Below are 72,089 nucleotides of genomic sequence, written 5' to 3'. Positions count from 1 at the left end.
TTTCCTGTTAAGCAGCCATAGTGTGTTTTGTAAACGTGTGACTCTGTTCTGTTTTGTAATTCAGTTCAAGTGTAGCGGTTTTTACATTCCCTCTATAAGTGATAGCTTATGATAAGTGTCTTTTTCTGTGTGACTTATTTCACTTAGAATCGTCGTAGCTAAAGCCACTCATCATGCTGCTACTAGCCTTATGACATTGATTTCATGGCTGAGTGATATTCCATTGTACATAAGGACCACCACTTTTTTATCCATTTTTCTCTTTCCTGGGATATTTAAGGTGTCACGAAGTGGAGGTTCTTGTCAACAGAGCAGCCCCAAACTTTGGGGTGCCTGTGTCTTGCTGATTTTTAGTTTTCCCAATTTATACGCCCATGAGTGGAAGTGCCCTATGCTCTCTAAGCTGTGTTTTTTCGATGTTTCAGGACACACCGTACACTTCTCCAGAGTGGCTGTTGGCAATTTACATCCCGCCCATCAGCGTAGCAAGGCTCCCATTTCTCCATGGCCTGTTCTGCATTTCTGGTTTTGACACTTTTTTCCGCATGGCCCTTTTGACCGATGGGAAGCGAGACTTCTTTGTAGCGCTGATTTGCCTTTCCAGGTTGCTTGGTTGGCCAAAAAGGGCGTATGCGTTTTTTCCTGAATATATTCAGGAAAAAACGCATACGCCCTTTTTGGCCAAGGGCATCATTGTCGACGTTTTGCCGCTTTTCATGTGCTTTAAAGGCGATTCGAATCGACCTCCTGAAATCTGTTTCCTGCAATTCTGCCTTGCTTTCAGATCCTCTTCGTTGCCTTCCCTCAATATATTTGTGGACGAGAGTTATCATTTATAACTCTGCAGGTTTGTGAATTGCAGTGCCCCTGAGCTCCATTTTTCAACTCGCTTTTTTGGGAGCTGGCCGCAAAAGCGCAGGATTGCCTCAGGCCCTATTCTGCTTCCGGGCGGCAGGCTGAGCCTGTGGTTAATTCTTCTTCCTGATGGGAAAATAGAGTGACCTGTGCCTGTCCCAACACCTAGAGCTAGTCTCTCATTGGCTCCCCCTCTTCCCGTTCATCCTCAGGACAAATTGCAAGCTGTACAGAACGGGAGGTTAAAGGTGCTGATTCTCCAAGGAGGGAGATTGCTAGTAAAGCGGCTGGAATGGCGAACCCGAGCACAAGGAGATGAGAAATGAGGTGCGTTTTAGAAACCTTTCCTGATCACACGGTGTACCACCTTCTGGGTTTCTCATGCATGTTTTCGAGGTAGGAAGATGCCCTTGAACCTGGAGATTTGGGACCCATGGGATGGGTAACAGGCAGTATTACTTTAAAGGCTCTGCGTTTGCTCCCCCAACCTCACCAAACCTCTCAGCCCCGAGAGTGTCCACCCTTATGTCTCCTCCAGCTGTCGGTCTAGATATGGTCAATCCAGGTTGCATCACAGCCCCTGAACGAATTTTGTAAGAATTTCTCTCTCTTTCACTGTCTTTGTTTCACGGGTTTTTAAAAGGAATTTATTTTTATAATGGGGTTTAGCTGCTTTTCACGGCTGTGTTTCTGCCGCTTTACAGCCACTTGACTCACTTCCAGAGAGATATCAATACATAGGTTTTAAGATTCTTACTAGTCAGATATATTCTTGTGCGGTGAATAGGGGGTGTTGAGTCCAGTTCACTGAGCAAGGAGTAGGTCTTTCTATTACATATTGGGTTTATGGAACGGTATCTGAGCTCATTTGAAACCCTTGTTTTATGCATCACCCCACCCCACCTTTCCCGTTAAGCAGCCATAATGTGTTTTCTAAACGTGTGACTCTGTTCTGTTTTGTAATTCAGTTCAAGTGTAGCGGTTTTTACATTCCCTCTATAAGTGATAGCTTATAATAAGTGTGTTTTTCTGTATGACTTATTTCACTTAGAATCGTCGTAGCTAAAGCCACTCATCATGCTGCTACTAGCCTTATGACATTGATTTCATGGCTGAGTGATATTCCATTGTACATAAGGACCACCACTTCTTTATCCATTTTTCTCTTTCCTGGGATATTTAAGGTGTCACGAAGTGGAGGTTCTTGTCAACAGAGCAGCCCCAAACTTTGGGGTGCCTGTGTCTTGCTGATTTTTAGTTTTCCCAATTTATACGCCCATGAGTGGAAGTGCCCTATGCTCTCTAAGCTGTGTTTTTTCGATGTTTCAGGACACACCGTACACTTCTCCAGAGTGGCTGTTGGCAATTTACATCCCGCCCATCAGCGTAGCAACGCTCCCATTTCTCCATGGCCTGTTCTGCATTTCTGGTTTTGACACTTTTTTCCGCATGGCCCTTTTGACCGATGGGAAGCGAGACTTCTTTGTAGCGCTGATTTGCCTTTCCAGGTTGCTTGGTTGGCCAAAAAGGGCGTATGCGTTTTTTCCTGAATATATTCAGGAAAAAACGCATACGCCCTTTTTGGCCAAGGGCATCATTGTCGACGTTTTGCCGCTTTTCATGTGCTTTAAAGGCGATTCGAATCGACCTCCTGAAATCTGTTTCCTGCAATTCTGCCTTGCTTTCAGATCCTCTTCGTTGCCTTCCCTCAATATATTTGTGGACGAGAGTTATCATTTATAACTCTGCAGGTTTGTGAATTGCAGTGCCCCTGAGCTCCATTTTTCAACTCGCTTTTTTGGGAGCTGGCCGCAAAAGCGCAGGATTGCCTCAGGCCCTATTCTGCTTCCGGGCGGCAGGCTGAACCAGTGGTTAATTCTTCTTCCTGATGGGAAAATAGAGTTACCTGTGCCTGTCCCAAAACCTAGAGCTAGTCTCTCATTGGCTCCCCCTCTTCCCGTTCATCCTCAGGACAAATTGCAAGCTGTACAGAACGGGAGGTTAAAGGTGCTGATTCTCCAAGGAGGGAGATTGCTAGTAAAGCGGCTGGAATGGCGAACCCGAGCACAAGGAGATGAGAAATGAGGTGCGTTTTAGAAACCTTTCCCGATCACACGGTGTACCACCTTCTGGGTTTCTCATGCATGTTTTCGAGGTAGGAAGATGCCCTTGAACCTGGAGATTTGGGACCCATGGGATGGGTAACAGGCAGTATTACTTTAAAGGCTCTGCGTTTGCTCCCCCAACCTCACCAAACCTCTCAGCCCCGAGAGTGTCCACCCTTATGTCTCATCCAGCTGTGGGTCTAGATATGGTCAATCCAGGTTGCATCACAGCCCCTGAACGAATTTTGTAAGAAATTCTCTCTCTTTCACTGTCTTTGTTTCACGGGTTTTTAAAAGTAATTTATTTTTATAATGGGGTTTAGCTGTTTTTCACGGCTGTGTTTATGCGGCTTTACAGCCACTTGACTCACTTCCAGAGAGATATCAATACATAGGTTTTAAGATTCTTACTAGTCAGATATATTCTTGTGCGGTGAATAGGGGGTGTTGAGTCCAGTTCACTGAGCAAGGAGTAGGTCTTTCTATTACATATTGGGTTTATGGAACGGTATCTGAGCTCATTTGAAACCCTTGTTTTATTCATCACCCCACCCCACCTTTCCTGTTAAGCAGCCATAGTGTGTTTTGTAAACGTGTGACTCTGTTCTGTTTTGTAATTCAGTTCAAGTGTAGCGGTTTTTACATTCCCTCTATAAGTGATAGCTTATGATAAGTGTCTTTTTCTGTGTGACTTATTTCACTTAGAATCGTCGTAGCTAAAGCCACTCATCATGCTGCTACTAGCCTTATGACATTGATTTCATGGCTGAGTGATATTCCATTGTACATAAGGACCACCACTTTTTTATCCATTTTTCTCTTTCCTGGGATATTTAAGGTGTCACGAAGTGGAGGTTCTTGTCAACAGAGCAGCCCCAAACTTTGGGGTGCCTGTGTCTTGCTGATTTTTAGTTTTCCCAATTTATACGCCCATGAGTGGAAGTGCCCTATGCTCTCTAAGCTGTGTTTTTTCGATGTTTCAGGACACACCGTACACTTCTCCAGAGTGGCTGTTGGCAATTTACATCCCGCCCATCAGCGTAGCAAGGCTCCCATTTCTCCATGGCCTGTTCTGCATTTCTGGTTTTGACACTTTTTTCCGCATGGCCCTTTTGACCGATGGGAAGCGAGACTTCTTTGTAGCGCTGATTTGCCTTTCCAGGTTGCTTGGTTGGCCAAAAAGGGCGTATGCGTTTTTTCCTGAATATATTCAGGAAAAAACGCATACGCCCTTTTTGGCCAAGGGCATCATTGTCGACGTTTTGCCGCTTTTCATGTGCTTTAAAGGCGATTCGAATCGACCTCCTGAAATCTGTTTCCTGCAATTCTGCCTTGCTTTCAGATCCTCTTCGTTGCCTTCCCTCAATATATTTGTGGACGAGAGTTATCATTTATAACTCTGCAGGTTTGTGAATTGCAGTGCCCCTGAGCTCCATTTTTCAACTCGCTTTTTTGGGAGCTGGCCGCAAAAGCGCAGGATTGCCTCAGGCCCTATTCTGCTTCCGGGCGGCAGGCTGAGCCTGTGGTTAATTCTTCTTCCTGATGGGAAAATAGAGTGACCTGTGCCTGTCCCAACACCTAGAGCTAGTCTCTCATTGGCTCCCCCTCTTCCCGTTCATCCTCAGGACAAATTGCAAGCTGTACAGAACGGGAGGTTAAAGGTGCTGATTCTCCAAGGAGGGAGATTGCTAGTAAAGCGGCTGGAATGGCGAACCCGAGCACAAGGAGATGAGAAATGAGGTGCGTTTTAGAAACCTTTCCTGATCACACGGTGTACCACCTTCTGGGTTTCTCATGCATGTTTTCGAGGTAGGAAGATGCCCTTGAACCTGGAGATTTGGGACCCATGGGATGGGTAACAGGCAGTATTACTTTAAAGGCTCTGCGTTTGCTCCCCCAACCTCACCAAACCTCTCAGCCCCGAGAGTGTCCACCCTTATGTCTCCTCCAGCTGTCGGTCTAGATATGGTCAATCCAGGTTGCATCACAGCCCCTGAACGAATTTTGTAAGAATTTCTCTCTCTTTCACTGTCTTTGTTTCACGGGTTTTTAAAAGGAATTTATTTTTATAATGGGGTTTAGCTGCTTTTCACGGCTGTGTTTCTGCCGCTTTACAGCCACTTGACTCACTTCCAGAGAGATATCAATACATAGGTTTTAAGATTCTTACTAGTCAGATATATTCTTGTGCGGTGAATAGGGGGTGTTGAGTCCAGTTCACTGAGCAAGGAGTAGGTCTTTCTATTACATATTGGGTTTATGGAACGGTATCTGAGCTCATTTGAAACCCTTGTTTTATGCATCACCCCACCCCACCTTTCCCGTTAAGCAGCCATAATGTGTTTTCTAAACGTGTGACTCTGTTCTGTTTTGTAATTCAGTTCAAGTGTAGCGGTTTTTACATTCCCTCTATAAGTGATAGCTTATAATAAGTGTGTTTTTCTGTATGACTTATTTCACTTAGAATCGTCGTAGCTAAAGCCACTCATCATGCTGCTACTAGCCTTATGACATTGATTTCATGGCTGAGTGATATTCCATTGTACATAAGGACCACCACTTCTTTATCCATTTTTCTCTTTCCTGGGATATTTAAGGTGTCACGAAGTGGAGGTTCTTGTCAACAGAGCAGCCCCAAACTTTGGGGTGCCTGTGTCTTGCTGATTTTTAATTTTCCCAATTTATACGCCCATGAGTGGAAGTGCCCTATGCTCTCTAAGCTGTGTTTTTTCGATGTTTCAGGACACACCGTACACTTCTCCAGAGTGGCTGTTGGCAATTTACATCCTGCCCATCAGCGTAGCAACGCTCCCATTTCTCCATGGCCTGTTCTGCATTTCTGGTTTTGACACTTTTTTCCGCATGGCCCTTTTGACCGATGGGAAGCGAGACTTCTTTGTAGCGCTGATTTGCCTTTCCAGGTTGCTTGGTTGGCCAAAAAGGGCGTATGCGTTTTTTCCTGAATATATTCAGGAAAAAACGCATACGCCCTTTTTGGCCAAGGGCATCATTGTCGACGTTTTGCCGCTTTTCATGTGCTTTAAAGGCGATTCGAATCGACCTCCTGAAATCTGTTTCCTGCAATTCTGCCTTGCTTTCAGATCCTCTTCGTTGCCTTCCCTCAATATATTTGTGGACGAGAGTTATCATTTATAACTCTGCAGGTTTGTGAATTGCAGTGCCCCTGAGCTCCATTTTTCAACTCGCTTTTTTGGGAGCTGGCCGCAAAAGCGCAGGATTGCCTCAGGCCCTATTCTGCTTCCGGGCGGCAGGCTGAGCCTGTGGTTAATTCTTCTTCCTGATGGGAAAATAGAGTGACCTGTGCCTGTCCCAACACCTAGAGCTAGTCTCTCATTGGCTCCCCCTCTTCCCGTTCATCCTCAGGACAAATTGCAAGCTGTACGGAACGGGAGGTTAAAGGTGCTGATTCTCCAAGGAGGGAGATTGCTAGTAAAGCGGCTGGAATGGCGAACCCGAGCACAAGGAGATGAGAAATGAGGTGCGTTTTAGAAACCTTTCCCGATCACACGGTGTACCACCTTCTGGGTTTCTCATGCATGTTTTCGAGGTAGGAAGATGCCCTTGAACCTGGAGATTTGGGACCCATGGGATGGGTAACAGGCAGTATTACTTTAAAGGCTCTGCGTTTGCTCCCCCAACCTCACCAAACCTCTCAGCCCCGAGAGTGTCCACCCTTATGTCTCATCCAGCTGTGGGTCTAGATATGGTCAATCCAGGTTGCATCACAGCCCCTGAACGAATTTTGTAAGAAATTCTCTCTCTTTCACTGTCTTTGTTTCACGGGTTTTTAAAAGTAATTTATTTTTATAATGGGGTTTAGCTGTTTTTCACGGCTGTGTTTATGCGGCTTTACAGCCACTTGACTCACTTCCAGAGAGATATCAATACATAGGTTTTAAGATTCTTACTAGTCAGATATATTCTTGTGCGGTGAATAGGGGGTGTTGAGTCCAGTTCACTGAGCAAGGAGTAGGTCTTTCTATTACATATTGGGTTTATGGAACGGTATCTGAGCTCATTTGAAACCCTTGTTTTATTCATCACCCCACCCCACCTTTCCTGTTAAGCAGCCATAGTGTGTTTTGTAAACGTGTGACTCTGTTCTGTTTTGTAATTCAGTTCAAGTGTAGCGGTTTTTACATTCCCTCTATAAGTGATAGCTTATGATAAGTGTCTTTTTCTGTGTGACTTATTTCACTTAGAATCGTCGTAGCTAAAGCCACTCATCATGCTGCTACTAGCCTTATGACATTGATTTCATGGCTGAGTGATATTCCATTGTACATAAGGACCACCACTTTTTTATCCATTTTTCTCTTTCCTGGGATATTTAAGGTGTCACGAAGTGGAGGTTCTTGTCAACAGAGCAGCCCCAAACTTTGGGGTGCCTGTGTCTTGCTGATTTTTAGTTTTCCCAATTTATACGCCCATGAGTGGAAGTGCCCTATGCTCTCTAAGCTGTGTTTTTTCGATGTTTCAGGACACACCGTACACTTCTCCAGAGTGGCTGTTGGCAATTTACATCCCGCCCATCAGCGTAGCAAGGCTCCCATTTCTCCATGGCCTGTTCTGCATTTCTGGTTTTGACACTTTTTTCCGCATGGCCCTTTTGACCGATGGGAAGCGAGACTTCTTTGTAGCGCTGATTTGCCTTTCCAGGTTGCTTGGTTGGCCAAAAAGGGCGTATGCGTTTTTTCCTGAATATATTCAGGAAAAAACGCATACGCCCTTTTTGGCCAAGGGCATCATTGTCGACGTTTTGCCGCTTTTCATGTGCTTTAAAGGCGATTCGAATCGACCTCCTGAAATCTGTTTCCTGCAATTCTGCCTTGCTTTCAGATCCTCTTCGTTGCCTTCCCTCAATATATTTGTGGACGAGAGTTATCATTTATAACTCTGCAGGTTTGTGAATTGCAGTGCCCCTGAGCTCCATTTTTCAACTCGCTTTTTTGGGAGCTGGCCGCAAAAGCGCAGGATTGCCTCAGGCCCTATTCTGCTTCCGGGCGGCAGGCTGAGCCTGTGGTTAATTCTTCTTCCTGATGGGAAAATAGAGTGACCTGTGCCTGTCCCAACACCTAGAGCTAGTTTCTCATTGGCTCCCCCTCTTCCCGTTCATCCTCAGGACAAATTGCAAGCTGTACAGAACGGGAGGTTAAAGGTGCTGATTCTCCAAGGAGGGAGATTGCTAGTAAAGCGGCTGGAATGGCGAACCCGAGCACAAGGAGATGAGAAATGAGGTGCGTTTTAGAAACCTTTCCTGATCACACGGTGTACCACCTTCTGGGTTTCTCATGCATGTTTTCGAGGTAGGAAGATGCCCTTGAACCTGGAGATTTGGGACCCATGGGATGGGTAACAGGCAGTATTACTTTAAAGGCTCTGCGTTTGCTCCCCCAACCTCACCAAACCTCTCAGCCCCGAGAGTGTCCACCCTTATGTCTCATCCAGCTGTGGGTCTAGATATGGTCAATCCAGGTTGCATCACAGCCCCTGAACGAATTTTGTAAGAAATTCTCTCTCTTTCACTGTCTTTGTTTCACGGGTTTTTAAAAGTAATTTATTTTTATAATGGGGTTTAGCTGTTTTTCACGGCTGTGTTTATGCGGCTTTACAGCCACTTGACTCACTTCCAGAGAGATATCAATACATAGGTTTTAAGATTCTTACTAGTCAGATATATTCTTGTGCGGTGAATAGGGGGTGTTGAGTCCAGTTCACTGAGCAAGGAGTAGGTCTTTCTATTACATATTGGGTTTATGGAACGGTATCTGAGCTCATTTGAAACCCTTGTTTTATTCATCACCCCACCCCACCTTTCCTGTTAAGCAGCCATAGTGTGTTTTGTAAACGTGTGACTCTGTTCTGTTTTGTAATTCAGTTCAAGTGTAGCGGTTTTTACATTCCCTCTATAAGTGATAGCTTATGATAAGTGTCTTTTTCTGTGTGACTTATTTCACTTAGAATCGTCGTAGCTAAAGCCACTCATCATGCTGCTACTAGCCTTATGACATTGATTTCATGGCTGAGTGATATTCCATTGTACATAAGGACCACCACTTTTTTATCCATTTTTCTCTTTCCTGGGATATTTAAGGTGTCACGAAGTGGAGGTTCTTGTCAACAGAGCAGCCCCAAACTTTGGGGTGCCTGTGTCTTGCTGATTTTTAGTTTTCCCAATTTATACGCCCATGAGTGGAAGTGCCCTATGCTCTCTAAGCTGTGTTTTTTCGATGTTTCAGGACACACCGTACACTTCTCCAGAGTGGCTGTTGGCAATTTACATCCCGCCCATCAGCGTAGCAAGGCTCCCATTTCTCCATGGCCTGTTCTGCATTTCTGGTTTTGACACTTTTTTCCGCATGGCCCTTTTGACCGATGGGAAGCGAGACTTCTTTGTAGCGCTGATTTGCCTTTCCAGGTTGCTTGGTTGGCCAAAAAGGGCGTATGCGTTTTTTCCTGAATATATTCAGGAAAAAACGCATACGCCCTTTTTGGCCAAGGGCATCATTGTCGACGTTTTGCCGCTTTTCATGTGCTTTAAAGGCGATTCGAATCGACCTCCTGAAATCTGTTTCCTGCAATTCTGCCTTGCTTTCAGATCCTCTTCGTTGCCTTCCCTCAATATATTTGTGGACGAGAGTTATCATTTATAACTCTGCAGGTTTGTGAATTGCAGTGCCCCTGAGCTCCATTTTTCAACTCGCTTTTTTGGGAGCTGGCCGCAAAAGCGCAGGATTGCCTCAGGCCCTATTCTGCTTCCGGGCGGCAGGCTGAGCCTGTGGTTAATTCTTCTTCCTGATGGGAAAATAGAGTGACCTGTGCCTGTCCCAACACCTAGAGCTAGTCTCTCATTGGCTCCCCCTCTTCCCGTTCATCCTCAGGACAAATTGCAAGCTGTACAGAACGGGAGGTTAAAGGTGCTGATTCTCCAAGGAGGGAGATTGCTAGTAAAGCGGCTGGAATGGCGAACCCGAGCACAAGGAGATGAGAAATGAGGTGCGTTTTAGAAACCTTTCCTGATCACACGGTGTACCACCTTCTGGGTTTCTCATGCATGTTTTCGAGGTAGGAAGATGCCCTTGAACCTGGAGATTTGGGACCCATGGGATGGGTAACAGGCAGTATTACTTTAAAGGCTCTGCGTTTGCTCCCCCAACCTCACCAAACCTCTCAGCCCCGAGAGTGTCCACCCTTATGTCTCATCCAGCTGTGGGTCTAGATATGGTCAATCCAGGTTGCATCACAGCCCCTGAACGAATTTTGTAAGAAATTCTCTCTCTTTCACTGTCTTTGTTTCACGGGTTTTTAAAAGTAATTTATTTTTATAATGGGGTTTAGCTGTTTTTCACGGCTGTGTTTATGCGGCTTTACAGCCACTTGACTCACTTCCAGAGAGATATCAATACATAGGTTTTAAGATTCTTACTAGTCAGATATATTCTTGTGCGGTGAATAGGGGGTGTTGAGTCCAGTTCACTGAGCAAGGAGTAGGTCTTTCTATTACATATTGGGTTTATGGAACGGTATCTGAGCTCATTTGAAACCCTTGTTTTATTCATCACCCCACCCCACCTTTCCTGTTAAGCAGCCATAGTGTGTTTTGTAAACGTGTGACTCTGTTCTGTTTTGTAATTCAGTTCAAGTGTAGCGGTTTTTACATTCCCTCTATAAGTGATAGCTTATGATAAGTGTCTTTTTCTGTGTGACTTATTTCACTTAGAATCGTCGTAGCTAAAGCCACTCATCATGCTGCTACTAGCCTTATGACATTGATTTCATGGCTGAGTGATATTCCATTGTACATAAGGATCACCACTTTTTTATCCATTTTTCTCTTTCCTGGGATATTTAAGGTGTCACGAAGTGGAGGTTCTTGTCAACAGAGCAGCCCCAAACTTTGGGGTGCCTGTGTCTTGCTGATTTTTAGTTTTCCCAATTTATACGCCCATGAGTGGAAGTGCCCTATGCTCTCTAAGCTGTGTTTTTTCGATGTTTCAGGACACACCGTACACTTCTCCAGAGTGGCTGTTGGCAATTTACATCCCGCCCATCAGCGTAGCAAGGCTCCCATTTCTCCATGGCCTGTTCTGCATTTCTGGTTTTGACACTTTTTTCCGCATGGCCCTTTTGACCGATGGGAAGCGAGACTTCTTTGTAGCGCTGATTTGCCTTTCCAGGTTGCTTGGTTGGCCAAAAAGGGCGTATGCGTTTTTTCCTGAATATATTCAGGAAAAAACGCATACGCCCTTTTTGGCCAAGGGCATCATTGTCGACGTTTTGCCGCTTTTCATGTGCTTTAAAGGCGATTCGAATCGACCTCCTGAAATCTGTTTCCTGCAATTCTGCCTTGCTTTCAGATCCTCTTCGTTGCCTTCCCTCAATATATTTGTGGACGAGAGTTATCATTTATAACTCTGCAGGTTTGTGAATTGCAGTGCCCCTGAGCTCCATTTTTCAACTCGCTTTTTTGGGAGCTGGCCGCAAAAGCGCAGGATTGCCTCAGGCCCTATTCTGCTTCCGGGCGGCAGGCTGAGCCTGTGGTTAATTCTTCTTCCTGATGGGAAAATAGAGTGACCTGTGCCTGTCCCAACACCTAGAGCTAGTCTCTCATTGGCTCCCCCTCTTCCCGTTCATCCTCAGGACAAATTGCAAGCTGTACAGAACGGGAGGTTAAAGGTGCTGATTCTCCAAGGAGGGAGATTGCTAGTAAAGCGGCTGGAATGGCGAACCCGAGCACAAGGAGATGAGAAATGAGGTGCGTTTTAGAAACCTTTCCTGATCACACGGTGTACCACCTTCTGGGTTTCTCATGCATGTTTTCGAGGTAGGAAGATGCCCTTGAACCTGGAGATTTGGGACCCATGGGATGGGTAACAGGCAGTATTACTTTAAAGGCTCTGCGTTTGCTCCCCCAACCTCACCAAACCTCTCAGCCCCGAGAGTGTCCACCCTTATGTCTCATCCAGCTGTGGGTCTAGATATGGTCAATCCAGGTTGCATCACAGCCCCTGAACGAATTTTGTAAGAAATTCTCTCTCTTTCACTGTCTTTGTTTCACGGGTTTTTAAAAGTAATTTATTTTTATAATGGGGTTTAGCTGTTTTTCACGGCTGTGTTTATGCGGCTTTACAGCCACTTGACTCACTTCCAGAGAGATATCAATACATAGGTTTTAAGATTCTTACTAGTCAGATATATTCTTGTGCGGTGAATAGGGGGTGTTGAGTCCAGTTCACTGAGCAAGGAGTAGGTCTTTCTATTACATATTGGGTTTATGGAACGGTATCTGAGCTCATTTGAAACCCTTGTTTTATTCATCACCCCACCCCACCTTTCCTGTTAAGCAGCCATAGTGTGTTTTGTAAACGTGTGACTCTGTTCTGTTTTGTAATTCAGTTCAAGTGTAGCGGTTTTTACATTCCCTCTATAAGTGATAGCTTATGATAAGTGTCTTTTTCTGTGTGACTTATTTCACTTAGAATCGTCGTAGCTAAAGCCACTCATCATGCTGCTACTAGCCTTATGACATTGATTTCATGGCTGAGTGATATTCCATTGTACATAAGGACCACCACTTTTTTATCCATTTTTCTCTTTCCTGGGATATTTAAGGTGTCACGAAGTGGAGGTTCTTGTCAACAGAGCAGCCCCAAACTTTGGGGTGCCTGTGTCTTGCTGATTTTTAGTTTTCCCAATTTATACGCCCATGAGTGGAAGTGCCCTATGCTCTCTAAGCTGTGCTTTTTCGATGTTTCAGGACACACCGTACACTTCTCCAGAGTGGCTGTTGGCAATTTACATCCCGCCCATCAGCGTAGCAAGGCTCCCATTTCTCCATGGCCTGTTCTGCATTTCTGGTTTTGACACTTTTTTCCGCATGGCCCTTTTGACCGATGGGAAGCGAGACTTCTTTGTAGCGCTGATTTGCCTTTCCAGGTTGCTTGGTTGGCCAAAAAGGGCGTATGCGTTTTTTCCTGAATATATTCAGGAAAAAACGCATACGCCCTTTTTGGCCAAGGGCATCATTGTCGACGTTTTGCCGCTTTTCATGTGCTTTAAAGGCGATTCGAATCGACCTCCTGAAATCTGTTTCCTGCAATTCTGCCTTGCTTTCAGATCCTCTTCGTTGCCTTCCCTCAATATATTTGTGGACGAGAGTTATCATTTATAACTCTGCAGGTTTGTGAATTGCAGTGCCCCTGAGCTCCATTTTTCAACTCGCTTTTTTGGGAGCTGGCCGCAAAAGCGCAGGATTGCCTCAGGCCCTATTCTGCTTCCGGGCGGCAGGCTGAGCCTGTGGTTAATTCTTCTTCCTGATGGGAAAATAGAGTGACCTGTGCCTGTCCCAACACCTAGAGCTAGTTTCTCATTGGCTCCCCCTCTTCCCGTTCATCCTCAGGACAAATTGCAAGCTGTACAGAACGGGAGGTTAAAGGTGCTGATTCTCCAAGGAGGGAGATTGCTAGTAAAGCGGCTGGAATGGCGAACCCGAGCACAAGGAGATGAGAAATGAGGTGCGTTTTAGAAACCTTTCCTGATCACACGGTGTACCACCTTCTGGGTTTCTCATGCATGTTTTCGAGGTAGGAAGATGCCCTTGAACCTGGAGATTTGGGACCCATGGGATGGGTAACAGGCAGTATTACTTTAAAGGCTCTGCGTTTGCTCCCCCAACCTCACCAAACCTCTCAGCCCCGAGAGTGTCCACCCTTATGTCTCATCCAGCTGTGGGTCTAGATATGGTCAATCCAGGTTGCATCACAGCCCCTGAACGAATTTTGTAAGAAATTCTCTCTCTTTCACTGTCTTTGTTTCACGGGTTTTTAAAAGTAATTTATTTTTATAATGGGGTTTAGCTGTTTTTCACGGCTGTGTTTATGCGGCTTTACAGCCACTTGACTCACTTCCAGAGAGATATCAATACATAGGTTTTAAGATTCTTACTAGTCAGATATATTCTTGTGCGGTGAATAGGGGGTGTTGAGTCCAGTTCACTGAGCAAGGAGTAGGTCTTTCTATTACATATTGGGTTTATGGAACGGTATCTGAGCTCATTTGAAACCCTTGTTTTATTCATCACCCCACCCCACCTTTCCTGTTAAGCAGCCATAGTGTGTTTTGTAAACGTGTGACTCTGTTCTGTTTTGTAATTCAGTTCAAGTGTAGCGGTTTTTACATTCCCTCTATAAGTGATAGCTTATGATAAGTGTCTTTTTCTGTGTGACTTATTTCACTTAGAATCGTCGTAGCTAAAGCCACTCATCATGCTGCTACTAGCCTTATGACATTGATTTCATGGCTGAGTGATATTCCATTGTACATAAGGACCACCACTTTTTTATCCATTTTTCTCTTTCCTGGGATATTTAAGGTGTCACGAAGTGGAGGTTCTTGTCAACAGAGCAGCCCCAAACTTTGGGGTGCCTGTGTCTTGCTGATTTTTAGTTTTCCCAATTTATACGCCCATGAGTGGAAGTGCCCTATGCTCTCTAAGCTGTGTTTTTTCGATGTTTCAGGACACACCGTACACTTCTCCAGAGTGGCTGTTGGCAATTTACATCCCGCCCATCAGCGTAGCAAGGCTCCCATTTCTCCATGGCCTGTTCTGCATTTCTGGTTTTGACACTTTTTTCCGCATGGCCCTTTTGACCGATGGGAAGCGAGACTTCTTTGTAGCGCTGATTTGCCTTTCCAGGTTGCTTGGTTGGCCAAAAAGGGCGTATGCGTTTTTTCCTGAATATATTCAGGAAAAAACGCATACGCCCTTTTTGGCCAAGGGCATCATTGTCGACGTTTTGCCGCTTTTCATGTGCTTTAAAGGCGATTCGAATCGACCTCCTGAAATCTGTTTCCTGCAATTCTGCCTTGCTTTCAGATCCTCTTCGTTGCCTTCCCTCAATATATTTGTGGACGAGAGTTATCATTTATAACTCTGCAGGTTTGTGAATTGCAGTGCCCCTGAGCTCCATTTTTCAACTCGCTTTTTTGGGAGCTGGCCGCAAAAGCGCAGGATTGCCTCAGGCCCTATTCTGCTTCCGGGCGGCAGGCTGAGCCTGTGGTTAATTCTTCTTCCTGATGGGAAAATAGAGTGACCTGTGCCTGTCCCAACACCTAGAGCTAGTCTCTCATTGGCTCCCCCTCTTCCCGTTCATCCTCAGGACAAATTGCAAGCTGTACAGAACGGGAGGTTAAAGGTGCTGATTCTCCAAGGAGGGAGATTGCTAGTAAAGCGGCTGGAATGGCGAACCCGAGCACAAGGAGATGAGAAATGAGGTGCGTTTTAGAAACCTTTCCTGATCACACGGTGTACCACCTTCTGGGTTTCTCATGCATGTTTTCGAGGTAGGAAGATGCCCTTGAACCTGGAGATTTGGGACCCATGGGATGGGTAACAGGCAGTATTACTTTAAAGGCTCTGCGTTTGCTCCCCCAACCTCACCAAACCTCTCAGCCCCGAGAGTGTCCACCCTTATGTCTCATCCAGCTGTGGGTCTAGATATGGTCAATCCAGGTTGCATCACAGCCCCTGAACGAATTTTGTAAGAAATTCTCTCTCTTTCACTGTCTTTGTTTCACGGGTTTTTAAAAGTAATTTATTTTTATAATGGGGTTTAGCTGTTTTTCACGGCTGTGTTTATGCGGCTTTACAGCCACTTGACTCACTTCCAGAGAGATATCAATACATAGGTTTTAAGATTCTTACTAGTCAGATATATTCTTGTGCGGTGAATAGGGGGTGTTGAGTCCAGTTCACTGAGCAAGGAGTAGGTCTTTCTATTACATATTGGGTTTATGGAACGGTATCTGAGCTCATTTGAAACCCTTGTTTTATTCATCACCCCACCCCACCTTTCCTGTTAAGCAGCCATAGTGTGTTTTGTAAACGTGTGACTCTGTTCTGTTTTGTAATTCAGTTCAAGTGTAGCGGTTTTTACATTCCCTCTATAAGTGATAGCTTATGATAAGTGTCTTTTTCTGTGTGACTTATTTCACTTAGAATCGTCGTAGCTAAAGCCACTCATCATGCTGCTACTAGCCTTATGACATTGATTTCATGGCTGAGTGATATTCCATTGTACATAAGGATCACCACTTTTTTATCCATTTTTCTCTTTCCTGGGATATTTAAGGTGTCACGAAGTGGAGGTTCTTGTCAACAGAGCAGCCCCAAACTTTGGGGTGCCTGTGTCTTGCTGATTTTTAGTTTTCCCAATTTATACGCCCATGAGTGGAAGTGCCCTATGCTCTCTAAGCTGTGTTTTTTCGATGTTTCAGGACACACCGTACACTTCTCCAGAGTGGCTGTTGGCAATTTACATCCCGCCCATCAGCGTAGCAAGGCTCCCATTTCTCCATGGCCTGTTCTGCATTTCTGGTTTTGACACTTTTTTCCGCATGGCCCTTTTGACCGATGGGAAGCGAGACTTCTTTGTAGCGCTGATTTGCCTTTCCAGGTTGCTTGGTTGGCCAAAAAGGGCGTATGCGTTTTTTCCTGAATATATTCAGGAAAAAACGCATACGCCCTTTTTGGCCAAGGGCATCATTGTCGACGTTTTGCCGCTTTTCATGTGCTTTAAAGGCGATTCGAATCGACCTCCTGAAATCTGTTTCCTGCAATTCTGCCTTGCTTTCAGATCCTCTTCGTTGCCTTCCCTCAATATATTTGTGGACGAGAGTTATCATTTATAACTCTGCAGGTTTGTGAATTGCAGTGCCCCTGAGCTCCATTTTTCAACTCGCTTTTTTGGGAGCTGGCCGCAAAAGCGCAGGATTGCCTCAGGCCCTATTCTGCTTCCGGGCGGCAGGCTGAGCCTGTGGTTAATTCTTCTTCCTGATGGGAAAATAGAGTGACCTGTGCCTGTCCCAACACCTAGAGCTAGTCTCTCATTGGCTCCCCCTCTTCCCGTTCATCCTCAGGACAAATTGCAAGCTGTACGGAACGGGAGGTTAAAGGTGCTGATTCTCCAAGGAGGGAGATTGCTAGTAAAGCGGCTGGAATGGCGAACCCGAGCACAAGGAGATGAGAAATGAGGTGCGTTTTAGAAACCTTTCCTGATCACACGGTGTACCACCTTCTGGGTTTCTCATGCATGTTTTCGAGGTAGGAAGATGCCCTTGAACCTGGAGATTTGGGACCCATGGGATGGGTAACAGGCAGTATTACTTTAAAGGCTCTGCGTTTGCTCCCCCAACCTCACCAAACCTCTCAGCCCCGAGAGTGTCCACCCTTATGTCTCATCCAGCTGTGGGTCTAGATATGGTCAATCCAGGTTGCATCACAGCCCCTGAACGAATTTTGTAAGAAATTCTCTCTCTTTCACTGTCTTTGTTTCACGGGTTTTTAAAAGTAATTTATTTTTATAATGGGGTTTAGCTGTTTTTCACGGCTGTGTTTATGCGGCTTTACAGCCACTTGACTCACTTCCAGAGAGATATCAATACATAGGTTTTAAGATTCTTACTAGTCAGATATATTCTTGTGCGGTGAATAGGGGGTGTTGAGTCCAGTTCACTGAGCAAGGAGTAGGTCTTTCTATTACATATTGGGTTTATGGAACGGTATCTGAGCTCATTTGAAACCCTTGTTTTATTCATCACCCCACCCCACCTTTCCTGTTAAGCAGCCATAGTGTGTTTTGTAAACGTGTGACTCTGTTCTGTTTTGTAATTCAGTTCAAGTGTAGCGGTTTTTACATTCCCTCTATAAGTGATAGCTTATGATAAGTGTCTTTTTCTGTGTGACTTATTTCACTTAGAATCGTCGTAGCTAAAGCCACTCATCATGCTGCTACTAGCCTTATGACATTGATTTCATGGCTGAGTGATATTCCATTGTACATAAGGACCACCACTTTTTTATCCATTTTTCTCTTTCCTGGGATATTTAAGGTGTCACGAAGTGGAGGTTCTTGTCAACAGAGCAGCCCCAAACTTTGGGGTGCCTGTGTCTTGCTGATTTTTAGTTTTCCCAATTTATACGCCCATGAGTGGAAGTGCCCTATGCTCTCTAAGCTGTGTTTTTTCGATGTTTCAGGACACACCGTACACTTCTCCAGAGTGGCTGTTGGCAATTTACATCCCGCCCATCAGCGTAGCAAGGCTCCCATTTCTCCATGGCCTGTTCTGCATTTCTGGTTTTGACACTTTTTTCCGCATGGCCCTTTTGACCGATGGGAAGCGAGACTTCTTTGTAGCGCTGATTTGCCTTTCCAGGTTGCTTGGTTGGCCAAAAAGGGCGTATGCGTTTTTTCCTGAATATATTCAGGAAAAAACGCATACGCCCTTTTTGGCCAAGGGCATCATTGTCGACGTTTTGCCGCTTTTCATGTGCTTTAAAGGCGATTCGAATCGACCTCCTGAAATCTGTTTCCTGCAATTCTGCCTTGCTTTCAGATCCTCTTCGTTGCCTTCCCTCAATATATTTGTGGACGAGAGTTATCATTTATAACTCTGCAGGTTTGTGAATTGCAGTGCCCCTGAGCTCCATTTTTCAACTCGCTTTTTTGGGAGCTGGCCGCAAAAGCGCAGGATTGCCTCAGGCCCTATTCTGCTTCCGGGCGGCAGGCTGAGCCTGTGGTTAATTCTTCTTCCTGATGGGAAAATAGAGTGACCTGTGCCTGTCCCAACACCTAGAGCTAGTCTCTCATTGGCTCCCCCTCTTCCCGTTCATCCTCAGGACAAATTGCAAGCTGTACAGAACGGGAGGTTAAAGGTGCTGATTCTCCAAGGAGGGAGATTGCTAGTAAAGCGGCTGGAATGGCGAACCCGAGCACAAGGAGATGAGAAATGAGGTGCGTTTTAGAAACCTTTCCTGATCACACGGTGTACCACCTTCTGGGTTTCTCATGCATGTTTTCGAGGTAGGAAGATGCCCTTGAACCTGGAGATTTGGGACCCATGGGATGGGTAACAGGCAGTATTACTTTAAAGGCTCTGCGTTTGCTCCCCCAACCTCACCAAACCTCTCAGCCCCGAGAGTGTCCACCCTTATGTCTCATCCAGCTGTGGGTCTAGATATGGTCAATCCAGGTTGCATCACAGCCCCTGAACGAATTTTGTAAGAAATTCTCTCTCTTTCACTGTCTTTGTTTCACGGGTTTTTAAAAGTAATTTATTTTTATAATGGGGTTTAGCTGTTTTTCACGGCTGTGTTTATGCGGCTTTACAGCCACTTGACTCACTTCCAGAGAGATATCAATACATAGGTTTTAAGATTCTTACTAGTCAGATATATTCTTGTGCGGTGAATAGGGGGTGTTGAGTCCAGTTCACTGAGCAAGGAGTAGGTCTTTCTATTACATATTGGGTTTATGGAACGGTATCTGAGCTCATTTGAAACCCTTGTTTTATTCATCACCCCACCCCACCTTTCCTGTTAAGCAGCCATAGTGTGTTTTGTAAACGTGTGACTCTGTTCTGTTTTGTAATTCAGTTCAAGTGTAGCGGTTTTTACATTCCCTCTATAAGTGATAGCTTATGATAAGTGTCTTTTTCTGTGTGACTTATTTCACTTAGAATCGTCGTAGCTAAAGCCACTCATCATGCTGCTACTAGCCTTATGACATTGATTTCATGGCTGAGTGATATTCCATTGTACATAAGGACCACCACTTTTTTATCCATTTTTCTCTTTCCTGGGATATTTAAGGTGTCACGAAGTGGAGGTTCTTGTCAACAGAGCAGCCCCAAACTTTGGGGTGCCTGTGTCTTGCTGATTTTTAGTTTTCCCAATTTATACGCCCATGAGTGGAAGTGCCCTATGCTCTCTAAGCTGTGTTTTTTCGATGTTTCAGGACACACCGTACACTTCTCCAGAGTGGCTGTTGGCAATTTACATCCCGCCCATCAGCGTAGCAAGGCTCCCATTTCTCCATGGCCTGTTCTGCATTTCTGGTTTTGACACTTTTTTCCGCATGGCCCTTTTGACCGATGGGAAGCGAGACTTCTTTGTAGCGCTGATTTGCCTTTCCAGGTTGCTTGGTTGGCCAAAAAGGGCGTATGCGTTTTTTCCTGAATATATTCAGGAAAAAACGCATACGCCCTTTTTGGCCAAGGGCATCATTGTCGACGTTTTGCCACTTTTCATGTGCTTTAAAGGCGATTCGAATCGACCTCCTGAAATCTGTTTCCTGCAATTCTGCCTTGCTTTCAGATCCTCTTCGTTGCCTTCCCTCAATATATTTGTGGACGAGAGTTATCATTTATAACTCTGCAGGTTTGTGAATTGCAGTGCCCCTGAGCTCCATTTTTCAACTCGCTTTTTTGGGAGCTGGCCGCAAAAGCGCAGGATTGCCTCAGGCCCTATTCTGCTTCCGGGCGGCAGGCTGAGCCTGTGGTTAATTCTTCTTCCTGATGGGAAAATAGAGTGACCTGTGCCTGTCCCAACACCTAGAGCTAGTCTCTCATTGGCTCCCCCTCTTCCCGTTCATCCTCAGGACAAATTGCAAGCTGTACAGAACGGGAGGTTAAAGGTGCTGATTCTCCAAGGAGGGAGATTGCTAGTAAAGCGGCTGGAATGGCGAACCCGAGCACAAGGAGATGAGAAATGAGGTGCGTTTTAGAAACCTTTCCTGATCACACGGTGTACCACCTTCTGGGTTTCTCATGCATGTTTTCGAGGTAGGAAGATGCCCTTGAACCTGGAGATTTGGGACCCATGGGATGGGTAACAGGCAGTATTACTTTAAAGGCTCTGCGTTTGCTCCCCCAACCTCACCAAACCTCTCAGCCCCGAGAGTGTCCACCCTTATGTCTCCTCCAGCTGTCGGTCTAGATATGGTCAATCCAGGTTGCATCACAGCCCCTGAACGAATTTTGTAAGAATTTCTCTCTCTTTCACTGTCTTTGTTTCACGGGTTTTTAAAAGGAATTTATTTTTATAATGGGGTTTAGCTGCTTTTCACGGCTGTGTTTCTGCCGCTTTACAGCCACTTGACTCACTTCCAGAGAGATATCAATACATAGGTTTTAAGATTCTTACTAGTCAGATATATTCTTGTGCGGTGAATAGGGGGTGTTGAGTCCAGTTCACTGAGCAAGGAGTAGGTCTTTCTATTACATATTGGGTTTATGGAACGGTATCTGAGCTCATTTGAAACCCTTGTTTTATGCATCACCCCACCCCACCTTTCCCGTTAAGCAGCCATAATGTGTTTTCTAAACGTGTGACTCTGTTCTGTTTTGTAATTCAGTTCAAGTGTAGCGGTTTTTACATTCCCTCTATAAGTGATAGCTTATAATAAGTGTGTTTTTCTGTATGACTTATTTCACTTAGAATCGTCGTAGCTAAAGCCACTCATCATGCTGCTACTAGCCTTATGACATTGATTTCATGGCTGAGTGATATTCCATTGTACATAAGGACCACCACTTCTTTATCCATTTTTCTCTTTCCTGGGATATTTAAGGTGTCACGAAGTGGAGGTTCTTGTCAACAGAGCAGCCCCAAACTTTGGGGTGCCTGTGTCTTGCTGATTTTTAGTTTTCCTAATTTATACGCCCATGAGTGGAAGTGCCCTATGCTCTCTAAGCTGTGTTTTTTCGATGTTTCAGGACACACCGTACACTTCTCCAGAGTGGCTGTTGGCAATTTACATCCTGCCCATCAGCGTAGCAACGCTCCCATTTCTCCATGGCCTGTTCTGCATTTCTGGTTTTGACACTTTTTTCCGCATGGCCCTTTTGACCGATGGGAAGCGAGACTTCTTTGTAGCGCTGATTTGCCTTTCCAGGTTGCTTGGTTGGCCAAAAAGGGCGTATGCGTTTTTTCCTGAATATATTCAGGAAAAAACGCATACGCCCTTTTTGGCCAAGGGCATCATTGTCGACGTTTTGCCGCTTTTCATGTGCTTTAAAGGCGATTCGAATCGACCTCCTGAAATCTGTTTCCTGCAATTCTGCCTTGCTTTCAGATCCTCTTCGTTGCCTTCCCTCAATATATTTGTGGACGAGAGTTATCATTTATAACTCTGCAGGTTTGTGAATTGCAGTGCCCCTGAGCTCCATTTTTCAACTCGCTTTTTTGGGAGCTGGCCGCAAAAGCGCAGGATTGCCTCAGGCCCTATTCTGCTTCCGGGCGGCAGGCTGAGCCTGTGGTTAATTCTTCTTCCTGATGGGAAAATAGAGTGACCTGTGCCTGTCCCAACACCTAGAGCTAGTCTCTCATTGGCTCCCCCTCTTCCCGTTCATCCTCAGGACAAATTGCAAGCTGTACAGAACGGGAGGTTAAAGGTGCTGATTCTCCAAGGAGGGAGATTGCTAGTAAAGTGGCTGGAATGGCGAACCCGAGCACAAGGAGATGAGAAATGAGGTGCGTTTTAGAAACCTTTCCCGATCACACGGTGTACCACCTTCTGGGTTTCTCATGCATGTTTTCGAGGTAGGAAGATGCCCTTGAACCTGGAGATTTGGGACCCATGGGATGGGTAACAGGCAGTATTACTTTAAAGGCTCTGCGTTTGCTCCCCCAACCTCACCAAACCTCTCAGCCCCGAGAGTGTCCACCCTTATGTCTCATCCAGCTGTGGGTCTAGATATGGTCAATCCAGGTTGCATCACAGCCCCTGAACGAATTTTGTTAGAAATTCTCTCTCTTTCACTGTCTTTGTTTCACGGGTTTTTAAAAGTAATTTATTTTTATAATGGGGTTTAGCTGTTTTTCACGGCTGTGTTTATGCGGCTTTACAGCCACTTGACTCACTTCCAGAGAGATATCAATACATAGGTTTTAAGATTCTTACTAGTCAGATATATTCTTGTGCGGTGAATAGGGGGTGTTGAGTCCAGTTCACTGAGCAAGGAGTAGGTCTTTCTATTACATATTGGGTTTATGGAACGGTATCTGAGCTCATTTGAAACCCTTGTTTTATTCATCACCCCACCCCACCTTTCCTGTTAAGCAGCCATAGTGTGTTTTGTAAACGTGTGACTCTGTTCTGTTTTGTAATTCAGTTCAAGTGTAGCGGTTTTTACATTCCCTCTATAAGTGATAGCTTATGATAAGTGTCTTTTTCTGTGTGACTTATTTCACTTAGAATCGTCGTAGCTAAAGCCACTCATCATGCTGCTACTAGCCTTATGACATTGATTTCATGGCTGAGTGATATTCCATTGTACATAAGGACCACCACTTTTTTATCCATTTTTCTCTTTCCTGGGATATTTAAGGTGTCACGAAGTGGAGGTTCTTGTCAACAGAGCAGCCCCAAACTTTGGGGTGCCTGTGTCTTGCTGATTTTTAGTTTTCCCAATTTATACGCCCATGAGTGGAAGTGCCCTATGCTCTCTAAGCTGTGTTTTTTCGATGTTTCAGGACACACCGTACACTTCTCCAGAGTGGCTGTTGGCAATTTACATCCCGCCCATCAGCGTAGCAAGGCTCCCATTTCTCCATGGCCTGTTCTGCATTTCTGGTTTTGACACTTTTTTCCGCATGGCCCTTTTGACCGATGGGAAGCGAGACTTCTTTGTAGCGCTGATTTGCCTTTCCAGGTTGCTTGGTTGGCCAAAAAGGGCGTATGCGTTTTTTCCTGAATATATTCAGGAAAAAACGCATACGCCCTTTTTGGCCAAGGGCATCATTGTCGACGTTTTGCCGCTTTTCATGTGCTTTAAAGGCGATTCGAATCGACCTCCTGAAATCTGTTTCCTGCAATTCTGCCTTGCTTTCAGATCCTCTTCGTTGCCTTCCCTCAATATATTTGTGGACGAGAGTTATCATTTATAACTCTGCAGGTTTGTGAATTGCAGTGCCCCTGAGCTCCATTTTTCAACTCGCTTTTTTGGGAGCTGGCCGCAAAAGCGCAGGATTGCCTCAGGCCCTATTCTGCTTCGGGGCGGCAGGCTGAGCCTGTGGTTAATTCTTCTTCCTGATGGGAAAATAGAGTGACCTGTGCCTGTCCCAACACCTAGAGCTAGTCTCTCATTGGCTCCCCCTCTTCCCGTTCATCCTCAGGACAAATTGCAAGCTGTACAGAACGGGAGGTTAAAGGTGCTGATTCTCCAAGGAGGGAGATTGCTAGTAAAGCGGCTGGAATGGCGAACCCGAGCACAAGGAGATGAGAAATGAGGTGCGTTTTAGAAACCTTTCCTGATCACACGGTGTACCACCTTCTGGGTTTCTCATGCATGTTTTCGAGGTAGGAAGATGCCCTTGAACCTGGAGATTTGGGACCCATGGGATGGGTAACAGGCAGTATTACTTTAAAGGCTCTGCGTTTGCTCCCCCAACCTCACCAAACCTCTCAGCCCCGAGAGTGTCCACCCTTATGTCTCCTCCAGCTGTCGGTCTAGATATGATCAATCCAGGTTGCATCACAGCCCCTGAACGAATTTTGTAAGAATTTCTCTCTCTTTCACTGTCTTTGTTTCACGGGTTTTTAAAAGGAATTTATTTTTATAATGGGGTTTAGCTGCTTTTCACGGCTGTGTTTCTGCCGCTTTACAGCCACTTGACTCACTTCCAGAGAGATATCAATACATAGGTTTTAAGATTCTTACTAGTCAGATATATTCTTGTGCGGTGAATAGGGGGTGTTTAGTCCAGTTCACTGAGCAAGGAGTAGGTCTTTCTATTACATATTGGGTTTATGGAACGGTATCTGAGCTCATTTGAAACCCTTGTTTTATGCATCACCCCACCCCACCTTTCCCGTTAAGCAGCCATAATGTGTTTTCTAAACGTGTGACTCTGTTCTGTTTTGTAATTCAGTTCAAGTGTAGCGGTTTTTACATTCCCTCTATAAGTGATAGCTTATAATAAGTGTGTTTTTCTGTATGACTTATTTCACTTAGAATCGTCGTAGCTAAAGCCACTCATCATGCTGCTACTAGCCTTATGACATTGATTTCATGGCTGAGTGATATTCCATTGTACATAAGGACCACCACTTCTTTATCCATTTTTCTCTTTCCTGGGATATTTAAGGTGTCACGAAGTGGAGGTTCTTGTCAACAGAGCAGCCCCAAACTTTGGGGTGCCTGTGTCTTGCTGATTTTTAGTTTTCCCAATTTATACGCCCATGAGTGGAAGTGCCCTATGCTCTCTAAGCTGTGTTTTTTCGATGTTTCAGGACACACCGTACACTTCTCCAGAGTGGCTGTTGGCAATTTACATCCTGCCCATCAGCGTAGCAACGCTCCCATTTCTCCATGGCCTGTTCTGCATTTCTGGTTTTGACACTTTTTTCCGCATGGCCCTTTTGACCGATGGGAAGCGAGACTTCTTTGTAGCGCTGATTTGCCTTTCCAGGTTGCTTGGTTGGCCAAAAAGGGCGTATGCGTTTTTTCCTGAATATATTCAGGAAAAAACGCATACGCCCTTTTTGGCCAAGGGCATCATTGTCAACGTTTTGCTGCTTTTCATGTGCTTTAAAGGCGATTCGAATCGACCTCCTGAAATCTGTTTCCTGCAATTCTGCCTTGCTTTCAGATCCTCTTCGTTGCCTTCCCTCAATATATTTGTGGACGAGAGTTATCATTTATAACTCTGCAGGTTTGTGAATTGCAGTGCCCCTGAGCTCCATTTTTCAACTCGCTTTTTTGGGAGCTGGCCGCAAAAGTGCAGGATTGCCTCAGGCCCTATTCTGCTTCCGGGCGGCAGGCTGAGCCTGTGGTTAATTCTTCTTCCTGATGGGAAAATAGAGTGACCTGTGCCTGTCCCAAAACCTAGAGCTAGTCTCTCATTGGCTCCCCCTCTTCCCGTTCATCCTCAGGACAAATTGCAAGCTGTACAGAACGGGAGGTTAAAGGTGCTGATTCTCCAAGGAGGGAGATTGCTAGTAAAGTGGCTGGAATGGCGAACCCGAGCACAAGGAGATGAGAAATGAGGTGCGTTTTAGAAACCTTTCCCGATCACACGGTGTACCACCTTCTGGGTTTCTCATGCATGTTTTCGAGGTAGGAAGATGCCCTTGAACCTGGAGATTTGGGACCCATGGGATGGGTAACAGGCAGTATTACTTTAAAGGCTCTGCGTTTGCTCCCCCAACCTCACCAAACCTCTCAGCCCCGAGAGTGTCCACCCTTATGTCTCATCCAGCTGTGGGTCTAGATATGGTCAATCCAGGTTGCATCACAGCCCCTGAACGAATTTTGTAAGAAATTCTCTCTCTTTCACTGTCTTTGTTTCACGGGTTTTTAAAAGTAATTTATTTTTATAATGGGGTTTAGCTGTTTTTCACGGCTGTGTTTATGCGGCTTTACAGCCACTTGACTCACTTCCAGAGAGATATCAATACATAGGTTTTAAGATTCTTACTAGTCAGATATATTCTTGTGCGGTGAATAGGGGGTGTTGAGTCCAGTTCACTGAGCAAGGAGTAGGTCTTTCTATTACATATTGGGTTTATGGAACGGTATCTGAGCTCATTTGAAACCCTTGTTTTATTCATCACCCCACCCCACCTTTCCTGTTAAGCAGCCATAGTGTGTTTTGTAAACGTGTGACTCTGTTCTGTTTTGTAATTCAGTTCAAGTGTAGCGGTTTTTACATTCCCTCTATAAGTGATAGCTTATGATAAGTGTCTTTTTCTGTGTGACTTATTTCACTTAGAATCGTCGTAGCTAAAGCCACTCATCATGCTGCTACTAGCCTTATGACATTGATTTCATGGCTGAGTGATATTCCATTGTACATAAGGACCACCACTTTTTTATCCATTTTTCTCTTTCCTGGGATATTTAAGGTGTCACGAAGTGGAGGTTCTTGTCAACAGAGCAGCCCCAAACTTTGGGGTGCCTGTGTCTTGCTGATTTTTAGTTTTCCCAATTTATACGCCCATGAGTGGAAGTGCCCTATGCTCTCTAAGCTGTGTTTTTTCGATGTTTCAGGACACACCGTACACTTCTCCAGAGTGGCTGTTGGCAATTTACATCCCGCCCATCAGCGTAGCAAGGCTCCCATTTCTCCATGGCCTGTTCTGCATTTCTGGTTTTGACACTTTTTTCCGCATGGCCCTTTTGACCGATGGGAAGCGAGACTTCTTTGTAGCGCTGATTTGCCTTTCCAGGTTGCTTGGTTGGCCAAAAAGGGCGTATGCGTTTTTTCCTGAATATATTCAGGAAAAAACGCATACGCCCTTTTTGGCCAAGGGCATCATTGTCGACGTTTTGCCGCTTTTCATGTGCTTTAAAGGCGATTCGAATCGACCTCCTGAAATCTGTTTCCTGCAATTCTGCCTTGCTTTCAGATCCTCTTCGTTGCCTTCCCTCAATATATTTGTGGACGAGAGTTATCATTTATAACTCTGCAGGTTTGTGAATTGCAGTGCCCCTGAGCTCCATTTTTCAACTCGCTTTTTTGGGAGCTGGCCGCAAAAGCGCAGGATTGCCTCAGGCCCTATTCTGCTTCCGGGCGGCAGGCTGAGCCTGTGGTTAATTCTTCTTCCTGATGGGAAAATAGAGTGACCTGTGCCTGTCCCAACACCTAGAGCTAGTCTCTCATTGGCTCCCCCTCTTCCCGTTCATCCTCAGGACAAATTGCAAGCTGTACAGAACGGGAGGTTAAAGGTGCTGATTCTCCAAGGAGGGAGATTGCTAGTAAAGCGGCTGGAATGGCGAACCCGAGCACAAGGAGATGAGAAATGAGGTGCGTTTTAGAAGCCTTTCCTGATCACACGGTGTACCACCTTCTGGTTTCTCATGCATGTTTTCGAGGTAGGAAGATGCCCTTGAACCTGGAGATTTGGGACCCATGGGATGGGTAACAGGCAGTATTACTTTAAAGGCTCTGCGTTTGCTCCCCTAACCTCACCAAACCTCTCAGCCCCGAGAATGACCACCCTTATGTCTCCTCCAGCTGTGGGTCTAGATATGGTCAATCCAGGTTGCATCACAGCCCCTGAACGAATTTTGTAAGAATTTCTCTCTCTTTCACTGTCTTTGTTTCACGGGTTTTTAAAAGGAATTTATTTTTATAATGGGGTTTAGCTGCTTTTCACGGCTGTGTTTCTGCCGCTTTACAGCCACTTGACTCACTTCCAGAGAGATATCAATACATAGGTTTTAAGATTCTTACTAGTCAGATATATTCTTGTGCGGTGAATAGGGGGTGTTGAGTCCAGTTCACTGAGCAAGGAGTAGGTCTTTCTATTACATATTGGGTTTATGGAACGGTATCTGAGCTCATTTGAAACCCTTGTTTTATTCATCACCCCACCCCACCTTTCCTGTTAAGCAGCCATAGTGTGTTTTGTAAACGTGTGACTCTGTTCTGTTTTGTAATTCAGTTCAAGTGTAGCGGTTTTTACATTCCCTCTATAAGTGATAGCTTATGATAAGTGTCTTTTTCTGTGTGACTTATTTCACTTAGAATCGTCGTAGCTAAAGCCACTCATCATGCTGCTACTAGCCTTATGACATTGATTTCATGGCTGAGTGATATTCCATTGTACATAAGGACCACCACTTTTTTATCCATTTTTCTCTTTCCTGGGATATTTAAGGTGTCACGAAGTGGAGGTTCTTGTCAACAGAGCAGCCCCAAACTTTGGGGTGCCTGTGTCTTGCTGATTTTTAGTTTTCCCAATTTATACGCCCATGAGTGGAAGTGCCCTATGCTCTCTAAGCTGTGTTTTTTCGATGTTTCAGGACACACCGTACACTTCTCCAGAGTGGCTGTTGGCAATTTACATCCCGCCCATCAGCGTAGCAAGGCTCCCATTTCTCCATGGCCTGTTCTGCATTTCTGGTTTTGACACTTTTTTCCGCATGGCCCTTTTGACCGATGGGAAGCGAGACTTCATTGTAGCGCTGATTTGCCTTTCCAGGTTGCTTGGTTGGCCAAAAAGGGCGTATGCGTTTTTTCCTGAATATATTCAGGAAAAAACGCATACGCCCTTTTTGGCCAAGGGCATCATTGTCGACGTTTTGCCGCTTTTCATGTGCTTTAAAGGCGATTCGAATCGACCTCCTGAAATCTGTTTCCTGCAATTCTGCCTTGCTTTCAGATCCTCTTCGTTGCCTTCCCTCAATATATTTGTGGACGAGAGTTATCATTTATAACTCTGCAGGTTTGTGAATTGCAGTGCCCCTGAGCTCCATTTTTCAACTCGCTTTTTTGGGAGCTGGCCGCAAAAGCGCAGGATTGCCTCAGGCCCTATTCTGCTTCCGGGCGGCAGGCTGAGCCTGTGGTTAATTCTTCTTCCTGATGGGAAAATAGAGTGACCTGTGCCTGTCCCAACACCTAGAGCTAGTCTCTCATTGGCTCCCCCTCTTCCCGTTCATCCTCAGGACAAATTGCAAGCTGTACAGAACGGGAGGTTAAAGGTGCTGATTCTCCAAGGAGGGAGATTGCTAGTAAAGCGGCTGGAATGGCGAACCCGAGCACAAGGAGATGAGAAATGAGGTGCGTTTTAGAAACCTTTCCTGATCACACGGTGTACCACCTTCTGGGTTTCTCATGCATGTTTTCGAGGTAGGAAGATGCCCTTGAACCTGGAGATTTGGGACCCATGGGATGGGTAACAGGCAGTATTACTTTAAAGGCTCTGCGTTTGCTCCCCCAACCTCACCAAACCTCTCAGCCCCGAGAGTGTCCACCCTTATGTCTCCTCCAGCTGTCGGTCTAGATATGGTCAATCCAGGTTGCATCACAGCCCCTGAACGAATTTTGTAAGAATTTCTCTCTCTTTCACTGTCTTTGTTTCACGGGTTTTTAAAAGGAATTTATTTTTATAATGGGGTTTAGCTGCTTTTCACGGCTGTGTTTCTGCCGCTTTACAGCCACTTGACTCACTTCCAGAGAGATATCAATACATAGGTTTTAAGATTCTTACTAGTCAGATATATTCTTGTGCGGTGAATAGGGGGTGTTGAGTCCAGTTCACTGAGCAAGGAGTAGGTCTTTCTATTACATATTGGGTTTATGGAACGGTATCTGAGCTCATTTGAAACCCTTGTTTTATGCATCACCCCACCCCACCTTTCCCGTTAAGCAGCCATAATGTGTTTTCTAAACGTGTGACTCTGTTCTGTTTTGTAATTCAGTTCAAGTGTAGCGGTTTTTACATTCCCTCTATAAGTGATAGCTTATAATAAGTGTGTTTTTCTGTATGACTTATTTCACTTAGAATCGTCGTAGCTAAAGCCACTCATCATGCTGCTACTAGCCTTATGACATTGATTTCATGGCTGAGTGATATTCCATTGTACATAAGGACCACCACTTCTTTATCCATTTTTCTCTTTCCTGGGATATTTAAGGTGTCACGAAGTGGAGGTTCTTGTCAACAGAGCAGCCCCAAACTTTGGGGTGCCTGTGTCTTGCTGATTTTTAGTTTTCCCAATTTATACGCCCATGAGTGGAAGTGCCCTATGCTCTCTAAGCTGTGTTTTTTCGATGTTTCAGGACACACCGTACACTTCTCCAGAGTGGCTGTTGGCAATTTACATCCTGCCCATCAGCGTAGCAACGCTCCCATTTCTCCATGGCCTGTTCTGCATTTCTGGTTTTGACACTTTTTTCCGCATGGCCCTTTTGACCGATGGGAAGCGAGACTTCTTTGTAGCGCTGATTTGCCTTTCCAGGTTGCTTGGTTGGCCAAAAAGGGCGTATGCGTTTTTTCCTGAATATATTCAGGAAAAAACGCATACGCCCTTTTTGGCCAAGGGCATCATTGTCGACGTTTTGCCGCTTTTCATGTGCTTTAAAGGCGATTCGAATCGACCTCCTGAAATCTGTTTCCTGCAATTCTGTCTTGCTTTCAGATCCTCTTCGTTGCCTTCCCTCAATATATTTGTGGACGAGAGTTATCATTTATAACTCTGCAGGTTTGTGAATTGCAGTGCCCCTGAGCTCCATTTTTCAACTCGCTTTTTTGGGAGCTGGCCACAAAAGCGCAGGATTGCCTCAGGCCCTATTCTGCTTCCGGGCGGCAGGCTGAGCCTGTGGTTAATTCTTCTTCCTGATGGGAAAATAGAGTGACCTGTGCCTGTCCCAAAACCTAGAGCTAGTCTCTCATTGGCTCCCCCTCTTCCCGTTCATCCTCAGGACAAATTGCAAGCTGTACAGAACGGGAGGTTAAAGGTGCTGATTCTCCAAGGAGGGAGATTGCTAGTAAAGAGGCTGGAATGGCGAACCCGAGCACAAGGAGATGAGAAATGAGGTGCGTTTTAGAAACCTTTCCCGATCACACGGTGTACCACCTTCTGGGTTTCTCATGCATGTTTTCGAGGTAGGAAGATGCCCTTGAACCTGGAGATTTGGGACCCATGGGATGGGTAACAGGCAGTATTACTTTAAAGGCTCTGCGTTTGCTCCCCCAACCTCACCAAACCTCTCAGCCCCGAGAGTGTCCACCCTTATGTCTCATCCAGCTGTGGGTCTAGATATGGTCAATCCAGGTTGCATCACAGCCCCTGAACGAATTTTGTAAGAAATTCTCTCTCTTTCACTGTCTTTGTTTCACGGGTTTTTAAAAGTAATTTATTTTTATAATGGGGTTTAGCTGTTTTTCACGGCTGTGTTTATGCGGCTTTACAGCCACTTGACTCACTTCCAGAGAGATATCAATACATAGGTTTTAAGATTCTTACTAGTCAGATATATTCTTGTGCGGTGAATAGGGGGTGTTGAGTCCAGTTCACTGAGCAAGGAGTAGGTCTTTCTATTACATATTGGGTTTATGGAACGGTATCTGAGCTCATTTGAAACCCTTGTTTTATTCATCACCCCACCCCACCTTTCCTGTTAAGCAGCCATAGTGTGTTTTGTAAACGTGTGACTCTGTTCTGTTTTGTAATTCAGTTCAAGTGTAGCGGTTTTTACATTCCCTCTATAAGTGATAGCTTATGATAAGTGTCTTTTTCTGTGTGACTTATTTCACTTAGAATCGTCGTAGCTAAAGCCACTCATCATGCTGCTACTAGCCTTATGACATTGATTTCATGGCTGAGTGATATTCCATTGTACATAAGGACCACCACTTCTTTATCCATTTTTCTCTTTCCTGGGATATTTAAGGTGTCACGAAGTGGAGGTTCTTGTCAACAGAGCAGCCCCAAACTTTGGGGTGCCTGTGTCTTGCTGATTTTTAGTTTTCCCAATTTATACGCCCATGAGTGGAAGTGCCCTATGCTCTCTAAGCTGTGTTTTTTCGATGTTTCAGGACACACCGTACACTTCTCCAGAGTGGCTGTTGGCAATTTACATCCTGCCCATCAGCGTAGCAACGCTCCCATTTCTCCATGGCCTGTTCTGCATTTCTGGTTTTGACACTTTTTTCCGCATGGCCCTTTTGACCGATGGGAAGCGAGACTTCTTTGTAGCGCTGATTTGCCTTTCCAGGTTGCTTGGTTGGCCAAAAAGGGCGTATGCGTTTTTTCCTGAATATATTCAGGAAAAAACGCATACGCCCTTTTTGGCCAAGGGCATCATTGTCGACGTTTTGCCGCTTTTCATGTGCTTTAAAGGCGATTCGAATCGACCTCCTGAAATCTGTTTCCTGCAATTCTGCCTTGCTTTCAGATCCTCTTCGTTGCCTTCCCTCAATATATTGGTGGACGAGAGTTATCATTTATAACTCTGCAGGTTTGTGAATTGCAGTGCCCCTGAGCTCCATTTTTCAACTCGCTTTTTTGGGAGCTGGCCGCAAAAGCGCAGGATTGCCTCAGGCCCTATTCTGCTTCCGGGCGGCAGGCTGAGCCTGTGGTTAATTCTTCTTCCTGATGGGAAAATAGAGTGACCTGTGCCTGTCCCAACACCTAGAGCTAGTCTCTCATTGGCTCCCCCTCTTCCCGTTCATCCTCAGGACAAATTGCAAGCTGTACAGAACGGGAGGTTAAAGGTGCTGATTCTCCAAGGAGGGAGATTGCTAGTAAAGTGGCTGGAATGGCGAACCCGAGCACAAGGAGATGAGAAATGAGGTGCGTTTTAGAAACCTTTCCCGATCACACGGTGTACCACCTTCTGGGTTTCTCATGCATGTTTTCGAGGTAGGAAGATGCCCTTGAACCTGGAGATTTGGGACCCATGGGATGGGTAACAGGCAGTATTACTTTAAAGGCTCTGCGTTTGCTCCCCCAACCTCACCAAACCTCTCAGCCCCGAGAGTGTCCACCCTTATGTCTCATCCAGCTGTGGGTCTAGATATGGTCAATCCAGGTTGCATCACAGCCCCTGAACGAATTTTGTAAGAAATTCTCTCTCTTTCACTGTGTTTGTTTCACGGGTTTTTAAAAGTAATTTATTTTTATAATGGGGTTTAGCTGTTTTTCACGGCTGTGTTTATGCGGCTTTACAGCCACTTGACTCACTTCCAGAGAGATATCAATACATAGGTTTTAAGATTCTTACTAGTCAGATATATTCTTGTGCGGTGAATAGGGGGTGTTGAGTCCAGTTCACTGAGCAAGGAGTAGGTCTTTCTATTACATATTGGGTTTATGGAACGGTATCTGAGCTCATTTGAAACCCTTGTTTTATTCATCACCCCACCCCACCTTTCCTGTTAAGCAGCCATAGTGTGTTTTGTAAACGTGTGACTCTGTTCTGTTTTGTAATTCAGTTCAAGTGTAGCGGTTTTTACATTCCCTCTATAAGTGATAGCTTATGATAAGTGTCTTTTTCTGTGTGACTTATTTCACTTAGAATCGTCGTAGCTAAAGCCACTCATCATGCTGCTACTAGCCTTATGACATTGATTTCATGGCTGAGTGATATTCCATTGTACATAAGGACCACCACTTTTTTATCCATTTTTCTCTTTCCTGGGATATTTAAGGTGTCACGAAGTGGAGGTTCTTGTCAACAGAGCAGCCCCAAACTTTGGGGTGCCTGTGTCTTGCTGATTTTTAGTTTTCCCAATTTATACGCCCATGAGTGGAAGTGCCCTATGCTCTCTAAGCTGTGTTTTTTCGATGTTTCAGGACACACCGTACACTTCTCCAGAGTGGCTGTTGGCAATTTACATCCCGCCCATCAGCGTAGCAAGGCTCCCATTTCTCCATGGCCTGTTCTGCATTTCTGGTTTTGACACTTTTTTCCGCATGGCCCTTTTGACCGATGGGAAGCGAGACTTCTTTGTAGCGCTGATTTGCCTTTCCAGGTTGCTTGGTTGGCCAAAAAGGGCGTATGCGTTTTTTCCTGAATATATTCAGGAAAAAACGCATACGCCCTTTTTGGCCAAGGGCATCATTGTCGACGTTTTGCCGCTTTTCATGTGCTTTAAAGGCGATTCGAATCGACCTCCTGAAATCTGTTTCCTGCAATTCTGCCTTGCTTTCAGATCCTCTTCGTTGCCTTCCCTCAATATATTTGTGGACGAGAGTTATCATTTATAACTCTGCAGGTTTGTGAATTGCAGTGCCCCTGAGCTCCATTTTTCAACTCGCTTTTTTGGGAGCTGGCCGCAAAAGCGCAGGATTGCCTCAGGCCCTATTCTGCTTCGGGGCGGCAGGCTGAGCCTGTGGTTAATTCTTCTTCCTGATGGGAAAATAGAGTGACCTGTGCCTGTCCCAACACCTAGAGCTAGTCTCTCATTGGCTCCCCCTCTTCCCGTTCATCCTCAGGACAAATTGCAAGCTGTACAGAACGGGAGGTTAAAGGTGCTGATTCTCCAAGGAGGGAGATTGCTAGTAAAGCGGCTGGAATGGCGAACCCGAGCACAAGGAGATGAGAAATGAGGTGCGTTTTAGAAACCTTTCCTGATCACACGGTGTACCACCTTCTGGGTTTCTCATGCATGTTTTCGAGGTAGGAAGATGCCCTTGAACCTGGAGATTTGGGACCCATGGGATGGGTAACAGGCAGTATTACTTTAAAGGCTCTGCGTTTGCTCCCCCAACCTCACCAAACCTCTCAGCCCCGAGAGTGTCCACCCTTATGTCTCCTCCAGCTGTCGGTCTAGATATGATCAATCCAGGTTGCATCACAGCCCCTGAACGAATTTTGTAAGAATTTCTCTCTCTTTCACTGTCTTTGTTTCACGGGTTTTTAAAAGGAATTTATTTTTATAATGGGGTTTAGCTGCTTTTCACGGCTGTGTTTCTGCCGCTTTACAGCCACTTGACTCACTTCCAGAGAGATATCAATACATAGGTTTTAAGATTCTTACTAGTCAGATATATTCTTGTGCGGTGAATAGGGGGTGTTTAGTCCAGTTCACTGAGCAAGGAGTAGGTCTTTCTATTACATATTGGGTTTATGGAACGGTATCTGAGCTCATTTGAAACCCTTGTTTTATGCATCACCCCACCCCACCTTTCCCGTTAAGCAGCCATAATGTGTTTTCTAAACGTGTGACTCTGTTCTGTTTTGTAATTCAGTTCAAGTGTAGCGGTTTTTACATTCCCTCTATAAGTGATAGCTTATAATAAGTGTGTTTTTCTGTATGACTTATTTCACTTAGAATCGTCGTAGCTAAAGCCACTCATCATGCTGCTACTAGCCTTATGACATTGATTTCATGGCTGAGTGATATTCCATTGTACATAAGGACCACCACTTCTTTATCCATTTTTCTCTTTCCTGGGATATTTAAGGTGTCACGAAGTGGAGGTTCTTGTCAACAGAGCAGCCCCAAACTTTGGGGTGCCTGTGTCTTGCTGATTTTTAGTTTTCCCAATTTATACGCCCATGAGTGGAAGTGCCCTATGCTCTCTAAGCTGTGTTTTTTCGATGTTTCAGGACACACCGTACACTTCTCCAGAGTGGCTGTTGGCAATTTACATCCTGCCCATCAGCGTAGCAACGCTCCCATTTCTCCATGGCCTGTTCTGCATTTCTGGTTTTGACACTTTTTTCCGCATGGCCCTTTTGACCGATGGGAAGCGAGACTTCTTTGTAGCGCTGATTTGCCTTTCCAGGTTGCTTGGTTGGCCAAAAAGGGCGTATGCGTTTTTTCCTGAATATATTCAGGAAAAAACGCATACGCCCTTTTTGGCCAAGGGCATCATTGTCAACGTTTTGCTGCTTTTCATGTGCTTTAAAGGCGATTCGAATCGACCTCCTGAAATCTGTTTCCTGCAATTCTGCCTTGCTTTCAGATCCTCTTCGTTGCCTTCCCTCAATATATTTGTGGACGAGAGTTATCATTTATAACTCTGCAGGTTTGTGAATTGCAGTGCCCCTGAGCTCCATTTTTCAACTCGCTTTTTTGGGAGCTGGCCGCAAAAGCGCAGGATTGCCTCAGGCCCTATTCTGCTTCCGGGCGGCAGGCTGAGCCTGTGGTTAATTCTTCTTCCTGATGGGAAAATAGAGTGACCTGTGCCTGTCCCAAAACCTAGAGCTAGTCTCTCATTGGCTCCCCCTCTTCCCGTTCATCCTCAGGACAAATTGCAAGCTGTACAGAACGGGAGGTTAAAGGTGCTGATTCTCCAAGGAGGGAGATTGCTAGTAAAGTGGCTGGAATGGCGAACCCGAGCACAAGGAGATGAGAAATGAGGTGCGTTTTAGAAACCTTTCCCGATCACACGGTGTACCACCTTCTGGGTTTCTCATGCATGTTTTCGAGGTAGGAAGATGCCCTTGAACCTGGAGATTTGGGACCCATGGGATGGGTAACAGGCAGTATTACTTTAAAGGCTCTGCGTTTGCTCCCCCAACCTCACCAAACCTCTCAGCCCCGAGAGTGTCCACCCTTATGTCTCATCCAGCTGTGGGTCTAGATATGGTCAATCCAGGTTGCATCACAGCCCCTGAACGAATTTTGTAAGAAATTCTCTCTCTTTCACTGTCTTTGTTTCACGGGTTTTTAAAAGTAATTTATTTTTATAATGGGGTTTAGCTGTTTTTCACGGCTGTGTTTATGCGGCTTTACAGCCACTTGACTCACTTCCAGAGAGATATCAATACATAGGTTTTAAGATTCTTACTAGTCAGATATATTCTTGTGCGGTGAATAGGGGGTGTTGAGTCCAGTTCACTGAGCAAGGAGTAGGTCTTTCTATTACATATTGGGTTTATGGAATGGTATCTGAGCTCATTTGAAACCCTTGTTTTATTCATCACCCCACCCCACCTTTCCTGTTAAGCAGCCATAGTGTGTTTTGTAAACGTGTGACTCTGTTCTGTTTTGTAATTCAGTTCAAGTGTAGCGGTTTTTACATTCCCTCTATAAGTGATAGCTTATGATAAGTGTCTTTTTCTGTGTGACTTATTTCACTTAGAATCGTCGTAGCTAAAGCCACTCATCATGCTGCTACTAGCCTTATGACATTGATTTCATGGCTGAGTGATATTCCATTGTACATAAGGACCACCACTTTTTTATCCATTTTTCTCTTTCCTGGGATATTTAAGGTGTCACGAAGTGGAGGTTCTTGTCAACAGAGCAGCCCCAAACTTTGGGGTGCCTGTGTCTTGCTGATTTTTAGTTTTCCCAATTTATACGCCCATGAGTGGAAGTGCCCTATGCTCTCTAAGCTGTGTTTTTTCGATGTTTCAGGACACACCGTACACTTCTCCAGAGTGGCTGTTGGCAATTTACATCCCGCCCATCAGCGTAGCAAGGCTCCCATTTCTCCATGGCCTGTTCTGCATTTCTGGTTTTGACACTTTTTTCCGCATGGCCCTTTTGACCGATGGGAAGCGAGACTTCTTTGTAGCGCTGATTTGCCTTTCCAGGTTGCTTGGTTGGCCAAAAAGGGCGTATGCGTTTTTTCCTGAATATATTCAGGAAAAAACGCATACGCCCTTTTTGGCCAAGGGCATCATTGTCGACGTTTTGCCGCTTTTCATGTGCTTTAAAGGCGATTCGAATCGACCTCCTGAAATCTGTTTCCTGCAATTCTGCCTTGCTTTCAGATCCTCTTCGTTGCCTTCCCTCAATATATTTGTGGACGAGAGTTATCATTTATAACTCTGCAGGTTTGTGAATTGCAGTGCCCCTGAGCTCCATTTTTCAACTCGCTTTTTTGGGAGCTGGCCGCAAAAGCGCAGGATTGCCTCAGGCCCTATTCTGCTTCCGGGCGGCAGGCTGAGCCTGTGGTTAATTCTTCTTCCTGATGGGAAAATAGAGTGACCTGTGCCTGTCCCAACACCTAGAGCTAGTCTCTCATTGGCTCCCCCTCTTCCCGTTCATCCTCAGGACAAATTGCAAGCTGTACAGAACGGGAGGTTAAAGGTGCTGATTCTCCAAGGAGGGAGATTGCTAGTAAAGCGGCTGGAATGGCGAACCCGAGCACAAGGAGATGAGAAATGAGGTGCGTTTTAGAAGCCTTTCCCGATCACACGGTGTACCACCTTCTGGGTTTCTCATGCATGTTTTCGAGGTAGGAAGATGCCCTTGAACCTGGAGATTTGGGACCCATGGGATGGGTAACAGGCAGTATTACTTTAAAGGCTCTGCGTTTGCTCCCCTAACCTCACCAAACCTCTCAGCCCCGAGAATGACCACCCTTATGTCTCCTCCAGCTGTGGGTCTAGATATGGTCAATCCAGGTTGCATCACAGCCCCTGAACGAATTTTGTAAGAATTTCTCTCTCTTTCACTGTCTTTGTTTCACGGGTTTTTAAAAGTAATTTATTTTTATAATGGGGTTTAGCTGCTTTTCACGGCTGTGTTTCTGCCGCTTTACAGCCACTTGACTCACTTCCAGAGAGATATCAATACATAGGTTTTAAGATTCTTACTAGTCAGATATATTCTTGTGCGGTGAATAGGGGGTGTTGAGTCCAGTTCACTGAGCAAGGAGTAGGTCTTTCTATTACATATTGGGTTTATGGAACGGTATCTGAGCTCATTTGAAACCCTTGTTTTATTCATCACCCCACCCCACCTTTCCTGTTAAGCAGCCATAGTGTGTTTTGTAAACGTGTGACTCTGTTCTGTTTTGTAATTCAGTTCAAGTGTAGCGGTTTTTACATTCCCTCTATAAGTGATAGCTTATGATAAGTGTCTTTTTCTGTGTGACTTATTTCACTTAGAATCGTCGTAGCTAAAGCCACTCATCATGCTGCTACTAGCCTTATGACATTGATTTCATGGCTGAGTGATATTCCATTGTACATAAGGACCACCACTTTTTTATCCATTTTTCTCTTTCCTGGGATATTTAAGGTGTCACGAAGTGGAGGTTCTTGTCAACAGAGCAGCCCCAAACTTTGGGGTGCCTGTGTCTTGCTGATTTTTAGTTTTCCCAATTTATACGCCCATGAGTGGAAGTGCCCTATGCTCTCTAAGCTGTGTTTTTTCGATGTTTCAGGACACACCGTACACTTCTCCAGAGTGGCTGTTGGCAATTTACATCCCGCCCATCAGCGTAGCAAGGCTCCCATTTCTCCATGGCCTGTTCTGCATTTCTGGTTTTGACACTTTTTTCCGCATGGCCCTTTTGACCGATGGGAAGCGAGACTTCTTTGTAGCGCTGATTTGCCTTTCCAGGTTGCTTGGTTGGCCAAAAAGGGCGTATGCGTTTTTTCCTGAATATATTCAGGAAAAAACGCATACGCCCTTTTTGGCCAAGGGCATCATTGTCGACGTTTTGCCGCTTTTCATGTGCTTTAAAGGCGATTCGAATCGACCTCCTGAAATCTGTTTCCTGCAATTCTGCCTTGCTTTCAGATCCTCTTCGTTGCCTTCCCTCAATATATTTGTGGACGAGAGTTATCATTTATAACTCTGCAGGTTTGTGAATTGCAGTGCCCCTGAGCTCCATTTTTCAACTCGCTTTTTTGGGAGCTGGCCGCAAAAGCGCAGGATTGCCTCAGGCCCTATTCTGCTTCCGGGCGGCAGGCTGAGCCTGTGGTTAATTCTTCTTCCTGATGGGAAAATAGAGTGACCTGTGCCTGTCCCAACACCTAGAGCTAGTCTCTCATTGGCTCCCCCTCTTCCCGTTCATCCTCAGGACAAATTGCAAGCTGTACGGAACGGGAGGTTAAAGGTGCTGATTCTCCAAGGAGGGAGATTGCTAGTAAAGCGGCTGGAATGGCGAACCCGAGCACAAGGAGATGAGAAATGAGGTGCGTTTTAGAAACCTTTCCTGATCACACGGTGTACCACCTTCTGGGTTTCTCATGCATGTTTTCGAGGTAGGAAGATGCCCTTGAACCTGGAGATTTGGGACCCATGGGATGGGTAACAGGCAGTATTACTTTAAAGGCTCTGCGTTTGCTCCCCCAACCTCACCAAACCTCTCAGCCCCGAGAGTGTCCACCCTTATGTCTCATCCAGCTGTGGGTCTAGATATGGTCAATCCAGGTTGCATCACAGCCCCTGAACGAATTTTGTAAGAAATTCTCTCTCTTTCACTGTCTTTGTTTCACGGGTTTTTAAAAGTAATTTATTTTTATAATGGGGTTTAGCTGTTTTTCACGGCTGTGTTTATGCGGCTTTACAGCCACTTGACTCACTTCCAGAGAGATATCAATACATAGGTTTTAAGATTCTTACTAGTCAGATATATTCTTGTGCGGTGAATAGGGGGTGTTGAGTCCAGTTCACTGAGCAAGGAGTAGGTCTTTCTATTACATATTGGGTTTATGGAACGGTATCTGAGCTCATTTGAAACCCTTGTTTTATTCATCACCCCACCCCACCTTTCCTGTTAAGCAGCCATAGTGTGTTTTGTAAACGTGTGACTCTGTTCTGTTTTGTAATTCAGTTCAAGTGTAGCGGTTTTTACATTCCCTCTATAAGTGATAGCTTATGATAAGTGTCTTTTTCTGTGTGACTTATTTCACTTAGAATCGTCGTAGCTAAAGCCACTCATCATGCTGCTACTAGCCTTATGACATTGATTTCATGGCTGAGTGATATTCCATTGTACATAAGGACCACCACTTTTTTATCCATTTTTCTCTTTCCTGGGATATTTAAGGTGTCACGAAGTGGAGGTTCTTGTCAACAGAGCAGCCCCAAACTTTGGGGTGCCTGTGTCTTGCTGATTTTTAGTTTTCCCAATTTATACGCCCATGAGTGGAAGTGCCCTATGCTCTCTAAGCTGTGTTTTTTCGATGTTTCAGGACACACCGTACACTTCTCCAGAGTGGCTGTTGGCAATTTACATCCCGCCCATCAGCGTAGCAAGGCTCCCATTTCTCCATGGCCTGTTCTGCATTTCTGGTTTTGACACTTTTTTCCGCATGGCCCTTTTGACCGATGGGAAGCGAGACTTCTTTGTAGCGCTGATTTGCCTTTCCAGGTTGCTTGGTTGGCCAAAAAGGGCGTATGCGTTTTTTCCTGAATATATTCAGGAAAAAACGCATACGCCCTTTTTGGCCAAGGGCATCATTGTCGACGTTTTGCCGCTTTTCATGTGCTTTAAAGGCGATTCGAATCGACCTCCTGAAATCTGTTTCCTGCAATTCTGCCTTGCTTTCAGATCCTCTTCGTTGCCTTCCCTCAATATATTTGTGGACGAGAGTTATCATTTATAACTCTGCAGGTTTGTGAATTGCAGTGCCCCTGAGCTCCATTTTTCAACTCGCTTTTTTGGGAGCTGGCCACAAAAGCGCAGGATTGCCTCAGGCCCTATTCTGCTTCCGGGCTGCAGGCTGAGCCTGTGGTTAATTCTTCTTCCTGATGGGAAAATAGAGTGACCTGTGCCTGTCCCAAAACCTAGAGCTAGTCTCTCATTGGCTCCCCCTCTTCCCGTTCATCCTCAGGACAAATTGCAAGCTGTACAGAACGGGAGGTTAAAGGTGCTGATTCTCCAAGGAGGGAGATTGCTAGTAAAGAGGCTGGAATGGCGAACCCGAGCACAAGGAGATGAGAAATGAGGTGCGTTTTAGAAACCTTTCCCGATCACACGGTGTACCACCTTCTGGGTTTCTCATGCATGTTTTCGAGGTAGGAAGATGCCCTTGAACCTGGAGATTTGGGACCCATGGGATGGGTAACAGGCAGTATTACTTTAAAGGCTCTGCGTTTGCTCCCCCAACCTCACCAAACCTCTCAGCCCCGAGAGTGTCCACCCTTATGTCTCATCCAGCTGTGGGTCTAGATATGGTCAATCCAGGTTGCATCACAGCCCCTGAACGAATTTTGTAAGAAATTCTCTCTCTTTCACTGTCTTTGTTTCACGGGTTTTTAAAAGTAATTTATTTTTATAATGGGGTTTAGCTGTTTTTCACGGCTGTGTTTATGCGGCTTTACAGCCACTTGACTCACTTCCAGAGAGATATCAATACATAGGTTTTAAGATTCTTACTAGTCAGATATATTCTTGTGCGGTGAATAGGGGGTGTTGAGTCCAGTTCACTGAGCAAGGAGTAGGTCTTTCTATTACATATTGGGTTTATGGAACGGTATCTGAGCTCATTTGAAACCCTTGTTTTATTCATCACCCCACCCCACCTTTCCTGTTAAGCAGCCATAGTGTGTTTTGTAAACGTGTGACTCTGTTCTGTTTTGTAATTCAGTTCAAGTGTAGCGGTTTTTACATTCCCTCTATAAGTGATAGCTTATGATAAGTGTCTTTTTCTGTGTGACTTATTTCACTTAGAATCGTCGTAGCTAAAGCCACTCATCATGCTGCTACTAGCCTTATGACATTGATTTCATGGCTGAGTGATATTCCATTGTACATAAGGACCACCACTTTTTTATCCATTTTTCTCTTTCCTGGGATATTTAAGGTGTCACGAAGTGGAGGTTCTTGTCAACAGAGCAGCCCCAAACTTTGGGGTGCCTGTGTCTTGCTGATTTTTAGTTTTCCCAATTTATACGCCCATGAGTGGAAGTGCCCTATGCTCTCTAAGCTGTGTTTTTTCGATGTTTCAGGACACACCGTACACTTCTCCAGAGTGGCTGTTGGCAATTTACATCCCGCCCATCAGCCTAGCAAGGCTCCCATTTCTCCATGGCCTGTTCTGCATTTCTGGTTTTGACACTTTTTTCCGCATGGCCCTTTTGACCGATGGGAAGCGAGACTTCTTTGTAGCGCTGATTTGCCTTTCCAGGTTGCTTGGTTGGCCAAAAAGGGCGTATGCGTTTTTTCCTGAATATATTCAGGAAAAAACGCATACGCCCTTTTTGGCCAAGGGCATCATTGTCGACGTTTTGCCGCTTTTCATGTGCTTTAAAGGCGATTCGAATCGACCTCCTGAAATCTGTTTCCTGCAATTCTGCCTTGCTTTCAGATCCTCTTCGTTGCCTTCCCTCAATATATTTGTGGACGAGAGTTATCATTTATAACTCTGCAGGTTTGTGAATTGCAGTGCCCCTGAGCTCCATTTTTCAACTCGCTTTTTTGGGAGCTGGCCGCAAAAGCGCAGGATTGCCTCAGGCCCTATTCTGCTTCCGGGCGGCAGGCTGAGCCTGTGGTTAATTCTTCTTCCTGATGGGAAAATAGAGTGACCTGTGCCTGTCCCAACACCTAGAGCTAGTCTCTCATTGGCTCCCCCTCTTCCCGTTCATCCTCAGGACAAATTGCAAGCTGTACAGAACGGGAGGTTAAAGGTGCTGATTCTCCAAGGAGGGAGATTGCTAGTAAAGCGGCTGGAATGGCGAACCCGAGCACAAGGAGATGAGAAATGAGGTGCGTTTTAGAAACCTTTCCTGATCACACGGTGTACCACCTTCTGGGTTTCTCATGCATGTTTTCGAGGTAGGAAGATGCCCTTGAACCTGGAGATTTGGGACCCATGGGATGGGTAACAGGCAGTATTACTTTAAAGGCTCTGTGTTTGCTCCCCCAACCTCACCAAACCTCTCAGCCCCGAGAGTGTCCACCCTTATGTCTCCTCCAGCTGTCGGTCTAGATATGGTCAATCCAGGTTGCATCACAGCCCCTGAACGAATTTTGTAAGAATTTCTCTCTCTTTCACTGTCTTTGTTTCACGGGTTTTTAAAAGGAATTTATTTTTATAATGGGGTTTAGCTGCTTTTCACGGCTGTGTTTCTGCCGCTTTACAGCCACTTGACTCACTTCCAGAGAGATATCAATACATAGGTTTTAAGATTCTTACTAGTCAGATATATTCTTGTGCGGTGAATAGGGGGTGTTGAGTCCAGTTCACTGAGCAAGGAGTAGGTCTTTCTATTACATATTGGGTTTATGGAACGGTATCTGAGCTCATTTGAAACCCTTGTTTTATGCATCACCCCACCCCACCTTTCCCGTTAAGCAGCCATAATGTGTTTTCTAAACGTGTGACTCTGTTCTGTTTTGTAATTCAGTTCAAGTGTAGCGGTTTTTACATTCCCTCTATAAGTGATAGCTTATAATAAGTGTGTTTTTCTGTATGACTTATTTCACTTAGAATCGTCGTAGCTAAAGCCACTCATCATGCTGCTACTAGCCTTATGACATTGATTTCATGGCTGAGTGATATTCCATTGTACATAAGGACCACCACTTCTTTATCCATTTTTCTCTTTCCTGGGATATTTAAGGTGTCACGAAGTGGAGGTTCTTGTCAACAGAGCAGCCCCAAACTTTGGGGTGCCTGTGTCTTGCTGATTTTTAGTTTTCCCAATTTATACGCCCATGAGTGGAAGTGCCCTATGCTCTCTAAGCTGTGTTTTTTCGATGTTTCAGGACACACCGTACACTTCTCCAGAGTGGCTGTTGGCAATTTACATCCTGCCCATCAGCGTAGCAACGCTCCCATTTCTCCATGGCCTGTTCTGCATTTCTGGTTTTGACACTTTTTTCCGCATGGCCCTTTTGACCGATGGGAAGCGAGACTTCTTTGTAGCGCTGATTTGCCTTTCCAGGTTGCTTGGTTGGCCAAAAAGGGCGTATGCGTTTTTTCCTGAATATATTCAGGAAAAAACGCATACGCCCTTTTTGGCCAAGGGCATCATTGTCGACGTTTTGCCGCTTTTCATGTGCTTTAAAGGCGATTCGAATCGACCTCCTGAAATCTGTTTCCTGCAATTCTGCCTTGCTTTCAGATCCTCTTCGTTGCCTTCCCTCAATATATTTGTGGACGAAAGTTATCATTTATAACTCTGCAGGTTTGTGAATTGCAGTGCCCCTGAGCTCCATTTTTCAACTCGCTTTTTTGGGAGCTGGCCGCAAAAGCGCAGGATTGCCTCAGGCCCTATTCTGCTTCCGGGCGGCAGGCTGAGCCTGTGGTTAATTCTTCTTCCTGATGGGAAAATAGAGTGACCTGTGCCTGTCCCAAAACCTAGAGCTAGTCTCTCATTGGCTCCCCCTCTTCCCGTTCATCCTCAGGACAAATTGCAAGCTGTACAGAACGGGAGGTTAAAGGTGCTGATTCTCCAAGGAGGGAGATTGCTAGTAAAGTGGCTGGAATGGCGAACCCGAGCACAAGGAGATGAGAAATGAGGTGCGTTTTAGAAACCTTTCCCGATCACACGGTGTACCACCTTCTGGGTTTCTCATGCATGTTTTCGAGGTAGGAAGATGCCCTTGAACCTGGAGATTTGGGACCCATGGGATGGGTAACAGGCAGTATTACTTTAAAGGCTCTGCGTTTGCTCCCCCAACCTCACCAAACCTCTCAGCCCCGAGAGTGTCCACCCTTATGTCTCATCCAGCTGTGGGTCTAGATATGGTCAATCCAGGTTGCATCACAGCCCCTGAACGAATTTTGTAAGAAATTCTCTCTCTTTCACTGTCTTTGTTTCACGGGTTTTTAAAAGTAATTTATTTTTATAATGGGGTTTAGCTGTTTTTCACGGCTGTGTTTATGCGGCTTTACAGCCACTTGACTCACTTCCAGAGAGATATCAATACATAGGTTTTAAGATTCTTACTAGTCAGATATATTCTTGTGCGGTGAATAGGGGGTGTTGAGTCCAGTTCACTGAGCAAGGAGTAGGTCTTTCTATTACATATTGGGTTTATGGAACGGTATCTGAGCTCATTTGAAACCCTTGTTTTATTCATCACCCCACCCCACCTTTCCTGTTAAGCAGCCATAGTGTGTTTTGTAAACGTGTGACTCTGTTCTGTTTTGTAATTCAGTTCAAGTGTAGCGGTTTTTACATTCCCTCTATAAGTGATAGCTTATGATAAGTGTCTTTTTCTGTGTGACTTATTTCACTTAGAATCGTCGTAGCTAAAGCCACTCATCATGCTGCTACTAGCCTTATGACATTGATTTCATGGCTGAGTGATATTCCATTGTACATAAGGACCACCACTTTTTTATCCATTTTTCTCTTTCCTGGGATATTTAAGGTGTCACGAAGTGGAGGTTCTTGTCAACAGAGCAGCCCCAAACTTTGGGGTGCCTGTGTCTTGCTGATTTTTAGTTTTCCCAATTTATACGCCCATGAGTGGAAGTGCCCTATGCTCTCTAAGCTGTGTTTTTTCGATGTTTCAGGACACACCGTACACTTCTCCAGAGTGGCTGTTGGCAATTTACATCCCGCCCATCAGCCTAGCAAGGCTCCCATTTCTCCATGGCCTGTTCTGCATTTCTGGTTTTGACACTTTTTTCCGCATGGCCCTTTTGACCGATGGGAAGCGAGACTTCTTTGTAGCGCTGATTTGCCTTTCCAGGTTGCTTGGTTGGCCAAAAAGGGCGTATGCGTTTTTTCCTGAATATATTCAGGAAAAAACGCATACGCCCTTTTTGGCCAAGGGCATCATTGTCGACGTTTTGCCGCTTTTCATGTGCTTTAAAGGCGATTCGAATCGACCTCCTGAAATCTGTTTCCTGCAATTCTGCCTTGCTTTCAGATCCTCTTCGTTGCCTTCCCTCAATATATTTGTGGACGAGAGTTATCATTTATAACTCTGCAGGTTTGTGAATTGCAGTGCCCCTGAGCTCCATTTTTCAACTCGCTTTTTTGGGAGCTGGCCGCAAAAGCGCAGGATTGCCTCAGGCCCTATTCTGCTTCCGGGCGGCAGGCTGAGCCTGTGGTTAATTCTTCTTCCTGATGGGAAAATAGAGTGACCTGTGCCTGTCCCAACACCTAGAGCTAGTCTCTCATTGGCTCCCCCTCTTCCCGTTCATCCTCAGGACAAATTGCAAGCTGTACAGAACGGGAGGTTAAAGGTGCTGATTCTCCAAGGAGGGAGATTGCTAGTAAAGCGGCTGGAATGGCGAACCCGAGCACAAGGAGATGAGAAATGAGGTGCGTTTTAGAAGCCTTTCCTGATCACACGGTGTACCACCTTCTGGGTTTCTCATGCATGTTTTCGAGGTAGGAAGATGCCCTTGAACCTGGAGATTTGGGACCCATGGGATGGGTAACAGGCAGTATTACTTTAAAGGCTCTGCGTTTGCTCCCCTAACCTCACCAAACCTCTCAGCCCCGAGAATGACCACCCTTATGTCTCCTCCAGCTGTGGGTCTAGATATGGTCAATCCAGGTTGCATCACAGCCCCTGAACGAATTTTGTAAGAAATTCTCTCTCTTTCACTGTCTTTGTTTCACGGGTTTTTAAAAGTAATTTATTTTTATAATGGGGTTTAGCTGCTTTTCACGGCTGTGTTTCTGCCGCTTTACAGCCACTTGACTCACTTCCAGAGAGATATCAATACATAGGTTTTAAGATTCTTACTAGTCAGATATATTCTTGTGCGGTGAATAGGGGGTGTTGAGTCCAGTTCACTGAGCAAGGAGTAGGTCTTTCTATTACATATTGGGTTTATGGAACGGTATCTGAGCTCATTTGAAACCCTTGTTTTATTCATCACCCCACCCCACCTTTCCTGTTAAGCAGCCATAGTGTGTTTTGTAAACGTGTGACTCTGTTCTGTTTTGTAATTCAGTTCAAGTGTAGCGGTTTTTACATTCCCTCTATAAGTGATAGCTTATGATAAGTGTCTTTTTCTGTGTGACTTATTTCACTTAGAATCGTCGTAGCTAAAGCCACTCATCATGCTGCTACTAGCCTTATGACATTGATTTCATGGCTGAGTGATATTCCATTGTACATAAGGACCACCACTTTTTTATCCATTTTTCTCTTTCCTGGGATATTTAAGGTGTCACGAAGTGGAGGTTCTTGTCAACAGAGCAGCCCCAAACTTTGGGGTGCCTGTGTCTTGCTGATTTTTAGTTTTCCCAATTTATACGCCCATGAGTGGAAGTGCCCTATGCTCTCTAAGCTGTGTTTTTTCGATGTTTCAGGACACACCGTACACTTCTCCAGAGTGGCTGTTGGCAATTTACATCCCGCCCATCAGCGTAGCAAGGCTCCCATTTCTCCATGGCCTGTTCTGCATTTCTGGTTTTGACACTTTTTTCCGCATGGCCCTTTTGACCGATGGGAAGCGAGACTTCTTTGTAGCGCTGATTTGCCTTTCCAGGTTGCTTGGTTGGCCAAAAAGGGCGTATGCGTTTTTTCCTGAATATATTCAGGAAAAAACGCATACGCCCTTTTTGGCCAAGGGCATCATTGTCGACGTTTTGCCGCTTTTCATGTGCTTTAAAGGCGATTCGAATCGACCTCCTGAAATCTGTTTCCTGCAATTCTGCCTTGCTTTCAGATCCTCTTCGTTGCCTTCCCTCAATATATTTGTGGACGAGAGTTATCATTTATAACTCTGCAGGTTTGTGAATTGCAGTGCCCCTGAGCTCCATTTTTCAACTCGCTTTTTTGGGAGCTGGCCGCAAAAGCGCAGGATTGCCTCAGGCCCTATTCTGCTTCCGGGCGGCAGGCTGAGCCTGTGGTTAATTCTTCTTCCTGATGGGAAAATAGAGTGACCTGTGCCTGTCCCAACACCTAGAGCTAGTCTCTCATTGGCTCCCCTCTTCCCGTTCATCCTCAGGACAAATTGCAAGCTGTACAGAACGGGAGGTTAAAGGTGCTGATTCTCCAAGGAGGGAGATTGCTAGTAAAGCGGCTGGAATGGCGAACCCGAGCACAAGGAGATGAGAAATGAGGTGCGTTTTAGAAACCTTTCCCGATCACACGGTGTACCACCTTCTGGGTTTCTCATGCATGTTTTCGAGGTAGGAAGATGCCCTTGAACCTGGAGATTTGGGACCCATGGGATGGGTAACAGGCAGTATTACTTTAAAGGCTCTGCGTTTGCTCCCCCAACCTCACCAAACCTCTCAGCCCCGAGAGTGTCCACCCTTATGTCTCCTCCAGCTGTCGGTCTAGATATGGTCAATCCAGGTTGCATCACAGCCCCTGAACGAATTTTGTAAGAATTTCTCTCTCTTTCACTGTCTTTGTTTCACGGGTTTTTAAAAGGAATTTATTTTTATAATGGGGTTTAGCTGCTTTTCACGGCTGTGTTTCTGCCGCTTTACAGCCACTTGACTCACTTCCAGAGAGATATCAATACATAGGTTTTAAGATTCTTACTAGTCAGATATATTCTTGTGCGGTGAATAGGGGGTGTTGAGTCCAGTTCACTGAGCAAGGAGTAGGTCTTTCTATTACATATTGGGTTTATGGAACGGTATCTGAGCTCATTTGAAACCCTTGTTTTATGCATCACCCCACCCCACCTTTCCCGTTAAGCAGCCATAATGTGTTTTCTAAACGTGTGACTCTGTTCTGTTTTGTAATTCAGTTCAAGTGTAGCGGTTTTTACATTCCCTCTATAAGTGATAGCTTATAATAAGTGTCTTTTTCTGTGTGACTTATTTCACTTAGAATCGTCGTAGCTAAAGCCACTCATCATGCTGCTACTAGCCTTATGACATTGATTTCATGGCTGAGTGATATTCCATTGTACATAAGGACCACCACTTCTTTATCCATTTTTCTCTTTCCTGGGATATTTAAGGTGTCATGAAGTGGAGGTTCTTGTCAACAGAGCAGCCCCAAACTTTGGGGTGCCTGTGTCTTGCTGATTTTTAGTTTTCCCAATTTATACGCCCATGAGTGGAAGTGCCCTATGCGCTCTAAGCTGTGCTTTTTCGATGTTTCAGGACACACCGTACACTTCTCCAGAGTGGCTGTTGGCAATTTACATCCCGCCCATCAGCGTAGCAAGGCTCCCATTTCTCCATGGCCTGTTCTGCATTTCTGGTTTTGACACTTTTTTCCGCATGGCCCTTTTGACCGATGGGAAGCGAGACTTCTTTGTAGCGCTGATTTGCCTTTCCAGGTTGCTTGGTTGGCCAAAAAGGGCGTATGCGTTTTTTCCTGAATATATTCAGGAAAAAACGCATACGCCCTTTTTGGCCAAGGGCATCATTGTCGACGTTTTGCCGCTTTTCATGTGCTTTAAAAGCGATTCGAATCGACCTCCTGAAATCTGTTTCCTGCAATTCTGCCTTGCTTTCAGATCCTCTTCGTTGCCTTCCCTCAATATATTTGTGGACGAGAGTTATCATTTATAACTCTGCAGGTTTGTGAATTGCAGTGCCCCTGAGCTCCATTTTTCAACTCGCTTTTTTGGGAGCTGGCCACAAAAGTGCAGGATTGCCTCAGGCCCTATTCTGGTTCCGGGCGGCAGGCTGAGCCTGTGGTTAATTCTTCTTCCTGATGGGAAAATAGAGTGACCTGTGCCTGTCCCAACACCTAGAGCTAGTCTCTCATTGGCTCCCCCTCTTCCCGTTCATCCTCAGGACAAATTGCAAGCTGTACGGAACGGGAGGTTAAAGGTGCTGATTCTCCAAGGAGGGAGATTGCTAGTAAAGCGGCTGGAATGGCGAACCCGAGCACAAGGAGATGAGAAATGAGGTGCGTTTTAGAAACTTTTCCCGATCACACGGTGTACCACCTTCTGGGTTTCTCATGCATGTTTTCGAGGTAGGAAGATGCCCTTGAACCTGGAGATTTGGGACCCATGGGATGGGTAACAGGCAGTATTACTTTAAAGGCTCTGCGTTTGCTCCCCTAACCTCACCAAACCTCTCAGCCCCGAGAATGACCACCCTTATGTCTCCTCCAGCTGTGGGTCTAGATATGGTCAATCCAGGTTGCATCACAGCCCCTGAACGAATTTTGTAAGAATTTCTCTCTCTTTCACTGTCTTTGTTTCACGGGTTTTTAAAAGGAATTTATTTTTATAATGGGGTTTAGCTGCTTTTCACGGCTGTGTTTCTGCCGCTTTACAGCCACTTGACTCACTTCCAGAGAGATATCAATACATAGGTTTTAAGATTCTTACTAGTCAGATATATTCTTGTGCGGTGAATAGGGGGTGTTGAGTCCAGTTCACTGAGCAAGGAGTAGGTCTTTCTATTACATATTGGGTTTATGGAACGGTATCTGAGCTCATTTGAAACCCTTGTTTTATTCATCACCCCACCCCACCTTTCCTGTTAAGCAGCCATAGTGTGTTTTGTAAACGTGTGACTCTGTTCTGTTTTGTAATTCAGTTCAAGTGTAGCGGTTTTTACATTCCCTCTATAAGTGATAGCTTATGATAAGTGTCTTTTTCTGTGTGACTTATTTCACTTAGAATCGTCGTAGCTAAAGCCACTCATCATGCTGCTACTAGCCTTATGACATTGATTTCATGGCTGAGTGATATTCCATTGTACATAAGGACCACCACTTTTTTATCCATTTTTCTCTTTCCTGGGATATTTAAGGTGTCACGAAGTGGAGGTTCTTGTCAACAGAGTAGCCCCAAACTTTGGGGTGCCTGTGTCTTGCTGATTTTTAGTTTTCCCAATTTATACGCCCATGAGTGGAAGTGCCCTATGCTCTCTAAGCTGTGTTTTTTCGATGTTTCAGGACACACCGTACACTTCTCCAGAGTGGCTGTTGGCAATTTACATCCCGCCCATCAGCGTAGCAAGGCTCCCATTTCTCCATGGCCTGTTCTGCATTTCTGGTTTTGACACTTTTTTCCGCATGGCCCTTTTGACCGATGGGAAGCGAGACTTCTTTGTAGCGCTGATTTGCCTTTCCAGGTTGCTTGGTTGGCCAAAAAGGGCGTATGCGTTTTTTCCTGAATATATTCAGGAAAAAACGCATACGCCCTTTTTGGCCAAGGGCATCATTGTCGACGTTTTGCCGCTTTTCATGTGCTTTAAAGGCGATTCGAATCGACCTCCTGAAATCTGTTTCCTGCAATTCTGCCTTGCTTTCAGATCCTCTTCGTTGCCTTCCCTCAATATATTTGTGGACGAGAGTTATCATTTATAACTCTGCAGGTTTGTGAATTGCAGTGCCCCTGAGCTCCATTTTTCAACTCGCTTTTTTGGGAGCTGGCCGCAAAAGCGCAGGATTGCCTCAGGCCCTATTCTGCTTCCGGGCGGCAGGCTGAGCCTGTGGTTAATTCTTCTTCCTGATGGGAAAATAGAGTGACCTGTGCCTGTCCCAACACCTAGAGCTAGCCTCTCATTGGCTCCCCCTCTTCCCGTTCATCCTCAGGACAAATTGCAAGCTGTACGGAACGGGAGGTTAAAGGTGCTGATTCTCCAAGGAGGGAGATTGCTAGTAAAGCGGCTGGAATGGCGAACCCGAGCACAAGGAGATGAGAAATGAGGTGCGTTTTAGAAACCTTTCCTGATCACACGGTGTACCACCTTCTGGGTTTCTCATGCATGTTTTCGAAGTAGGAAGATGCCCTTGAACCTGGAGATTTGGGACCCATGGGATGGGTAACAGGCAGTATTACTTTAAAGGCTCTGCGTTTGCTCCCCCAACCTCACCAAACCTCTCAGCCCCGAGAGTGTCCACCCTTATGTCTCCTCCAGCTGTCGGTCTAGATATGGTCAATCCAGGTTGCATCACAGCCCCTGAACGAATTTTGTAAGAATTTCTCTCTCTTTCACTATCTTTGTTTCACGGGTTTTTAAAAGGAATTTATTTTTATAATGGGGTTTAGCTGCTTTTCACGGCTGTGTTTCTGCCGCTTTACAGCCACTTGACTCACTATCAGAGAGATATCAATACATAGGTTTTAAGATTCTTACTAGTCAGATATATTCTTGTGCGGTGAATAGGGGGTGTTGAGTCGAGTTCACTGAGCAAGGAGTAGGTCTTTCTATTACATATTGGGTTTATGGAACGGTATCTGAGCTCATTTGAAACCCTTGTTTTATGCATCACCCCACCCCACCTTTCCCGTTAAGCAGCCATAATGTGTTTTCTAAACGTGTGACTCTGTTCTGTTTTGTAATACAGTTCAAGTGTAGCGGTTTTTACATTCCCTCTATAAGTGATAGCTTATAATAAGTGTGTTTTTCTGTATGACTTATTTCACTTAGAATCGTCGTAGCTAAAGCCACTCATCATGCTGCTACTAGCCTTATGACATTGATTTCATGGCTGAGTGATATTCCATTGTACATAAGGACCACCACTTCTTTATCCATTTTTCTCTTTCCTGGGATATTTAAGGTGTCACGAAGTGGAGGTTCTTGTCAACAGAGCAGCCCCAAACGTTGGGGTGCCTGTGTCTTGCTGATTTTTAGTTTTCCCAATTTATACGCCCATGAGTGGAAGTGCCCTATGCACTCTAAGCTGTGCTTTTTCGATGTTTCAGGACACACCGTACACTTCTCCAGAGTGGCTGTTGGCAATTTACATCCCACCCATCAGCGTAGCAAGGCTCCCATTTCTCCATGGCCTGTTCTGCATTTCTGGTTTTGACACTTTTTTCCGCATGGCCCTTTTGACCGATGGGAAGCGAGACTTCTTTGTAGCGCTGATTTGCCTTTCCAGGTTGCTTGGTTGGCCAAAAAGGGCGTATGCGTTTTTTCCTGAATATATTCAGGAAAAAACGCATACGCCCTTTTTGGCCAAGGGCATCATTGTCGACGTTTTGCCGCTTTTCATGTGCTTTAAAAGCGATTCGAATCGACCTCCTGAAATCTGTTTCCTGCAATTCTGCCTTGCTTTCAGATCCTCTTCGTTGCCTTCCCTCAATATATTTGTGGACGAGAGTTATCATTTATAACTCTGCAGGTTTGTGAATTGCAGTGCCCCTGAGCTCCATTTTTCAACTCGCTTTTTTGGGAGCTGGCCACAAAAGTGCAGGATTGCCTCAGGCCCTATTCTGGTTCCGGGCGGCAGGCTGAGCCTGTGGTTAATTCTTCTTCCTGATGGGAAAATAGAGTGACCTGTGCCTGTCCCAACACCTAGAGCTAGTCTCTCATTGGCTCCCCCTCTTCCCGTTCATCCTCAGGACAAATTGCAAGCTGTACGGAACGGGAGGTTAAAGGTGCTGATTCTCCAAGGAGGGAGATTGCTAGTAAAGCGGCTGGAATGGCGAACCCGAGCACAAGGAGATGAGAAATGAGGTGCGTTTTAGAAACTTTTCCCGATCACACGGTGTACCACCTTCTGGGTTTCTCATGCATGTTTTCGAGGTAGGAAGATGCCCTTGAACCTGGAGATTTGGGACCCATGGGATGGGTAACAGGCAGTATTACTTTAAAGGCTCTGCGTTTGCTCCCCTAACCTCACCAAACCTCTCAGCCCCGAGAATGACCACCCTTATGTCTCCTCCAGCTGTGGGTCTAGATATGGTCAATCCAGGTTGCATCACAGCCCCTGAACGAATTTTGTAAGAATTTCTCTCTCTTTCACTGTCTTTGTTTCACGGGTTTTTAAAAGTAATTTATTTTTATAATGGGGTTTAGCTGCTTTTCATGGCTGTGTTTCTGCCGCTTTACAGCCACTTGACTCACTTCCAGAGAGATATCAATACATAGGTTTTAAGATTCTTACTAGTCAGATATATTCTTGTGCGGTGAATAGGGGGTGTTGAGTCCAGTTCACTGAGCAAGGAGTAGGTCTTTCTATTACATATTGGGTTTATGGAACGGTATCTGAGCTCATTTGAAACCCTTGTTTTATGCATCACCCCACCCCACCTTTCCCATTAAGCAGCCATAGTGTGTTTTGTAAACTTGTTACTCTATTCTGTTTTGTAAACGTGTGACTCTGTTCTGTTTTGTAATTCAGTTCAAGTGTAGCGGTTTTTACATTCCCTCTATAAGTGATAGCTTATGATAAGTGTCTTTTTCTGTGTGACTTATTTCACTTAGAATCGTCGTAGCTAAAGCCACTCATCATGCTGCTACTAGCCTTATGACATTGATTTCATGGCTGAGTGATATTCCATTGTACATAAGGACCACCACTTTTTTATCCATTTTTCTCTTTCCTGGGATATTTAAGGTGTCACGAAGTGGAGGTTCTTGTCAACAGAGTAGCCCCAAACTTTGGGGTGCCTGTGTCTTGCTGATTTTTAGTTTTCCCAATTTATACGCCCATGAGTGGAAGTGCCCTATGCTCTCTAAGCTGTGTTTTTTCGATGTTTCAGGACACACCGTACACTTCTCCAGAGTGGCTGTTGGCAATTTACATCCCGCCCATCAGCGTAGCAAGGCTCCCATTTCTCCATGGCCTGTTCTGCATTTCTGGTTTTGACACTTTTTTCCGCATGGCCCTTTTGACCGATGGGAAGCGAGACTTCTTTGTAGCGCTGATTTGCCTTTCCAGGTTGCTTGGTTGGCCAAAAAGGGCGTATGCGTTTTTTCCTGAATATATTCAGGAAAAAACGCATACGCCCTTTTTGGCCAAGGGCATCATTGTCGACGTTTTGCCGCTTTTCATGTGCTTTAAAAGCGATTCGAATCGACCTCCTGAAATCTGTTTCCTGCAATTCTGCCTTGCTTTCAGATCCTCTTCGTTGCCTTCCCTCAATATATTTGTGGACGAGAGTTATCATTTATAACTCTGCAGGTTTGTGAATTGCAGTGCCCCTGAGCTCCATTTTTCAACTCGCTTTTTTGGGAGCTGGCCGCAAAAGCGCAGGATCGCCTCAGGCCCTATTCTGGTTCCGGGCGGCAGGCTGAGCCTGTGGTTAATTCTTCTTCCTGATGGGAAAATAGAGTGACCTGTGCCTGTCCCAACACCTAGAGCTAGTCTCTCATTGGCTCCCCCTCTTCCCGTTCATCCTCAGGACAAATTGCAAGCTGTACGGAACGGGAGGTTAAAGGTGCTGATTCTCCAAGGAGGGAGATTGCTCGTAAAGCGGCTGGAATGGCGAACCCGAGCACAAGGAGATGAGAAATGAGGTGCGTTTTAGAAACCTTTCCCGATCACACGGTGTACCACCTTCTGGGTTTCTCATGCATGTTTTCGAGGTAGGAAGATGCCCTTGAACCTGGAGATTTGGGACCCATGGGATGGGTAACAGGCAGTATTACTTTAAAGGCTCTGCGTTTGCTACCCCAACCTCACCAAACCTCTCAGCCCCGAGAGTGTCCACCCTTATGTCTCCTCCAGCTGTCGGTCTAGATATGGTCAATCCAGGTTGCATCACAGCCCCTGAACGAATTTTGTAAGAATTTCTCTCTCTTTCACTGTCTTTGTTTCACGGGTTTTTAAAAGGAATTTATTTTTATAATGGGGTTTAGCTGCTTTTCACGGCTGTGTTTCTGCCGCTTTACAGCCACTTGACTCACTTCCAGAGAGATATCAATACATAGGTTTTAAGATTCTTACTAGTCAGATATATTCTTGTGCGGTGAATAGGGGGTGTTGAGTCCAGTTCACTGAGCAAGGAGTAGGTCTTTCTATTACATATTGGGTTTATGGAACGGTATCTGAGCTCATTTGAAACCCTTGTTTTATGCATCACCCCACCCCACCTTTCCCGTTAAGCAGCCATAATGTGTTTTCTAAACGTGTGACTCTGTTCTGTTTTGTAATTCAGTTCAAGTGTAGCGGTTTTTACATTCCCTCTATAAGTGATAGCTTATAATAAGTGTGTTTTTCTGTATGACTTATTTCACTTAGAATCGTCGTAGCTAAAGCCACTCATCATGCTGCTACTAGCCTTATGACATTGATTTCATGGCTGAGTGATATTCCATTGTACATAAGGACCACCACTTCTTCATCCATTTTTCTCTTTCCTGGGATATTTAAGGTGTCACGAAGTGGAGGTTCTTGTCAACAGAGCAGCCCCAAACTTTGGGGTGCCTGTGTCTTGCTGATTTTTAGTTTTCCCAATTTATACGCCCATGAGTGGAAGTGCCCTATGCGCTCTAAGCTGTGCTTTTTCGATGTTTCAGGACACACCGTACACTTCTCCAGAGTGGCTGTTGGCAATTTACATCCCGCCCATCAGCGTAGCAAGGCTCCCATTTCTCCATGGCCTGTTCTGCATTTCTGGTTTTGACACTTTTTTCCGCATTGCCCTTTTGACCGATGGGAAGCGAGACTTCTTTGTAGCGCTGATTTGCCTTTCCAGGTTGCTTGGTTGGCCAAAAAGGGCGTATGCGTTTTTTCCTGAATATATTCAGGAAAAAACGCATACGCCCTTTTTGGCCAAGGGCATCATTGTCGACGTTTTGCCGCTTTTCATGTGCTTTAAAGGCGATTCGAATCGACCTCCTGAAATCTGTTTCCTGCAATTCTGCCTTGCTTTCAGATCCTCTTCGTTGCCTTCCCTCAATATATTTGTGGACGAGAGTTATCATTTATAACTCTGCAGGTTTGTGAATTGCAGTGCCCCTGAGCTCCATTTTTCAACTCGCTTTTTTGGGAGCTGGCCGCAAAAGCGCAGGATCGCCTCAGGCCCTATTCTGGTTCCGGGCGGCAGGCTGAGCCTGTGGTTAATTCTTCTTCCTGATGGGAAAATAGAGTGACCTGTGCCTGTCCCAACACCTAGAGCTAGTCTCTCATTGGCTCCCCCTCTTCCCGTTCATCCTCAGGACATATTGCAAGCTGTACGGAACGGGAGGTTAAAGGTGCTGATTCTCCAAGGAGGGAGATTGCTAGTAAAGCGGCTGGAATGGCGAACCCGAGCACAAGGAGATGAGAAATGAGGTGCGTTTTAGAAACCTTTCCCGATCACACGGTGTACCACCTTCTGGGTTTCTCATGCATGTTTTCGAGGTAGGAAGATGCCCTTGAACCTGGAGATTTGGGACCCATGGGATGGGTAACAGGCAGTATTACTTTAAAGGCTCTGCGTTTGCTCCCCCAACCTCACCAAACCTCTCAGCCCCGAGAGTGTCCACCCTTATGTCTCCTCCAGCTGTCGGTCTAGATATGGTCAATCCAGGTTGCATCACAGCCCCTGAACGAATTTTGTAAGAATTTCTCTCTCTTTCACTGTCTTTGTTTCACGGGTTTTTAAAAGGAATTTATTTTTATAATGGGGTTTAGCTGCTTTTCACGGCTGTGATTCTGCCGCTTTACAGCCACTTGACTCACTTCCAGAGAGATATCAATACATAGGTTTTAAGATTCTTACTAGTCAGATATATTCTTGTGCGGTGAATAGGGGGTGTTGAGTCCAGTTCACTGAGCAAGGAGTAGGTCTTTCTATTACATATTGGGTTTATGGAACGGTATCTGAGCTCATTTGAAACCCTTGTTTTATGCATCACCCCACCCCACCTTTCCCGTTAAGCAGCCATAATGTGTTTTCTAAACGTGTGACTCTGTTCTGTTTTGTAATTCAGTTCAATTGTAGCGGTTTTTACATTCCCTCTATAAGTGATAGCTTATAATAAGTGTGTTTTTCTGTATGACTTATTTCACTTAGAATCGTCGTAGCTAAAGCCACTCATCATGCTGCTACTAGCCTTATGACATTGATTTCATGGCTGAGTGATATTCCATTGTACATAAGGACCACCACTTCTTTATCCATTTTTCTCTTTCCTGGGATATTTAAGGTGTCACGAAGTGGAGGTTCTTGTCAACAGAGCAGCCCCAAACTTTGGGGTGCCTGTGTCTTGCTGATTTTTAGTTTTCCCAATTTATACGCCCATGAGTGGAAGTGCCCTATGCGCTCTAAGCTGTGCTTTTTCGATGTTTCAGGACACACCGTACACTTCTCCAGAGTGGCTGTTGGCAATTTACATCCCGCCCATCAGCGTAGCAAGGCTCCCATTTCTCCATGGCCTGTTCTGCATTTCTGGTTTTGACACTTTTTTCCGCATTGCCCTTTTGACCGATGGGAAGCGAGACTTCTTTGTAGCGCTGATTTGCCTTTCCAGGTTGCTTGGTTGGCCAAAAAGGGCGTATGCGTTTTTTCCTGAATATATTCAGGAAAAAACGCATACGCCCTTTTTGGCCAAGGGCATCATTGTCGACGTTTTGCCGCTTTTCATGTGCTTTAAAGGCGATTCGAATCGACCTCCTGAAATCTGTTTCCTGCAATTCTGCCTTGCTTTCAGATCCTCTTCGTTGCCTTCCCTCAATATATTTGTGGACGAGAGTTATCATTTATAACTCTGCAGGTTTGTGAATTGCAGTGCCCCTGAGCTCCATTTTTCAACTCGCTTTTTTGGGAGCTGGCCACAAAAGTGCAGGATTGCCTCAGGCCCTATTCTGCTTCCGGGCGGCAGGCTGAGCCTGTGGTTAATTCTTCTTCCTGATGGGAAAATAGAGTGACCTGTGCCTGTCCCAACACCTAGAGCTAGTCTCTCATTGGCTCCCCCTCTTCCCGTTCATCCTCAGGACAAATTGCAAGCTGTACGGAACGGGAGGTTAAAGGTGCTGATTCTCCAAGGAGGGAGATTGCTAGTAAAGCGGCTGGAATGGCGAACCCGAGCACAAGGAGATGAGAAATGAGGTGCGTTTTAGAAACTTTTCCCGATCACACGGTGTACCACCTTCTGGGTTTCTCATGCATGTTTTCGAGGTAGGAAGATGCCCTTGAACCTGGAGATTTGGGACCCATGGGATGGGTAACAGGCAGTATTACTTTAAAGGCTCTGCGTTTGCTCCCCTAACCTCACCAAACCTCTCAGCCCCGAGAATGTCCACCCTTATGTCTCCTCCAGCTGTGGGTCTAGATATGGTCAATCCAGGTTGTATCACAGCCCCTGAACGAATTTTGTAAGAATTTCTCTCTCTTTCACTGTCTTTGTTTCACGGGTTTTTAAAAGTAATTTATTTTTATAATGGGGTTTAGCTGCTTTTCACGGCTGTGTTTCTGCCGCTTTACAGCCACTTGACTCACTTCCAGAGAGATATCAATACATAGGTTTTAAGATTCTTACTAGTCAGATATATTCTTGTGCGGTGAATAGGGGGTGTTGAGTCCAGTTCACTGAGCAAGGAGTAGGTCTTTCTATTACATATTGGGTTTATGGAACGGTATCTGAGCTCATTTGAAACCCTTGTTTTATGCATAACCCCACCCCACCTTTCCCATTAAGCAGCCATAGTGTGTTTTGTAAACTTGTTACTCTATTCTGTTTTTTAAACGTGTGACTCTGTTCTGTTTTGTAATTCAGTTCAAGTGTAGCGGTTTTTACATTCCCTCTATAAGTGATAGCTTATAATAAGTGTGTTTTTCTGTATGACTTATTTCACTTAGAATCGTCGTAGCTAAAGCCACTCATCATGCTGCTACTAGCCTTATGACATTGATTTCATGGCTGAGTGATATTCCATTGTACATAAGGACCACCACATCTTTATCCATTTTTCTCTTTCCTGGGATATTTAAGGTGTCACGAAGTGGAGGTTCTTGTCAACAGAGCAGCCCCAAACTTTGGGGTGCCTGTGTCTTGCTGATTTTTAGTTTTCCCAATTTATACGCCCATGAGTGGAAGTGCCCTATGCGCTCTAAGCTGTGCTTTTTCGATGTTTCAGGACACACCGTACACTTCTCCAGAGTGGCTGTTGGCAATTTACATCCCGCCCATCAGCGTAGCAAGGCTCCCATTTCTCCATGGCCTGTTCTGCATTTCTGGTTTTGACACTTTTTTCCGCATGGCCCTTTTGACCGATGGGAAGCGAGACTTCTTTGTAGCGCTGATTTGCCTTTCCAGGTTGCTTGGTTGGCCAAAAAGGGCGTATGCGTTTTTTCCTGAATATATTCAGGAAAAAACGCATACGCCCTTTTTGGCCAAGGGCATCATTGTCGACGTTTTGCCGCTTTTCATGTGCTTTAAAAGCGATTCGAATCGACCTCCTGAAATCTGTTTCCTGCAATTCTGCCTTGCTTTCAGATCCTCTTCGTTGCCTTCCCTCAATATATTTGTGGACGAGAGTTATCATTTATAACTCTGCAGGTTTGTGAATTGCAGTGCCCCTGAGCTCCATTTTTCAACTCGCTTTTTAGGGAGCTGGCCACAAAAGCGCAGGATTGCCTCAGGCCCTATTCTGCTTCCGGGCGGCAGGCTGAGCCTGTGGTTAATTCTTCTTCCTGATGGGAAAATAGAGTGACCTGTGCCTGTCCCAACACCTAGAGCTAGTCTCTCATTGGCTCCCCCTCTTCCCGTTCATCCTCAGGACAAATTGCAAGCTGTACGGAACGGGAGGTTAAAGGTGCTGATTCTCCAAGGAGGGTGATTGCTAGTAAAGCGGCTGGAATGGCGAACCCGAGCACAAGGAGATGAGAAATGAGGTGCGTTTTAGAAACTTTTCCCGATCACACGGTGTACCAACTTCTGGGTTTCTCATGCATGTTTTCGAGGTAGGAAGATGCCCTTGAACCTGGAGATTTGGGACCCATGGGATGGGTAACAGGCAGTATTACTTTAAAGGCTCTGCGTTTGCTCCCCTAACCTCACCAAACCTCTCAGCCCCGAGAATGTCCACCCTTATGTCTCCTCCAGCTGTGGGTCTAGATATGGTCAATCCAGGTTGCATCACAGCCCCTGAACGAATTTTGTAAGAATTTCTCTCTCTTTCACTGTCTTTGTTTCACGGGTTTTTAAAAGTAATTTATTTTTATAATGGGGTTTAGCTGCTTTTCACGGCTGTGTTTCTGCCGCTTTACAGCCACTTGACTCACTTCCAGAGAGATATCAATACATAGGTTTTAAGATTCTTACTAGTCAGATATATTCTTGTGCGGTGAATAGGGGGTGTTGAGTCCAGTTCACTGAGCAAGGAGTAGGTCTTTCTATTACATATTGGGTTTATGGAACGGTATCTGAGCTCATTTGAAACCCTTGTTTTATGCATCACCCCTCCCCACCTTTCCCATTAAGCAGCCATAGTGTGTTTTGTAAACTTGTTACTCTGTTCTGTTTTGTAAACGTGTGACTCTGTTCTGTTTTGTAATTCAGTTCAAGTGTAGCGGTTTTTACATTCCCTCTATAAGTGATAGCTTATAATAAGTGTGTTTTTCTGTATGACTTATTTCACTTAGAATCGTCGTAGCTAAAGCCACTCATCATGCTGCTACTAGCCTTATGGCATTGATTTCATGGCTGAGTGATATTCCATTGTACATAAGGACCACCACTTCTTTATCCATTTTTCTCTTTCCTGGGATATTTAAGGTGTCACGAAGTGGAGGTTCTTGTCAACAGAGGAGCCCCAAACTTTGGGGTGCCTGTGTCTTGCTGATTTTTAGTTTTCCCAATTTATACGCCCATGAGTGGAAGTGCCCTATGCGCTCTAAGCTGTGTTTTTTCGATGTTTCAGGACACACCGTACACTTCTCCAGAGTGGCTGTTGGCAATTTACATCCCGCCCATCAGCGTAGCAAGGCTCCCATTTCTCCATGGCCTGTTCTGCATTTCTGGTTTTGACACTTTTTTCCGCATGGCCCTTTTGACCGATGGGAAGCGAGACTTCTTTGTAGCGCTGATTTGCCTTTCCAGGTTGCTTGGTTGGCCAAAAAGGGCGTATGCGTTTTTTCCTGAATATATTCAGGAAAAAACGCATACGCCCTTTTTGGCCAAGGGCATCATTGTCGACGTTTTGCCGCTTTTCATGTGCTTTAAAGGCGATTCGAATCGACCTCCTGAAATCTGTTTCCTGCAATTCTGCCTTGCTTTCAGATCCTCTTCGTTGCCTTCCCTCAATATATTTGTGGACGAGAGTTATCATTTATAACTCTGCAGATTTGTGAATTGCAGTGCCCCTGAGCTCCATTTTTCAACTCGCTTTTTTGGGAGCTGGCCGCAAAAGCGCAGGATCGCCTCAGGCCCTATTCTGGTTCCGGGCGGCAGGCTGAGCCTGTGGTTAATTCTTCTTCCTGATGGGAAAATAGAGTGACCTGTGCCTGTCCCAACACCTAGAGCTAGTCTCTCATTGGCTCCCCCTCTTCCCGTTCATCCTCAGGACAAATTGCAAGCTGTACGGAACGGGAGGTTAAAGGTGCTGATTCTCCAAGGAGGGAGATTGCTAGTAAAGCGGCTGGAATGGCGAACCCGAGCACAAGGAGATGAGAAATGAGGTGCGTTTTAGAAACCTTTCCCAATCACACGGTGTACCACCTTCTGGGTTTCTCATGCATGTTTTCGAGGTAGGAAGATGCCCTTGAACCTGGAGATTTGGGACCCATGGGATGGGTAACAGGCAGTATTACTTTAAAGGCTCTGCGTTTGCTACCCCAACCTCACCAAACCTCTCAGCCCCGAGAGTGTCCACCCTTATGTCTCATCCAGCTGTGGGTCTAGATATGGTCAATCCAGGTTGCATCACAGCCCCTGAACGAATTTTGTAAGAAATTCTCTCTCTTTCACTGTCTTTGTTTCACGGGTTTTTAAAAGTAATTTATTTTTATAATGGGGTTTAGCTGTTTTTCACGGCTGTGTTTATGCGGCTTTACAGCCACTTGACTCACTTCCAGAGAGATATCAATACATAGGTTTTAAGATTCTTACTAGTCAGATATATTCTTGTGCGGTGAATAGGGGGTGTTGAGTCCAGTTCACTGAGCAAGGAGTAGGTCTTTCTATTACATATTGGGTTTATGGAACGGTATCTGAGCTCATTTGAAACCCTTGTTTTATTCATCACCCCACCCCACCTTTCCCGTTAAGCAGCCATAGTGTGTTTTGTAAACGTGTGACTCTGTTCTGTTTTGTAATTCAGTTCAAGTGTAGCGGTTTTTACATTCCCTCTATAAGTGATAGCTTATGATAAGTGTCTTCTTCTGTGAGACTTATTTCACTTAGAATCGTCGTAGCTAAAGCCACTCATCATGCTGCTACTAGCCTTATGACATTGATTTCATGGCTGAGTGATATTCCATTTTACATAAGGACCACCACTTCTTTATCCATTTTTCTCTTTCCTGGGATATTTAAGGTGTCATGAAGTGGAGGTTCTTGTCAACAGAGCAGCCCTAAACTTTCGGGTGCCTGTGTCTTGCTGATTTTTAGTTTTCCCAATTTATACGCCCATGAGTGGAAGTGCCCTATGCGCTCTAAGCTGTGTTTTTTTGATGTTTCAGGACACACCGTACACTTCTCCAGAGTGGCTGTTGGCCATTTACATCCCGCCCATCAGCGTAGCAAGGCTCCCATTTCTCCATGGCCTGTTCTGCATTTCTGGTTTTGACACTTTTTTCCGCATGGCCCTTTTGACCGATGGGAAGCCAGACTTCTTTGTAGCGCTGATTTGCCTTTCCAGGTTGCTTGGTTGGCCAAAAAGGGCGTATGCGTTTTTTCCTGAATATATTCAGGAAAAAACGCATACGCCCTTTTTGGCCAAGGGCATCATTGTCGACGTTTTGCCGCTTTTCATGTGCTTTAAAGGCGATTCGAATCGACCTCCTGAAATCTGTTTCCTGCAATTCTGCCTTGCTTTCAGATCCTCTTCGTTGCCTTCCCTCAATATATTTGTGGACGAGAGTTATCATTTATAACTCTGCAGGTTTGTGAATTGCAGTGCCCCTGAGCTCCATTTTTCAACTCGCTTTTTTGGGAGCTGGCCGCAAAAGCGCAGGATCGCCTCAGGCCCTATTCTGCTTCCGGGCGGCAGGCTGAGCCTGTGGTTAATTCTTCTTCCTGATGGGAAAATAGAGTGACCTGTGCCTGTCCCAACACCTAGAGCTAGTCTCTCATTGGCTCCCCCTCTTCCCGTTCATCCTCAGGACAAATTGCAAGCTGTACGGAACGGGAGGTTAAAGGTGCTGATTCTCCAAGGAGGGAGATTGCTAGTAAAGCGGCTGGAATGGCGAACCCGAGCACAAGGAGATGAGAAATGAGGTGCGTTTTAGAAACCTTTCCCGATCACACGGTGTACCACCTTCTGGGTTTCTCATGCATGTTTTCGAGGTAGGAAGATGCCCTTGAACCTGGAGATTTGGGACCCATGGGATGGGTAACAGGCAGTATTACTTTAAAGGCTCTGCGTTTGCTCCCCCAACCTCACCAAACCTCTCAGCCCCGAGAGTGTCCACCCTTATGTCTCCTCCAGCTGTGGGTCTAGATATGGTCAATCCAGGTTGCATCACAGCCCCTGAACGAATTTTGTAAGAATTTCTCTCTCTTTCACTGTCTTTGTTTCACGGGTTTTTAAAAGGAATTTATTTTTATAATGGGGTTTAGCTGCTTTTCACGGCTGTGTTTCTGCCGCTTTACAGCCACTTGACTCACTGCCAGAGAGATATCAATACATAGGTTTTAAGATTCTTACTAGTCAGATATATTCTTGTGCGGTGAATAGGGGGTGTTGAGTCCAGTTCACTGAGCAAGGAGTAGGTCTTTCTATTACATATTGGGTTTATGGAACGGTATCTGAGCTCATTTGAAACCCTTGTTTTATGCATCACCCCACCCCACCTTTCCCGTTAAGCAGCCATAATGTGTTTTCTAAACGTGTGACTCTGTTCTGTTTTGTAATTCAGTTCAAGTGTAGCGGTTTTTACATTCCCTCTATAAGTGATAGCTTATAATAAGTGTGTTTTTCTGTATGACTTATTTCACTTAGAATCGTCGTAGCTAAAGCCACTCATCATGCTGCTACTAGCCTTATGACATTGATTTCATGGCTGAGTGATATTCCATTGTACATAAGGACCACCACATCTTTATCCATTTTTCTCTTTCCTGGGATATTTAAGGTGTCACGAAGTGGAGGTTCTTGTCAACAGAGCAGCCCCAAACTTTGGGGTGCCTGTGTCTTGCTGATTTTTAGTTTTCCCAATTTATACGCCCATGAGTGGAAGTGCCCTATGCGCTCTAAGCTGTGCTTTTTCGATGTTTCAGGACACACCGTACACTTCTCCAGAGTGGCTGTTGGCAATTTACATCCCGCCCATCAGCGTAGCAAGGCTCCCATTTCTCCATGGCCTGTTCTGCATTTCTGGTTTTGACACTTTTTTCCGCATGGCCCTTTTGACCGATGGGAAGCGAGACTTCTTTGTAGCGCTGATTTGCCTTTCCAGGTTGCTTGGTTGGCCAAAAAGGGCGTATGCGTTTTTTCCTGAATATATTCAGGAAAAAACGCATACGCCCTTTTTGGCCAAGGGCATCATTGTCGACGTTTTGCCGCTTTTCATGTGCTTTAAAAGCGATTCGAATCGACCTCCTGAAATCTGTTTCCTGCAATTCTGCCTTGCTTTCAGATCCTCTTCGTTGCCTTCCCTCAATATATTTGTGGACGAGAGTTATCATTTATAACTCTGCAGGTTTGTGAATTGCAGTGCCCCTGAGCTCCATTTTTCAACTCGCTTTTTAGGGAGCTGGCCACAAAAGCGCAGGATTGCCTCAGGCCCTATTCTGCTTCCGGGCGGCAGGCTGAGCCTGTGGTTAATTCTTCTTCCTGATGGGAAAATAGAGTGACCTGTGCCTGTCCCAACACCTAGAGCTAGTCTCTCATTGGCTCCCCCTCTTCCCGTTCATCCTCAGGACAAATTGCAAGCTGTACGGAACGGGAGGTTAAAGGTGCTGATTCTCCAAGGAGGGTGATTGCTAGTAAAGCGGCTGGAATGGCGAACCCGAGCACAAGGAGATGAGAAATGAGGTGCGTTTTAGAAACTTTTCCCGATCACACGGTGTACCAACTTCTGGGTTTCTCATGCATGTTTTCGAGGTAGGAAGATGCCCTTGAACCTGGAGATTTGGGACCCATGGGATGGGTAACAGGCAGTATTACTTTAAAGGCTCTGCGTTTGCTCCCCTAACCTCACCAAACCTCTCAGCCCCGAGAATGTCCACCCTTATGTCTCCTCCAGCTGTGGGTCTAGATATGGTCAATCCAGGTTGCATCACAGCCCCTGAACGAATTTTGTAAGAATTTCTCTCTCTTTCACTGTCTTTGTTTCACGGGTTTTTAAAAGTAATTTATTTTTATAATGGGGTTTAGCTGCTTTTCACGGCTGTGTTTCTGCCGCTTTACAGCCACTTGACTCACTTCCAGAGAGATATCAATACATAGGTTTTAAGATTCTTACTAGTCAGATATATTCTTGTGCGGTGAATAGGGGGTGTTGAGTCCAGTTCACTGAGCAAGGAGTAGGTCTTTCTATTACATATTGGGTTTATGGAACGGTATCTGAGCTCATTTGAAACCCTTGTTTTATGCATCACCCCTCCCCACCTTTCCCATTAAGCAGCCATAGTGTGTTTTGTAAACTTGTTACTCTGTTCTGTTTTGTAAACGTGTGACTCTGTTCTGTTTTGTAATTCAGTTCAAGTGTAGCGGTTTTTACATTCCCTCTATAAGTGATAGCTTATAATAAGTGTGTTTTTCTGTATGACTTATTTCACTTAGAATCGTCGTAGCTAAAGCCACTCATCATGCTGCTACTAGCCTTATGGCATTGATTTCATGGCTGAGTGATATTCCATTGTACATAAGGACCACCACTTCTTTATCCATTTTTCTCTTTCCTGGGATATTTAAGGTGTCACGAAGTGGAGGTTCTTGTCAACAGAGGAGCCCCAAACTTTGGGGTGCCTGTGTCTTGCTGATTTTTAGTTTTCCCAATTTATACGCCCATGAGTGGAAGTGCCCTATGCGCTCTAAGCTGTGTTTTTTCGATGTTTCAGGACACACCGTACACTTCTCCAGAGTGGCTGTTGGCAATTTACATCCCGCCCATCAGCGTAGCAAGGCTCCCATTTCTCCATGGCCTGTTCTGCATTTCTGGTTTTGACACTTTTTTCCGCATGGCCCTTTTGACCGATGGGAAGCGAGACTTCTTTGTAGCGCTGATTTGCCTTTCCAGGTTGCTTGGTTGGCCAAAAAGGGCGTATGCGTTTTTTCCTGAATATATTCAGGAAAAAACGCATACGCCCTTTTTGGCCAAGGGCATCATTGTCGACGTTTTGCCGCTTTTCATGTGCTTTAAAGGCGATTCGAATCGACCTCCTGAAATCTGTTTCCTGCAATTCTGCCTTGCTTTCAGATCCTCTTCGTTGCCTTCCCTCAATATATTTGTGGACGAGAGTTATCATTTATAACTCTGCAGGTTTGTGAATTGCAGTGCCCCTGAGCTCCATTTTTCAACTCGCTTTTTTGGGAGCTGGCCGCAAAAGCGCAGGATCGCCTCAGGCCCTATTCTGGTTCCGGGCGGCAGGCTGAGCCTGTGGTTAATTCTTCTTCCTGATGGGAAAATAGAGTGACCTGTGCCTGTCCCAACACCTAGAGCTAGTCTCTCATTGGCTCCCCCTCTTCCCGTTCATCCTCAGGACAAATTGCAAGCTGTACGGAACGGGAGGTTAAAGGTGCTGATTCTCCAAGGAGGGAGATTGCTAGTAAAGCGGCTGGAATGGCGAACCCGAGCACAAGGAGATGAGAAATGAGGTGCGTTTTAGAAACCTTTCCCAATCACACGGTGTACCACCTTCTGGGTTTCTCATGCATGTTTTCGAGGTAGGAAGATGCCCTTGAACCTGGAGATTTGGGACCCATGGGATGGGTAACAGGCAGTATTACTTTAAAGGCTCTGCGTTTGCTACCCCAACCTCACCAAACCTCTCAGCCCCGAGAGTGTCCACCCTTATGTCTCATCCAGCTGTGGGTCTAGATATGGTCAATCCAGGTTGCATCACAGCCCCTGAACGAATTTTGTAAGAAATTCTCTCTCTTTCACTGTCTTTGTTTCACGGGTTTTTAAAAGTAATTTATTTTTATAATGGGGTTTAGCTGTTTTTCACGGCTGTGTTTATGCGGCTTTACAGCCACTTGACTCACTTCCAGAGAGATATCAATACATAGGTTTTAAGATTCTTACTAGTCAGATATATTCTTGTGCGGTGAATAGGGGGTGTTGAGTCCAGTTCACTGAGCAAGGAGTAGGTCTTTCTATTACATATTGGGTTTATGGAACGGTATCTGAGCTCATTTGAAACCCTTGTTTTATTCATCACCCCACCCCACCTTTCCCGTTAAGCAGCCATAGTGTGTTTTGTAAACGTGTGACTCTGTTCTGTTTTGTAATTCAGTTCAAGTGTAGCGGTTTTTACATTCCCTCTATAAGTGATAGCTTATGATAAGTGTCTTCTTCTGTGAGACTTATTTCACTTAGAATCGTCGTAGCTAAAGCCACTCATCATGCTGCTACTAGCCTTATGACATTGATTTCATGGCTGAGTGATATTCCATTTTACATAAGGACCACCACTTCTTTATCCATTTTTCTCTTTCCTGGGATATTTAAGGTGTCATGAAGTGGAGGTTCTTGTCAACAGAGCAGCCCTAAACTTTCGGGTGCCTGTGTCTTGCTGATTTTTAGTTTTCCCAATTTATACGCCCATGAATGGAAGTGCCCTATGCGCTCTAAGCTGTGTTTTTTTGATGTTTCAGGACACACCGTACACTTCTCCAGAGTGGCTGTTGGCCATTTACATCCCGCCCATCAGCGTAGCAAGGCTCCCATTTCTCCATGGCCTGTTCTGCATTTCTGGTTTTGACACTTTTTTCCGCATGGCCCTTTTGACCGATGGGAAGCGAGACTTCTTTGTAGCGCTGATTTGCCTTTCCAGGTTGCTTGGTTGGCCAAAAAGGGCGTATGCGTTTTTTCCTGAATATATTCAGGAAAAAACGCATACGCCCTTTTTGGCCAAGGGCATCATTGTCGACGTTTTGCCGCTTTTCATGTGCTTTAAAGGCGATTCGAATCGACCTCCTGAAATCTGTTTCCTGCAATTCTGCCTTGCTTTCAGATCCTCTTCGTTGCCTTCCCTCAATATATTTGTGGACGAGAGTTATCATTTATAACTCTGCAGGTTTGTGAATTGCAGTGCCCCTGAGCTCCATTTTTCAACTCGCTTTTTTGGGAGCTGGCCGCAAAAGCGCAGGATCGCCTCAGGCCCTATTCTGCTTCCGGGCGGCAGGCTGAGCCTGTGGTTAATTCTTCTTCCTGATGGGAAAATAGAGTGACCTGTGCCTGTCCCAACACCTAGAGCTAGTCTCTCATTGGCTCCCCCTCTTCCCGTTCATCCTCAGGACAAATTGCAAGCTGTACGGAACGGGAGGTTAAAGGTGCTGATTCTCCAAGGAGGGAGATTGCTAGTAAAGTGGCTGGAATGGCGAACCCGAGCACAAGGAGATGAGAAATGAGGTGCGTTTTAGAAACCTTTCCCGATCACACGGTGTACCACCTTCTGGGTTTCTCATGCATGTTTTCGAGGTAGGAAGATGCCCTTGAACCTGGAGATTTGGGACCCATGGGATGGGTAACAGGCAGTATTACTTTAAAGGCTCTGCGTTTGCTCCCCCAACCTCACCAAACCTCTCAGCCCCGAGAGTGTCCACCCTTATGTCTCCTCCAGCTGTGGGTCTAGATATGGTCAATCCAGGTTGCATCACAGCCCCTGAACGAATTTTGTAAGAATTTCTCTCTCTTTCACTGTCTTTGTTTCACGGGTTTTTAAAAGGAATTTATTTTTATAATGGGGTTTAGCTGTTTTTCACGGCTGTGTTTCTGCCGCTTTACACCCACTTGACTCACTTCCAGAGAGATATCAATACATAGGTTTTAAGATTCTTACTAGTCAGATATATTCTTGTGCGGTGAATAGGGGGTGTTGAGTCCAGTTCACTGAGCAAGGAGTAGGTCTTTCTATTACATATTGGGTTTATGGAACGGTATCTGAGCTCATTTGAAACCCTTGTTTTATGCATCACCCCACCCCACCTTTCCCGTTAAGCAGCCATAGTGTGTTTTGTAAACGTGTGACTCTGTTCTGTTTTGTAATTCAGTTCAAGTGTAGCGGTTTTTACATTCCCTCTATAAGTGATAGCTTATAATAAGTGTTTTTTTCTGTATGACTTATTTCACTTAGAATCGTCGTAGCTAAAGCCACTCATCATGCTGCTACTAGCCTTATGGCATTGATTTCATGGCTGAGTGATATTCCATTGTACATAAGGACCACCACTTCTTTATCCATTTTTCTCTTTCCTGGGATATTTAAGGTGTCACGAAGTGGAGGTTCTTGTCAACAGAGGAGCCCCAAACTTTGGGGTGCCTGTGTCTTGCTGATTTTTAGTTTTCCCAATTTATACGCCCATGAGTGGAAGTGCCCTATGCGCTCTAAGCTGTGTTTTTTCGATGTTTCAGGACACACCGTACACTTCTCCAGAGTGGCTGTTGGCAATTTACATCCCGCCCATCAGCGTAGCAAGGCTCCCATTTCTCCATGGCCTGTTCTGCATTTCTGGTTTTGACACTTTTTTCCGCATGGCCCTTTTGACCGATGGGAAGCGAGACTTCTTTGTAGCGCTGATTTGCCTTTCCAGGTTGCTTGGTTGGCCAAAAAGGGCGTATGCGTTTTTTCCTGAATATATTCAGGAAAAAACGCATACGCCCTTTTTGGCCAAGGGCATCATTGTCGACGTTTTGCCGCTTTTCATGTGCTTTAAAGGCGATTCGAATCGACCTCCTGAAATCTGTTTCCTGCAATTCTGCCTTGCTTTCAGATCCTCTTCGTTGCCTTCCCTCAATATATTTGTGGACGAGAGTTATCATTTATAACTCTGCAGGTTTGTGAATTGCAGTGCCCCTGAGCTCCATTTTTCAACTCGCTTTTTTGGGAGCTGGCCGCAAAAGCGCAGGATCGCCTCAGGCCCTATTCTGGTTCCGGGCGGCAGGCTGAGCCTGTGGTTAATTCTTCTTCCTGATGGGAAAATAGAGTGACCTGTGCCTGTCCCAACACCTAGAGCTAGTCTCTCATTGGCTCCCCCTCTTCCCGTTCATCCTCAGGACAAATTGCAAGCTGTACGGAACGGGAGGTTAAAGGTGCTGATTCTCCAAGGAGGGAGATTGCTAGTAAAGTGGCTGGAATGGCGAACCCGAGCACAAGGAGATGAGAAATGAGGTGCGTTTTAGAAATCTTTCCCAATCACACGGTGTACCACCTTCTGGGTTTCTCATGCATGTTTTCGAGGTAGGAAGATGCCCTTGAACCTGGAGATTTGGGACCCATGGGATGGGTAACAGGCAGTATTACTTTAAAGGCTCTGCGTTTGCTACCCCAACCTCACCAAACCTCTCAGCCCCGAGAGTGTCCACCCTTATGTCTCATCCAGCTGTGGGTCTAGATATGGTCAATCCAGGTTGCATCACAGCCCCTGAACGAATTTTGTAAGAAATTCTCTCTCTTTCACTGTCTTTGTTTCACGGGTTTTTAAAAGTAATTTATTTTTATAATGGGGTTTAGCTGTTTTTCACGGCTGTGTTTATGCGGCTTTACAGCCACTTGACTCACTTCCAGAGAGATATCAATACATAGGTTTTAAGATTCTTACTAGTCAGATATATTC

The sequence above is a fragment of the Balaenoptera ricei genome, chromosome 4, assembly GCF_028023285.1.
Source record: "Balaenoptera ricei isolate mBalRic1 chromosome 4, mBalRic1.hap2, whole genome shotgun sequence".
Lineage (NCBI taxonomy): Eukaryota > Metazoa > Chordata > Mammalia > Artiodactyla > Balaenopteridae > Balaenoptera > Balaenoptera ricei.
This window is presented reverse-complemented; position numbering follows the sequence as displayed.